Raw genomic sequence first — 60,948 nt, forward strand, 5'->3', positions numbered from 1 at the left:
CTCCAGAGAGAATTTCATCTTGACAGATTTATAAATCTCAACCATAAGCGCATCATATGAAAAAATGTTTTATCATAGAAACTTTCCACCAGTAAATGATGGTTTGCCATTGCTGTACAACTTGTTTTCATCCTTCAGGGGCACATGTCATTGGTTTATCTGACTTACACAACAGTGCACTTATTATGTATAGTACATTTTCCATGATACTGATTGAGGAACTCTTTTTGCATTGACCACTACACCTGTTGGAAGTTAAAGAAATCTATGTGTTGCTTTTGTAAGTGTTCTGTATGATTCAATCACTACCAGAGCTCATCTACTGATCCTCAGGAAATCTGCAGATATTTGATCTGAAGAGGATCTCTTTGAAACTTCAAAAGAAATTGTGTCTGTGTTCCATGCAGAGCCAACAATTAAATGAAAGCTGGAAAAAAGCCATGTCACTAACAGCTATTAGACACTTGTGTGTACTTTTGTAGGGCAACAAGTTTGCACAAGTTTATATCCTTGTGGACTTCTTTGATAATGGGTCGATTTTTTATACTTTTCATGGCAAAAACATCAGGAAAAGTTGGTTAAATGATTCCAAACCTTTTTACCTAATGATTTACCTAATCTAAGCTTTGAAAGGTCAAGAAAATATGGAACTTAACTAAAAGAATAGCTCAGTATTTTGGGAAATACAGTCACTTTCTATACTTTCCCTTTCTTGCTTCATCCTGATGCTTATGTCTGTACAGTAAATATGAAGCTCCAGCCAGAAGCTAGTTAGCTTAGCTTAGCACTAAGTCTGGAAACAGGGAAACAGCTAGCCTGGCTCCTTGAAAAGGTAAGATAAAAAAATCCACCTACGTACAGGCACCTCTGAAACTTACTAATTTACATGATATATTAACTTCAAGAAGTTACAGGTCCATACCAAGAACATAACCAACTGTGAAATAGCAAACTGTTTCTTTAATTTTTGTATGGATTAAACAAACAAGATATCACATGTTAATCAGTGACCTTTGGAGGTGTTACCTTACTCCTGTTTCCAGTCTTTATGCTTAAGCTACATATTTACTGTACAAACATGAGAGTGGTATCAATCTTCTCATCTCTTGACAACACAGCATTTCCGAAAATGTCCAAACTATTCCTTTGAAGACTGAAAGAAAACAATAGAGCATTCATGATTAACCCTGCTTTGCACTTATTACATATGCTTGGTCCACGAGACTTTAACCAGCACAGAATAATCATCCACTGCAATTTGACAGTATGATCACTACCTGGACCTCATATATATCCCAGTCCAAAAAGCTCCCTCCCTGCAGCAGAAATGTGGCTCTGATTATTGGAGATATATGTTGAATGATTCACAGGGTAAACCTAGAGAGGCACAGTAATGTGAAACAGATATACTATATCTTTAACACAATAGGCCACACTTACAAGGAGGACATACCTTTGTCATCATCCAGAAAATCATGTTAAACTCTTGTGCTCTGGGCTGTGAACACCGCTGTTCAAATCTAGATAGCAGACAACCGTCTCTGAGGACACAGACGGTATTACCTGCCTGCTGAATGAGACTCCTTTCCCTGATGTAATATCTGCTTAGCCCAAGGCAACAGAGCATTCACTGACAGGAGGCATAGAGTTTGCATGCCACTAGTAATAGGATAGTCCAGTGTCATTAAACTCAAACACAGTCAAAATACTTGCTACTCTATTACAAGAAAGTGAAGGCTCTACAGTCTCTTTGGTGGGCTTTACTGTTTTTAACTGCAAAAATTAAGGTAGTTTCATTTCCCAATGGCACCAGATCCTGTATGAAAAGTTCCTTTACTATTGTAGCAGGTCTCATGTAGAATAGGAAAACAGCTTTCAGTGTAACTGTGGTAAATAACATTTTCTTCATTTTGTATCATGTTGAAATTGTTTTCTATAATTGGAAAACTGATCTGGGGAGACTGTGTCTTTTTGTCATTTTATTATATTTGTTTGTACTCAAGACAAACATAACCATGACCTGTTTTATCTTTTTATTTTATGAAGCCTTTTGAAGCAGGCATTGTCACATTGGTCTATAAATAAAAAATTCTTTAACTGACCTTACTTCACCAGAGATTTGTCCTCCTAGTATTAATGAATATAAGCCCAGATGTAAAACATCTGCTTTATCCACATTCAGTCCCATTATAATGTCTGACAGGTTGCATTCGATGTCTTAAAGGAAAATTCCACTATTGTGGCTCTACAGCTTGTGCTAATTTTGCACTCGCCACTTCCATTGTAGATGCTCGCGGGAAACAGCTTTCTACAGCTGGTGATGGTGAAAGCAGTTCCCCTTCAAGGGAACTCGAACTGCGTCAGTGACAACACTATGAGCTGAATTATGAATGAAACTACTCCAATTGGCGATGCTCGAACGATAGCGTGGGACGGCATAACTAGAGGCGTATAAAGCACGCCGGCACACAGGTCAAACCATCTTTTTTCTATTCAGCAGGCGCTCTGATATGTTTGACAGTCGAAAGCTCCACGAACAACCACAAAAGTTTGTCCTACCTGGAAGTTTTGCAGAGATCATGGCTGGTGAGCAGTTCCGGAAGTGTGTCTTTCCATGCCCGCGCTACATCACGCCTGGGGACACTCATGAACTGTGTGTGTCTTGTCTGGGGATGCCGCATGCCCAGGCAGCTCTCAAGGGGGCTGTTTGCGGCCATTGCGAGGCCCTGCACCTGAGGGTGCTGAGGTCTTGTGCGGCCCTTTTCTCTGAAGATGGTCGGATGCACTCTCCCCGTGGCTCGGGTCCTGCGGTCGCTGAGGCGGAGCGGGGTCTTCTGTCATGGCATCGGGACTGCCGAGGCTTTTTCCCGATCCTCATCTGCTGGCTCCGACTCCCCTCTTCCCTGTCCGGAAGCCCGCTTCTCGGTTTCTCCCGCTCGAGGTATGAGCTCGGAAAGGCTGCAGCTGTCCGATTCTGAGGAACTGGATGTGCTCAGCATCGTGGAGGAGGAGGACTTCCGGGAGCCGGGCCGACATCATCAGTCGGCGCCCAGCTACGACGAACTCTTGGAGGTGGTGACGCGGGCGGTGGCCAAACTCAATATCGATTGGCCGCAGGCTGTGCACAGCCAATCGATAGCATCACGCGCCGGTCTCTGCCGTTCTTCCCGGATTTGCACAATGAGTTGTGCAAATCCTGGAGCGGGCCCTTTTCAGCACGCCTGACTACTCCCCTGCTCTTGGATTACAGCAACGTTACGGGGGTTAAGGGATTCGGCTATGGGATGATGCCCCTGGTTGAGGATGCTTTGGCCAGCTATCTCTCACCCGGCCTTGCGTTGTCCCTTAAGGAGCCGGCGCTGCCCACCAAGCCATGTCAGATTACGTCTGCTCTGGTGGGCAAGGCTTATATGGCGGCCGTGCCGGGCTGGTGCGAGCCTGCACACAATGACTGTTCTGCAGGTGTACCAGGCCGATCTGTTGAAGGACATGGACCATGGGGGGGGGCCCTCTGAGGAGGATGTCACCGAGCTCCGCAGAGCTATGGATCTGTCGCTCCGGGTCACCAAGGAGACGGCCTGCGGCATGGGCTCCATGTCAGCGCTGGTGGCCACGGAGCGGCACCTGTAGCTCAACCTTTCGGGCATCCAGGAGAAGGAGAACTTCTCCCTATTTGATGCACCTGTCGTGACCTCTGGCCTGTTTGGTGAGGCAGTGAATACCGTCGTCAACAGGTTCCAGCATGTCAGAACGCAAGGTGAGGTGTTCCAGCAATATCTCCCTCGTCGGTCTGGGTCCAGGACGGCGATTGCTGCAGAGAGGCGGTCTCAGCCTTCGACCAGCTCCTACTGCCAGAGCCAGAGGCCCACTCTACAAGAGGCATGGCGGCCTCTAGGGCCCTCCTCTCAGAGGCTTCTCTACGGGATGTGTGTGAGGCAGCTGGCTGGGCCACTACGCACACATTCATCAGATTTTACAGTCTGGACCTTCCTTCTGCGCCAGGCACCCGAGCGCTCTCCTCTTAGTTGTGCCTACAGGTCACTGCACGCTGGGGCAGGCGGAGGCTTTTCGACGTGGCATAGTGGGTATCTCGTTCCCATATTGTCGTCACCGACGCAGTTCGAGTTCCCTCGAAGGGGAACATCTCGGGTTATTTATGTAACTTTCTCGGGGAACAAGGGTTACATACGTAACCCGAGACGTTCTTCTCAATGTATGTAATCATTAGAATTGGTTCATTAAAAAGATCTGCTCAAAAGATTCATTCTTTTGATCCAAACGTTCACGAACAACCCAACACTACCTACAGCTTTACAAATTAACATATTTTTTCCATGAATCTTCTCAAACACTTTTCTCTGTAAATGATCAAAAGTAAACACAGAATGTAGTCGTCTGAAAAAGCTGTTATGGCTAACTGCATAGGAATCTTCATTTTCAGTTGCACATCGGTTTGTTTACATGTGTGAGACTGTGGATAGTTTTCCACTTACGTGTGTTTGACCTAGAGAAGAAGTACCAAACGAGTGCCTTCAAGTTTCTGAATTTCAAGAATAAAATGACAACATACATTCCGTGCTACTGATGGATGATAGAGACTCCACTTGTGGGTAATTGCAAGTTGACCAGAACGCTACTCTGAGATTTTTTTTAAATATTTAATTTTTAGCTGAGGCTGATTATTCAACACACAGTTGTAATTTGACATCATTGTGGGTTCAAGAAAATGTATATGTATAGATGCTGTATGTGTATGTATAGAAAATGTATAGATGCTTGGGTTCTTAGCTGGTGGGTCTCACATTTTGTAGTCTCTCACGTGTTGAAATTACTTTTTCTTACCCTTTGGAGAGCTTAGCTTTTGATCTAGCCGGCCTCTGTCTTTTCTTCCAGTTGATTTTGGGGAGGTTAAACAAAGTCTGCAGGACGACAATGTTGATATGCTCTGCAAATTCATTTGTTGTAGTTACACAGCTGGGATCGCTCCCATCCGTGGACACATCTATTTTCAAAGCCTGACATCATCAGGCCCGACTCTCTGCAAAAGTCTTCCTCCTGTTGCCTTTCTGCCTCCATTTTAAGTGTCTCCTCTTCTTTTTGATTTAGCTCCTTGTCTGTGTACTCCAGTTTGAATAAATACAGTGAAGTCAAAGTGAAATGACTCATGATCATCCTCATAATAACCCACACAATGATCCGCCATTTGAATATATGAGTTTTCTTTGAAGACAGTATAGTTGTGAAAGTCAGCCTCACACATGTAAACACCAGTGTTGTTGTATACGTGATACACAGGTATCCGACATATACCCACTCAAGGTTTTCCTTATACCTACTTACAAAAGCGCGAGAACCAAACTTTCACATTTTTATTCATAAATTCCCCCTGTTTGTGTAGCGAAGCACTGACTTTTGGACCATTGGTGCTTCCTTGGCCTGTGACCTGGCATCCCCTACCAATAAAACAAAAACACAGTTGCTTGGCGAAAATTTTTAATTAACTAATGTGAATCACTAAGGGGGATATGAAACGAAAGCAAACTCAAACTACACTCTCTCAGTGTTTTCATAAGCATGCCCCTGACCTTCGTGTGACGCTGCAGCTGCAGATGACACAAACATTAACGTTACAGAAACTAAAGAAAATGAGCCAGAGAAGGATGATGCTATCCTACGCGGTACAGAAAATGAGCCCAATGCTATCATAACGTTACCTGGTAAGTGAAAGTAGCATAGGTTGTCAACTGTAACAGCAGGGGATTGTTGGTATATTGAATTGTATCTAACTAGCTATCATTAGTATGGTAGATCACTGAATGCGGAAGTAGGGAAGCGATAACTTATATAGTGTGTGTGTGTGTGTGTGTGTGTGTCTGTGTATAGTGTGTATAGTAGTAGAAGTAACAGTTCCTGGACGCTTTCTCATGTATTTAAGCTGATACAGTACATTCCATTATTGTTAACAAGAGTTACAACGTGCACTCTTAAATGTGCATTGAAAATTGCAAGCAGATAAAACCTGTGCTCTAGGAATAATATTCATATAGCATCTCTGGCTAAATGTACCTCTTAACTGGCTGAGTTAGATTGTGATTAACACTAAACAATAGAAAATCAGTCCAGTCTCCCCTGTTGTAAATGCCGTTGGCTGTTAAAGTTTTGTGTTGCATGTTCATAACCAGTTTTTCATTTACGTGTATCCTATATGCATTAGTGAGTGTGGTGGTGTTTATGGGGTGTCACTCTGGGACGCATCACTCTGGGAAAGGTGAGTATGAGGCTGGGAGGGAAACATCACTGTATACTCACTACAAACAACTAGACTTCACTACTGGTAAACACGTAGTGTGTATGGTGGTAAGATCACCCAGCAAGACCAGAAAAACTATATCTGGAAAGCTGTGCAACCCTGTAGGTTGTTTTCCTGAATCTCCACAATGAACGTGGCAAGTGCAAAGTTAGCACAACTACACGAGCTACACTATCCACACCTATAGGAAATACACCAGGTTGAAATACAGAATTCATCAGAGAAATCAATGAAAAGCTGTCTGTCCATGTGCTAATTCTGTTGAACAAGACGCAGACAACCTCTAACCGGACCATATACAGTCTAATACTGGTCTCTGAACTTTTCTCCGGGACTTCTGCCAGATTGCAATCACACTGACTGCCCATCAAATGCCAGACCCCAGGGTTCTGCCTTTTGAAAAGAGTGTTTGTTAGCAATGTTTGTATTATCTTCAAATAGATTTCCTTCAGACACACTGACACAGAACAGCTTACTTTATCAGTTTGAAGTTTTACAATAGCCAAAATCCTTGTAATATGTTACACAACGACTTTTGGACGCACTACAACCACAGTTATCTTTCATCCCACACAGGGGTATAATTTTCTTACCTCATTTTTGAGACATATCTGAATCCCAGCAGTGAACCGAAGGATAATGAAAATCACAATAACCTAAATCCCCTCTGACTTATTAAGACATGCACAAAAATGTTCATGTTGTATCCATATTAAATAGGTTTGGGACACGCTGAAAGTTTAGAGGGACCTCAGGGCGCATGTCCAGGGGCTCAGCTTTCAGAACCAGTCTTTTAGCATGAAAATTAAATTATATTTGTCATCCTCTACAGCTGCAATAAAGAAATAAATGGCTATATTTAAGACATGTACCCAGAGCGAGAGCTGTGTGGTGTTCCCAACAGACAGCATGTGTTGGTCTGTGATCTTTACATCCTGCCAGGAGATCCTGGTGGATCCGCTCCAAGCAAAGTACGCCTCTGTGGAATGGGGCCCTGCTGGAAATTAAATTACCTTCTTTTTCATAGGAGCATGGTGGTCACATTTTAAAAAAACATACCGAATAATATTACCTTTTAGATAGCTAAGGATAATGACGAATAGATACGCTCCTTTTGGCTGTTGCAAACACTAGTTTGCATTACATGCTCATTTAAACATACTGAAGGGATATTTTGTCTGTATGGTTTAGATCGGAAAATATCTTTTTCACGGATGTTGCTCTAACTTCATGCCTGTTTGACCCCCTTTAAGTGGAATTCCCAAAACACATGTACATGTATGTATGTGTATGTGTCATGCATCAAGACTGTGTTCTGTATATTAATTTGCATTTTCAAAACTGATTTGGGAATTTTTACGTTAAATTGATAGTTTTTGAGGAACCAAAGTATTGTAGCCATTCTAGCAGTGTCGCTCTGGGATGGCAATGACGGTCAGTCTGTCGGTCCACCACTTTGGTCTAAACTGAAATGTCTCAACAACTATTAGAAAGAATGACACTGATTTTGATGCAGATATTCCAAGTCATTACAGGATGAATCATAATGACTTTGGTGATTGACGTTTCAGAGAAGGTGAACTTGGTAAATATAACCTGCTAATCATCAGCATGTTAGCATTGTCACAGTGAGATTGTTGGCATTTTGTGCAAGTAAAGCCTCACATAACCGCTACCATTGCTGTGGACTCTTAGTGTTGCACTATAAATCAAGCCATTATTTGTGTTAGCTGTCACACATTCATACGCAACATTCTTTTCAACTGACAGTTGCATTTGCTAGCAGCAGTTAAGGTCTTTTTTATGTCCATAAACATGCAGATTTAAGAATTGTTATTTCTGTAATAACTAGCATAGCAGCGTCAATCTCATTCATGCTTGTGGCCATTTTGGTGTCAATTTCCCATTTTTCTGGCCCTGGCACAGAAAACATGACTTTCTCATTTTTATTTCTGCTTACAAAGCTCTGATTGGCGGTTGCCCCTCCAACAAGGGGAACAGCAGTTAATGAGCACAACAACTCATCTGTTTGAATCACTAAAGAAACTGGAGATCTGAGTAGCAATTTAGAGGTCTGGAACCAGGCCAGTCTTAGGATAAACAGTGAAAATTGTTCAATCAAAACAACAGTCCAGGGACTTCAACTTTCTTAAGAGATCCAACCACCTCCTAGGAAAGTGGCTTGCACAACAAAACACTGGAGGTAGAAGATTCTGGTTTAATAAATATTTAATCTAACACGTCTATGTCTTAAACTGACTGATACCATGTCACAACCTAAAAGAATTCCCTAACATCCATTTCTTTTGATTTACTTGTCACACGGCCTTTGTAAGGCCTCTGCTGTCTGTGTGCTTAGTGGTCAGGAAGAATTGCATATTGAATGAGCGATATCCTGATCTCCTGGCCAGGAAGCATTAGTACAGTCATTTGCTTCAATTATTGTGGAGTCATTCAGGGATGTTGAAACCACATCAAGGCAACACAAGTAGTTACCCCAAAGCTACAAAGAGATTTCAATTTTTACATCCAGACATTCAAGCTAGTTACATTGTGAGCACAACCGGATAATGTTTAAGTTGCCCTGTTAGAAGCTAATTTAGCATTTTTCTATGATTGTTGCTCACATTTTCCTGCCTTTCCATTATCCTTACTTAATTGATAGACTGGGAGATGCCGGGAACCACGCCAATGCTGTGTCTTAAAAAGAAGCCGCCAACTGAAAAGGATGCCACATAAGTCATGTCTTGAGGAGAATGAGAAAAATGTTCTTTCATGTTGCTTCTTGACTGTGTCAGAAGCAGTGCCGTGGAGTGTTTCAGCTGTTTGTTTGTGTTGCTTATGGGGTCCCGAGTCCACTTTGGCGGAAAACTCTTGACAATGACATATACGAAGAGGATTCTTCAAAGTCACCGCTCTTTTCTGACTTTGTGTTCTCCATGCCTTTCATTCTTTTCCTCTCAAATATCCGTGTACAAATGACAGAGGATGGATGACCCTTAACCATCGGAGCTACTGAGGTATCCAGTTGTCTTCCTGCTCCATCTGTTAATCAACACATCACAATCCAGACACAACATGATGGAATGTAAGCAACACAGTGGCATCCCAACAACCTCAATGAGCAACATTAATGAAGCTATTCGTTTCCGAACAAACAGGCATTCAGTTAATTTAGTTTTTTTTTTTTTATGCAACAAGAATTATCTCTAATTAACAGTTTTATTAAATTGGATAAAGTCAACAGCATAGTTAATAAATAAAATGAAGAAAGCAGCAGGAACATCTCAAATTAGAGTATTTGTCTGATGCCTTCTGGAAGAAATAAATCATTTATTTTCAGTCTGAGCAGCAAAGGTCATGAATTCTCCAGCGCAGCACATTATACAAAAAGTTTTCTTAACCCATATTGTACATTTATTATAGTTTTCAACAATGTCTGGCTGGCTGCCTCTTGGCGATTCTGCCCACTCTGTATTTATTTCCTGTCAGATGCTCATCGTAATAGTTCTGTCATTCCCTGTGGTCCCACCACATAGACAGCACAGACCCCCATCTGTCTTACCTTTGGCCCCCTGCTACATCCCTGGAGGCAGTGACAGCATAATTCCCCTCCTTAGTCTCATTCCCCTCGTTAGTCACTGCGCCATATTCTCCTTCTCCCACTGCTCCACTTTTTTTTTTCAGCACTATTTTCCCATCTCATTGCTGCACCTTCTTCATCCACACCCTCTTCTCCCCATTGACTTGCACATCTGGGAAAGGTTAAGAGAGCAGAAATGCTGGCTTTGTGGTCATTTGGGTTGAGATGCTTCATAAAGTGAATGCAAGAACTCTATACTCATCCTTGTTCATAAGCTATAGAAATATTTGCTAACCTGGAAAATGTTTCCTCTCAGAAAATGTCATGTCAAGCTCCAGAGTAGCCCCAACTTCACTGGGGATCATATTTCAGGAATCTGGTCAATTTGAAAAATAATACCCTCCATTAATCTTCTTAAATGAGAATGAAGTGTGACCATATTTTGGAGGAAACAGTAAGAGTAAACTACAGATAAGAAGGCACAGCCAGAGCATTCACATGTCAGGGTTTCCCCAAACATAACCCTGAGTAAAATAACAACCTGATGTTTTTACACTTTGTTTATTGTGCAGATTAATCAAACAAGATATAACATTTTCATTGTTGAGCTTTAGAGGTGCTGGTATGCAGATTTTGTTACCTTTGCACACAGCCAGGCTAGTTGTTTCCCCATTTTAAGTCTTCATGATAAGCAAAGCTGCTCATTTCCTAGCTCTCTTTTCATATTTAATGAACAAATATGAGAATGGTATCAGTCTTCTAATCTAATCCAACATTTTTCCCCAAACGTTGAGCTATACCTTTACGACAAGTTGACTAGGTGAAATATAAATACTTGACTACAAGAGAGTGTTTCGGCAAAGTTATTTATTTTAGTGAAGAAGGCTATTTTGTAAAAAGAATGTGGAATCTAAGGTATTTGAAAACAAGATTATCAGCACATCGGTGTGCTGTTGGGTTGAGTCTTAAGGTTGAGTTTTTAGGGTGGCTGAGCTGTGAAGAAAAGAGTTTGGCGAGGATCAGAGCAGGCGTGAGGCTATGCTACCATGCATGAGGGTAGGAAAATAACGTCTCGGGTTACGTATGTAACCCTTGGACACATTAGCCCTTTTCTATGAAGCAAGGCACTCCAGTCGGGTGAGGTGTGGCGGACCGACGCAGTGTCTCGTTCCCCTTCTCGGGGAACAAGGGTTACATACGTAACCCGAGACATTCCCCTTCGAGGGAACTTGAACTGCGTCGGTGACGACACTATGGGAACGAGAATACCCACTTAGGCCGTGCCGAAACCCCACCTGCCCCCAGCATGCAGTACCTGACGGCACGACTAGGAGGAGAGCGCACGGGTGCCGGGTGCAGAAGGAAGGTCCAGACTGTAGAACCGGATGAAGGTGTGAGGGGTGGCCCAGCCAGCCGCATCACACAAATCCTGGAGCAACGCCCCTGCAAGGAGGGCCCTGGAAGCCGCCATGCCTCAAGTAGAGTGCGCCCTTAAGGCCATAGGTGAAGGTAACCGCGCACCTGTTAGGCCAGGGAACTAGTCTGAATTGATGATGGGTGATTGTGTGTTTGGAAGCGGGGAGCCCAGCCTTGGGGGACTTGAAACACACCAGCAACTAGTCTGCTTTCCTCCACCGGGAAGACCTCAGAGTGTAAATACTCAGTGCTCTGACAGGGCAGAGCAGATGAAGTCTCCCGTCCTCCGCCGTCACATGAGGTGGGGGATGAAACGCCTGCAGCACCGTGAACCCTGCCAACCTGGATGGGACCTTAGGGACATAGCCCGGACAGGGGTGCAGGATGGCTCTGACCCTCCCCGGGGCAAACTCGGATGCTTGGCCTCAGCCGACTACAGGGGTTCGAAGGGGGCCTCAGCCAGCGCTTCGAGAACCACTGCCAGGTCCCAAGTGGGAAGCCTGGACCGAGTCACGGGTCTCATCCTCCGGGCTCCACTGTGGAAGCGCACGACCAGTGGAAGCCTCCCCAATGGCCCATCCCTCAGAGGGGTGTGGAACGCCACCACGGCAGCCACATATACCTTGAGTGTGGATGGGGAAAGGCCAGCAGAGAAACGGTCCTGGAGGAACTCCAGTACCATAGTCACCGGGCAGGTAACTGGGTCCACCGCTCGTTCTCTGCACCAGGTGGCAAACACATTCCACTTTAGTCCGTGGATGGGGCTCTGGAGCTGAGCAGCGTCTCGACTGTTCCTGCCGAGAGGCCCGCCTCCAGGAACTGGGCCCCCTCAGGGGCCAGACCCACAGTCTCCATAGGGCGGGGCAAGGGTGAAAGACCTGGCCCTGCGCCTGAGACAGCAGATCCTTCCTCAGAGGGACCTGCCATGGCGGGCCCTCTAGGAGCAAAATTAAGTCTGAGAACCACACTCCGGCCAAAACGGGGTTATCTAACAGTAGGCTGACACCCACTCCAGAACCTCCGGAAGCAGAGCGACTGGGGGAAAAGCATACAGCCGCAGCCTCGGCCCCATCTGATTTTAACCACCACTGCAGGGCTCTCATGTGCAGCAGGCCAGACGGGATTACGCTGGACGCTGCTGCCATGAGACCCAACACTCTCTGAAAGTTTTTCACAGTGATGGAGCGGCCTAGCTTTATCCTGGTTACTGAGGACACAGTGGACCCGATAGAACCCCGGTAGAACCCTAAGGACTTCTTCCCCTGTCCCCGGCGAGTTCCCGCGGGTTGTGGGTGAGAGCGCCACCTCAAAACCCGAGTATGCTGAGGGGGAGCACGAGAGGCGACACTCTGCCTCTGGGTCTGGCGGTAGGAGCTGGATGACGGCTGGGCCCTCTCACGTCTCTCCACAGCCGTCGCCATCATGGCCCCTGAACGACGAGGGAGATATTGCCGGAGCGCCTCTCCTTGCGTCCTGGCATGCTGAAACCTGTTGACGACGGCGTCAACCGCCTCGCCAAACAGGCCAGAAGTCGCGATCAGTGCGTCGAGGAGAAAGGTCTTCTCTTTCTCCTGGATGCCCGACAGGTTGAGCCATAGGTGCCGTTTCGTGGCTACCAGTGCTGACATGGAGCGACCAATAGCGCGGGCCGTCTCCTCTGTGACTTTGTGACAAGTCTGTAGCTCGGCGGAGCTCAGCAATATCCTCCTCAGAGGTGCCTGCTCCCGAGTTTATGTCCTTCAGCAGATCGGCCTGGTATGCCTGCAAAACCGCCATTGTGTGCAGGCTTGCACCAGCCATGTAAGCTTTACCAAAGAAGATGTCATACGACATGGCTTGGTAGGTAGCGCCGGCTCTTTGAGGGATGATGCATGACCGACTGATGACGCTCCGCTTTTCTCTCCCGGAAGTCTTCCTCCTCCATGATGCTAAGCACGTCCAGCTCCTCAGAGCCGGATAGCTGCAGCCTCTCCTGGCTCATACCTCGAGCGGGAGAATCCGCGAAGCGGGCTCCCGAACGAGACCGAGGGGAGTCGGAGTCAGCAGACGAGACATGGGAAGCCTCTGCAATCCCGATGCCGTCAGAGATGTCGCGCTGGGAGCCCCATGACCAAAGCCGTCGCACCGCCTCAGCGACCGCTGGGCCCAATCCACGGGTAGAGCGCATCCTGCCGTCTTGGGAGAAGAGAGCCGCACGGGACCTCAGCACCCTCAGGGGCAGGGCCTCGCAATGGCCGCAAGCAGCCCCCTCGAGAACTGTCTGGGCATGCGGCATCCCCAAACAGGAAACACACATCCGCACGGGCATGAGGCAGTGTCGCCCGCCGTGATGTAACGTGGGCACGGGAAAACACATCGCCTGAAATCACCAGCCATCTCTCTGTCTGCCATCCTTCCAGGTAAGAGTTGGATACTTGTAGTCTTTCTAAACATGCCAGAGTGCCTGCTGAATAGAAAAGAGCTAATGTGTCCTGTGTGCCGGCGTGCTTATATACGCCTCCAGTTACGCTGTCACACGCTACCGTTCTAGCAATGCCAATAGGATTGGAGTAGTTTCATTCATGTTTCAGCCCTGCCACGCCCAGAGGCGTTCCCATAGTGTCGTCACTGACGCAGTTCGAGTTCCCTCGAAGGGGAACTGTCAGGTGAGGCTGAGGTGTAATATAATATAATATATAGGTGTGGTGAGGACCTCCAGGTGAGCCTTACCTGGTAGAAAATGGAGGACCACCTTGGACGAAAGGAAGACAACGTGATACTTAGCAGTTTATCCCAAGGCTGCTGAGCACATCTGGTCAGAGCGCTGTTAAAAGGAACCTGTTAAATCCATTATCATCACAGAGTAGCTTAAATTACAGCCAGAGAACAAGAAAAAACAGCTGTGAGAGTGATAACCTGTGAGAAAATACCCACTAACGCACACTGACACAGGCCATCAGGTTTACAGGGTGAAAGATTGACTTCCAGTTGTAAAATAAAATCAGGGAGGGTGTGTTGAGATGTCAGTCAGAGTGTAATGCAATCCTAATGTCACAAGACATGGGGGGGAAAGTGGGCATTGTCCATCTAAAGGCACCTTTCACTGAAGGAAAACGTCCTGTGTGAGAATGTGGTAATGACAGCAAGATCAGCAGTCTGTTTGGGTATGTTTTGTTATTCTGGATGTAAGGCTGCTTACAGAAAAAATAGAGAAAAACCCTGAGCTTGTATTGAGTAAGAGTTCCCTCCTTGGGGACATGCTTTCCAGAAGAAATCATGGGGCCTGAGTAGAGGCCAACACTGAGACCATACTCTTAAGGGGGCCCTTTGGTATTTGAAGGATGGAGTGATGACAGTGGGATATTGTTTGTGTATAAAAAGGTAACAAGTGAAACAGCTCTGAACATGTCAGCCCCTCTGCTTGTCACTTTAGAAAGAATTGTGTGTTGACCCCGCAAACCAGCCTGGCAGCCCCCGAACAACACTGTTATAGTGTGCTGCGGTTTGTGCATACATATGGTTAATGAGGTGCCTGTAGTCTAGGTTTTGTTTGCTTAAGGCCCCATCCACACTACTCCGTTTTAGTTTACAAACGGAGTATTAAAAAAAATACGATCTGCGTCCACACCTGCGTTTTAGCTGCGTTTTGGAGTTGATCTCTGTCTACATTAAAATGACTGAAACGCTATTTATTGGCCGTTCAGGCACACTGGGCATGCGTGTGCCGGTGTAAACTTGAAGCAGATGGTCTCTTCCGTAATTACAGATAAGTGTTATTTGCACGGTACATAATTTTTTTATAAAAATACGATGTCAATAGCATCGTGTTTCTGCTTTGCATGACTTATAAGACACAATCAGAGAGCCGAGTGTGAGCATCTGCACGCTACTGCATTTTAATTCGAAAATGCAGTAGTGTGGATGGGGCCTAAGTTTGTTTATTTTCATTTTGCATAGTCAGATTCAACAGAGGCAGGATTTAAATTTAAACTATGAGCCTATATGAGCTTTTTATAAAAGGAATTTGAATCATCATGTTGTTATGCTGTTCTTGTTTTATTATATTGTATCACTTACTTTTCAGCCTTTTTTTATTTTCTGCATTTACACTTGGTTATATCGTAATTGTTGTGATTTTATATTAATTTTTCTGTTTAAAGAATAGTTTGACATTTTGGGAAATCTGCCTATTCCATTTCTTGCCAATAGTTACATGAGAAGATCAATTCCACTGTAATGTCTGTATGTTCAAAATTATTAAGTAGCCAGTTAGCTTATCTTAGCATAAAGTGTAAAAAAACACAACTTGCCATCTTACGCTAAGTATTAGTGGATTAAACTAATGTGATGTAACATGTTAATTAGTCAGCTTTAAAGGTGCTGGTAGGCAGATTTTGTTACACTTGGACACAGCCAGGCTGGCTGTTTTCCATATTTCAAGTCTTTATGCTAAGCTACGCTAACTGTCTCCTGGCTCCAGATTTGTATTTAATGGACAGACTATCACAAGACACAAAACAGTTTTTGTGTATAGAATTTTGTCCAATGTGGACTCCGGAGGTCTGTGGTACAGAGTGGACAAAAACAAATACAGTGATAAAGTATTCAACAGTAAACTATATACACTTGTACAGGAAAATTTAGACTGAGTTGAGTCCAGTGGTCCAGCAGAAGCAGAAGTTGTTGTCTCCTACAGATGTCCCTGGGTACTGCAATGGATGTTCTTACAACTCATGAGAGGCAATGTTGCTATTGCCAAATGCTGGTGTAGCTAATAAACTGCTCTCACATTTACAGATCTCTGTATACAGATCTCTGTGGTACAGAGTGGACAAAATTCCACAAATGTGTAAAAAGGAAGTCACAAATGTAACGTGAACTGCAAATTGACAGGAAATGATCCGCAAATGTGCAAAAACTGTTTCGTGTGTAAAAATAGATCCACAAATGCGTAAATAACACTTTGTATGTGAAATTAAAATACGTGTGTACAAAGTAAATTGTACATATTTGCAAATTGCACAGTATTTTTGTGTATATGATTTTACACAACACAAATGTAAAAATACATGTTTTGGGTAGTGAGATAATAGTGTATATTATTTTTTATAGATCTCCGCAGTCCACATTGGAAAAAATTCAACAAATGTGTAAAAAGGAAGTTACAAATGTAACAAGACCCACAAATTGACAGAAAGCAATCTGCAAATGTGCAAAAACTGTTCTGTGTGTAGAAGTCACTCTAGTATTTTTGTGGATAAGATTTTACACATCACAAATGTAAAAATATATATTTGTAGATAGTGAAATATTTGTACATCATAGTACACATTTGTGGATTGTTTTCTGTGGTTTACAAATATTAAAGTCCAGTAAAATCTTAGATAGGGCTGGGCTCTTTCTGAAGTCCACAACCATCTCCACTGTCTTCAGAGCGTTGAGCTCCAGACTGTTCTGGCCGCACCAAGTCACCAGATGATCAATCTCCCACCTGTAGGCAGACTCATCCCCATCAGAGATGAGGTCAATGAGAGTGGTGTCATCCGCAAATCATTTGAGCAATACAACATGAGAAAATGTGAGTGATTATGATACATATGTTTGAAGTCAGTGTGTAGATTTTTTTCTATGTTAAAATAACAACATGATACATCTGGATCTGTCCCAGTCCAGTAAACACCACCTACCTGGGGATCAGTGCTGATGAAATCAAATGTGCAGTGTCTCTGAATGCTACATTTCCTGCAGTGTGTTCTAGCACGTACTGTACTAAACATCTTCTGTCCCAGCACCTTCATCACATAAATAAATACAACATTTAGTCCTCTTGGCACCAGCGGGAGTCACCCAGTCACCCTGCAGTGTCTGCACCATGGCTCTTCTTTTGACCACACATCCACAGTGTTTATAATGATGATCATCAGCGTGATGGCATGCTTGTCATGGTCCGACAAGGTCAGGACTGTGTGACCAGGCGGGTTTTGGCAGATACACTGTGTCGAGTGGCACAGGGCATGGAAATGTCACAAAGCTCGAATAGCACTTTAATGAAAACTACTTGTGGCATTCATCAGCCATTTCTGGGCTGCATGCTTCAAGGGTACACACCATGCACAAACACACACACACACACACACACACACACTATATAAATACTGTACAGAATCCAACCCCAGTTACAGTGTGTGTTCTGGTGTTGATGGCAAGTCACCTGTGTGGTGAGGGTGCTGGCCAGGTGGAGCAGGCAGCTGCACAACTCTATTTTAGTTGGATATCAAATAGGACAACCTAATATAGGCATAAAGACAGGGTTTGCACCTGCTACTGAATTAGTTTCTGATGTTTATGGAATTAAACAAATGGAGATTACAGATCTGCAGATATTTCCCGCTTCAAATAAAGGGAGTTCAAGTGTTGAATAATTAAATCACACACAGCACAAGAACAAGGAAACACACACACACACACACAACAGAGGGTGGCCACAACGTACTTATTCAACTCTCCAGTGTTTCATCTCATACCTGCTGGGTTATCTGCCTGACAGAAGGGAGTTAAGCTTGAATGAGGGCTTCCCCCAACATACTCAGCAATCACCGCATCAAAAGCATGGTTTGTGTGTGGGGATATCATGATCTTATATGCATCACTTTCCAAAATACTTTACAGGATATTTTTCCAAATGAGATGTCATTTAGCCTCCTTTATGCTTGTAATGTACTCTCCTTTGCTGGCATGGGAACGCGTCCCTCCTCCTCCCTTCAGCGGGGGAGACAGCGAGTTTGGCCGAGTTTGTTTTGCACTAATCCTCTTTATGAGAGAGACAGCTCTTATAGAAGGATCCAGCTTTGATCCCCAACAGAAGAAGACAAAAAAACGCTTAAGCCACGTAGACAGCCTCCTTTTTCTTTCACTTCCTTCTTCGTCTCTTGGCTCATCCCTCGCCTCACTGCCCAGAAGATCTGTAATGTCACAGGATGAGGTCAACGAGGTTGTGCAGGGCAGCATGCTGCAGATGTGAAAGGCAGATTTAACACATTTGCATTCTAAATTAGGGTGCAGACAGTTTGATCTTATTTATTATACACTAAGGTACACATGTACACTCATTTACACATATGCAAAACACACAGACATACACAGACCATTTTGGATCTCCTGAAGTAGTCACCCGCTTGATGTGTTTGTGTCTTTCGTGGAATGAAATGAAAGTTAAAACTAAATAAAAAACAGCTGTGTTGAAACTAGTGTCGACACACACATTTGTGTGTCGGGTTCAGTGAGTGAGGCCAGGCAACTTGTTTCATTCAACCACATATGCTGTTATAAATATCAGAAAACACAGTTTGAATCTAAGTGCGTAACTACTGTGCTTATTGCGGTGTACGAATTTCTGTCTCCAGTGTGGGTTAGGCAGAGTCTACGTAACCATTTAAGAAGTTTGTATGTTGTATCTAATGATAACTAACACAATCTTGTGGCCGGTGCCAGATCCTGTTGACAAGAAAATGATCGCGTGTGTGTGTCTGTTGAGAAGATGTGTGTGTTTGTTTTCCAACTGCAGCAACGTGAAGGACCTTTGCAGCGACCCTTGAACTGAAAAGTATACGGATACAGACATCCTAAACACTCTATTCAAGCTCCAGGTGTCCAACACACACACACACACACACAAAGAGAGAGACAAATTTTGTGGTCAACCAGTCAACGATTTCCACCCACTAAGGTCTGGCAATGGTCAGGCTCATTCTCCATTTCTTATTGACACAACTTAATACACTCCAGGTCACATTTGCAGTCTCTCTTTCTTTCCAAATACCAACACACACATATACACACATACACGTACTGTTTGAAGGTTAGGGAGTACAGCTGGGACCGGACCCCCTTCTCTGTCACTCTCAGTAATCAATCTGTCAGTATGGTAATTAACCTACAGAGCAAAGTAAGCATGACTACTGAACTGCTCCACTCCATCCAACATTCCTCTCCTCCTCCCTCTGTCTCTCGCTCCTACTCCCCCTCAATTGGTGGTCGCTCATTTGCAGATTGGGAAGGCCTGTGATGTCTGTGTGTGAGTGTAAAACAAGGCCTCTTGTATTACACTATTGCACCCAGAAGGGAAGAGACTCTAACACAGTTACACAGAGCCAGTAATCGCCAGTGACTTCCCAGCTAGCTTTCCAGAGAATAATCCCAGCTTATCAAAGCTTTTATTTTATTTTGGCAGCGTCATTTCTATCAATTAATACACTTCAAAGTAACTGAGATCTGGAAACACAGCAACATTTCTAAAGTATAACAACGTCCAACAGGGCAAGAAATGAGAGGTCAGACGACAATACAGGTTTTAAAGGTGCTCTGTGGAGTTTTCTTGTAAGCGAACAAAGTTAGATTCGGTGTTACTCACTAAAACACATTGTATGAATCTTTAAGATCTTAACATGTCAAGCACATTTCCTTCCTTATAAAACATTTGCAAAGACATTTTTTTTCTAAATCCAGCATTGTTTACATGGTTCTAGCTTGCAGTCTTCTTCCCTGCCTTAGTTGGTGTACTGCAGCATATCTTGGCTTGTTACCACCTCCTTCCAATCAAAGGAATAGCGTGAGACCGTTGGCAGAACTATGTACCGCGTTACCCGCCTGCATACATGCACAACATAGACAAAACAGCTTCATAGCGCTACTAGAGGTCAAAAAATCCAAAGTGGATCCTTTGAACAAAGCCAAAGTGTTAGCCAAACTTATTTAAAAGAGGATAAAAAATTACAAATTTTAATCCTATTTTTATATTAACATGGGAACGTCTGTGTGTATAAAAAGGGTCGAACCCATAAATAATTATCACCCAACTCTGCAATTCCCCTAAGCGCAACAGAGCATTTTAGTGTCTTTCAGCTCTTTGTTTTGTTTTTTTGGGCGTCAACTTTACTCTCTCTGCTGTCATCAGTTTTTTTAGTAAAAAAGTTCCAAAAAACAACTGTACTCCAGCTGTCCAGCACAAAAGAGCAGACAGCCAAAGTTAGCAACTAGCTAGTGAACATATTGGAGCATTTAGCAGCTAATATCTGGCTAAGATCTTGATGGAGGCAATAAACTAAGTTAAAACGAAAAGATGCTATATGTATAAATACACAGCTGTTTGCTAACACAATAGCATATTTCAACTTTATAAGGTGATAATGTTGTGTTTACAGCTCGTTGTCTGCCCCCTAGTGACCAAAAGATCTAAGAATGTTTAAGTTTTGTGTTCATTAGCAGGAATACTTTATCTTATCTGTGTCTGACGTGAGAGTTAAACATTGATTGATATTGTGACAGAGAACATATGGTCCAAAGATGTTTTACTTCTTGGCCAGGGAATGATTTAAAGCTAGGGTGAGCAATTTAATTTGAGCAATCAATAAATCAAATGCTCTGACAAAAAAAGGAAAAAATCCTGTATCTGTGGCTGTCTCAGGTCTGTAATAAGCATGGCCAATGGCTTATCTACCTGCCTACCTACCTACCTGTGTGCACCCGTCCACAAACTGCAGGAAAATGTGTTTTGGTAGAGCAGCTATGGAGGAAAGTCTGAAGGGTTGGGGTGGGACTTTTACAGTTGGATATTTTTTTAAATCTAGCTGTCTCTTCTAGTTTCTCCAACAATGCCTACCCCAGCTTTAAATGATGTTTATTCTGAATGACAGGATACAAAAACGAGGGCTCAAACCTTGAAGGTTGCAGGCTTCTTACAGAATTTATTTCAAATCCCCAGACAAGGTTGGCAATGCTGGTCCGGGAGCATTTAATAATAAACACTTTCTCAGAAGCTACTGGGGAGTTGTCCTTGAACAAGGAGTTACACTAATTTCTACAGAACAGCTGTTCACTCAAAGTGAGTTACGCTCGCTTTAGACTGGGGGAAAAGAGCATGTATCAGTTAACTTCCCTGGATGAATGAAGGTAAGAAAAAGCACACACCGTTGGGCAGTTCGCCTGTGGAAAATACAGTCCAAAATGGAAAAATGGACTGTCTCTACAGACTAATATGATTGTTTTTGGACCTGAGGTGAGTAAAACGTAGACCACATACTCCAGACACCAACACCAGGAAATTTTAGCAACTGTCTGTGCTAAGTGAAAGTGATGTTTCAGCTGAATATTACAAATTATCTGTAAGTAGAACCCAATACATTGTAACAACCCATCTATCGTTCTTTATTTTTGGCATAGATGCTAATTCTGGTTAATCTACCACTTAGGAACAAATATCTACTCAATGGATTAGCACAACTTTTGGTACATGGATTCATGACCCTAAGAGAAATATCCCAATGTCTTTGGTGATCAATGACTTTTGATCTAGAGGTGGTTCAGAGTGAAATATCTGGATAACTATTGGATGGATTGAGTTGAATTTGGTACAGACATTTATGTACCAAAACTTAGTGCCATCAAAAATGTGTCCAGTACTTTCATTTATGACTAAATACCTGCGAAGCTAATGACATTTTTACACAAACGTAGCCTCAGTTTAACATTGTGTTTAGTCGAACCCATTTGCTAATTAGCAAATGTTAGCATGCAAACATGCTATGCTAAAATAATGGGAATGGTAAACATTGTACCTGCTAAATTTGCATGCTAGCATTGTCATTGTGAGCATGTTAGCATTCTGATGTTGCATGTAGCTTAAAGCACCGCTGTTGCTATAGCACGGAACTGCAAGCCCTTTCCCCCCTTATCAAAATATTTCTTTTTTTCGTAAAAGCAGAGAGCTGAAAGGAAAACAAGGAAAAAGACTCACATTGGGTGTGTTGCGATTATTGGATCAGATTTGATCCTTGCATGACTTCAAATATGGTTTAAATGTCAAAATTGGTTTTATTCCTTTAAGTATTCAGCGTGACACTGTAACACCTTTGTCCATATCTGTATCCTCAAATAACAAGAGAAGCAAAAAACTCCTTTCCGTCTTTCTGTGGTTGACTTCTATCCAAGAAGCAGCGGTGGCTTATAGCCGGTGCCACATGGGTACTCGAGAAGAGTGATGACAAGACTTAATGTAATTGGAAAATGGCTTTTACTGGTGTTTCCTGAGGACATGCCAGTAACTGCAGCCAGTAGAGTATTTTACTCAACAGGGACAGTGTTTGTGAGTTTACCATGGAAACTGATCAAATATCTCTAATCTGATACCTTCCCTTGTTTGATTTTTGGCTTTTGGTAAAGCTGCTTCTAGATTGTAGTGATGTGAAGAGGAGCAGGGAGTTCACATGCAGAGAGGAAGAGTGAAGAGGCAGATTCTTTGATAAACATTCATTCATTTCTGTGAGTGTATGTGTGCAAGTCTTGAACTTGTACTGTGTTTGGGTTCATTGGGTGCTCAGAATAATCCCCCACCACTACTGTTTATAAACCATAATCTGCATTGCCTCCTGCAGAGGGGGTGTCTTTGAACTGTCTTTAGTGATCCCTGCTGACCTGAGTTCCACAAGTTCCACTCTTCAGATCCTCAGCCAGGCTAAAACAGGGAAGCAGATTATCCAAAAACTCCCACTACACAGTTGTGGAAAAAAATTCCAAATGCCATAAAAGTAAATAATTCTTATCCGATTTTAAATGGAAATATTGTAAGTATCAAGGCCATACTTGGAGGAAAAATGTTGTTAGACGAAAGGTGGATTATTCAGCCATGTTTAGACCAACATTAGCATCCAGAAAGCAGACTCCTTGTTCATTTTAGACTTCTGACTTCGTGTTGAGAAGCAACAGCCCTCAAGAAGGGCTCTACAAAAACCAAAACACTTGAACCTGTCTCAACTTCCTGACAGATTTTTGTAACGTGAGCAGAGTAACTCTACTGCAATTATCGAGACAGGGAACAAAATGACTGTTGCCTTAATAACTTGTAAACTTCTGCCTAGTTTTATAAGCCACTGTCAGTTTTTAAATCTAGTATTTCCTCCCCATTACATGTAGCAACATGCTATTGTGCAAGATGAGAGATGTAGATAATTAAGTGGTTTCACACAAAGCTAAAGTTACTTTACTGTTTTACGAGAAACTTTCTTGAACAGACAAAATTATCTTTTAAATTGACAAACATCAAATGTGTAATTCAGGGTACTATTTAAATGGGACGAAAAAAAGTCTCTCGCCGTTGACTGCTGTACATGTTTTTTCTGAAATAAGGTCCCATGGTGCGGAGGCAGAAGGGATGGACTTAGGCTCTCTATTCCTAATCACAAATTACTTTCCATGAACATTAATACATTCCAGCTATGCGGGAAAATTCAGCTATATGCAGCCACCCAGTGTAGTATAAACAAAACCTTTTGAAAGCCAACATTTCTTTCTATTGAAGCACACAGAGTTTGCGTCACAATTCAAGGAGGATTCCCTTTTAACTCCAGTGAAAGTAAGCAATTTCTTTAGTTGTTGGATACTGTGGATTTACACATTTAGCCCCCACTTCCTCTGGGTGGGAGTACAGCTACTTGACTCACTTTCACCAGGGGACTAAGTCAGAAGAGCGTGCAAGTAAAACATACAAAGATAGCCCCCATCTTAGGTACAGTATCTACTTTACTCCTTCCTGCCTCTTAGTCAGGCATCCTTACTTTTGGAGGCATCGTGTTCTCATGCATGTTTGTTGATACTGTAGAATACACACAGATACATCTGCGCATTCCTCTCCCACACACACTAGACTGCACCTGTGATGCTACAGTATAGTAAGCCAGGGATGAGTTCACACACAAACTGACGTCTGATGTGACTTGGAGTCTAGAATTGTGACTTATTGTTTATCCGTTTAATAATAGATATGAAATGTTTTCATCTGACTGTCAGTTTTGATACACAGTAACACCTTGCCATCAGTTCCAGTGCCAATGTAGCAGCATTTAGTTACAAAGACTTTTATAAAGCTGAACAATTGTTGAGATGTGTTATTATTTCTGCACCAGGCATTTAGGCCTTATTGTTTTATTTGACTTGAGCACAGTGTAATCGTCTGGCTGTAAATGATTTACCACTCATGACGTGGTTTAACCATCTAAGCCTGCCCAAAACACCCTTAAGAACCAAGGTAGTTTATCCTGTACACTGTGTATCCAAATGTTATTGTGTTTAGAGTCTTTTTGTCCGTGACGGAGGACACTCTCTGGAGCGATTCAGACACAGATACAGGTTCTGTAGACATAAAAGAAAAATCACTTACTTTAGAGGGATTTAAATTTAAAGCTAAAACACATAAATATATCTAAAGTTCTTTGGAAGTCATTTTTATTCTGTCAAAAAACCTCTCAAGATGAAAATATACTGCTTTAAATGTGTTTAGACTAAAACAGAAAGCACAAAGGTAAACATTTACTGTATGTTAATGTCTTCCTGGATCATTTTGGTGACCTATACTCCTCAGGAATTACTCCACAGCTACAATGCGCATGTGATGAACAGCAAAATCTGCATCCTTTTTTAAGCTAAAGGGAAACGTCTCTGATGCTTCTTGCACTACATCCATGATACTGTTTTATTTGTTTTCATCTGTTTCTTTCGGTAACAATAACTAGTTGCTCCTTTTGAAAGTTCTATCTGGTCTCCTCTTTTTCAACAAGACTACAGTGCCCAGGCCTAGTCAGCCCTCCAATATCCATTTATCTTTCTTGCGAAAAGCTTTAAACACATCCTCCAAGGGAGAGGGGAAAAAATATTGTATTGGTTTTTCAGATTTTGTGCACAAAAAAAAATGAAGCTACCCCTTAGAGGAGACTCAAAAAGTTGGTGTTTCAGGACAGGAAGCACAGAATTGCAGATGTGAGTGAAACACTGTTTAAGGAGGGGAAAAAACTCTTACTACACTGTGGTGGCTGACGGCAACATTTCCATATGACATCACTACTGCTCCACCCTCACTGTACACTGACTTTAATTTGTGTCTAACATAAAAGGTGACAGGGGGACAAGTTGCCAAATCTCAAAGATGAATATTTATAGGTTGTGACACTCGCCTCGTGTCTCTGAGTGTTTAACAGCTGCAACAGGTGCCAATCGTCCGTACTTGCTGTATTGTTTGACAGAGGTGTCAGAGATACGTGGGCAATGCGCATGGACTGTAAGTCACATATGCATAACTACAACATTTACTACTGGATAAGATTTCAGAAAACAGGAGCCAAATAATTCAGCTGTCTCCTAGAATAAAACGCACAGATTTTATTCGCTGTTCAATGATGTTAATTTGTTTTTTTTAAAGGGTAATGGAAGGAAAAGATGATGGCATCTATCCAAGGCTGACTTCCCGCACTGGCCTTGTTGTAACTACGAAGAACTAGAGTTACACGTCTCTTCAAATTGATTCTGACTCTATATACTCTTACAGTAATGGAGTTATTTTTGGAAGAGTTTCATGCTTGCCAGTTGGTCTCCTTTCTCTCTCCAACTTCCACTTTCCACTCACCTAGAGTGAACAGAAGACAAGGGCGTCCAAGACAACCTCACCGTTTCACTACTGTTTCTAAAAACACAGCAAATTGAGCGAGGAGACATATGGGAGTTTGTTTGCTGTCACTTGCCTCCAAAAGACAAGTTTTACGAACAATATTAAGAAGCGCGAGAGAGAGAAAATGCAAAGTGAGAGAGAAAAAGCATGTCAGGTGTAAACACATGGGAACAAGAGAAACAGAGACAGAAAAAGGAGAGCAAGAGAGCTTCATCCACTTTACCCAGCTTTGATCTCCTTAATGGGGTGCTGGCCTAGCTCCAGGTGGGATGTGTTGCCAGGGGCAACGGGACAAGAGAGGAGGCTGATAAGGCAGGCCCAGCTCTGAGCTTTGGGGGCTGCTCAGACAAAACCCACTCCACATTGGCCTCCTTACTGTATAATGCTCAGTGTACTTTAGAAATGACTAAATGAAACAGCGAGTAAAGTTTAGGGAAGAGAACAAAATAACTCCAGGTGTTTACAAGTGCTGCTGGATCCTCCTTTTTTTGGCAGTATGCCTCATCTGGACGATGGTGGAGTCTGACAATACAATGACCTTTATGACTTTGAAAAGGCCTGCGTAAATCTGAAAAGGCTTACAGAGCTTTAGCTGATTTGAGAGCTCCAGCGAGCAATGGCTAGCCAGTGGTTGGCCACTGGGCAAGTAGCAGCTTAAAAAGGGGTTTATTCTCTTAATTTTACAGTTGAACTCTCTTAACTCCCTCCCAGACACTCCTTCTCTCTTTTTCTTTTCCTCCATCTCCTCTTTGAACTCCCCTGCCTATTTCCTGACCTCTCTCCCTCATCTGTCTGTCTCTCTTCAGTGGCCACTCCCTTCATCTCTGCCAGAAGCCTGGACTTTCTTTGATATTGTGCGGGATTAGCTCAGAGCTGTCCGTCTGCGTGTTTGGGTGTGTCTGATATAGGGGCTTTTGCATTGAATCTAATCGCTGCTTATTCACACTTTGACACACACACACACACACACACACACACACACACACACACACACAGTGATGGATAGAATAATGAAGAGAAGATATTATTACATCCTGCTAAAGGGCAGAGTCAGATCTTCCCATCAGTTATGAGACTGTTTACCCATTTCAAGAATTTTAATTATTAAGTTGTGTCTCAGTGGAATGTAGTTCTGAGATATTAAGTAGAACTGTTATTTACTCTATCTTATTAAACAGTTAATCCCAAATGGCCCTCCATTCAAATGTGACACCACAAAAGAAAATCAAAGTATAAATATGTGGATGAATATGGTGAGAAAAGGAGAACCTTTATGTGTAGACATGCCATAAGAAACAATGTATTGCATTGTAGGACTCTTAAGTCCGTAGAAGATTATAGTGAATATATTTCATTAAATATATAGTGCACAAATTTCAATCATTCTCACTACTCGGACATGTAAACAAAATGGCAAAGGGTGAAGATATTGCACTATATTGTAAATAAAAAGGAATTTCAGACACAGGTCTTGAATTTGATGATCACACATTCCCAATATCTGACAACCGTTTAAAATGTAACAAAACAAAGAGTCTGTAGCCACGTTAGCTACTCAGTGAGGCTGTTGTGCACGTAGTAAAGAAACCCAAATTGTAAAATGGATAAATGTTGAGGTCCCATGTTTTTTACCAGTCAAGGTAGAGTAAATGTAAGTGCTGGTGGTTGTCATGTTAACATGCTCAAATTGGCCATTTTAAAATGTTGTTTGGCAAGCAGTGTTTAGCGTCTTAGCACTGAACACAAAGTAAAGCTGAGGTTGATGGGAATGTGATTAGTTTTTTAGTTATTTGGTCATAAACCACAGTATTGGACACACTTTCACGCTCGACACTAGAAGAAAAGGGATAGCCCAGCTTATTGCAGTTCATTCTGTGGGGAACATACCTGTAAAAAAGATTCATGGCCGTTCATCCAGTCAACTGTACTTTACCATAGTTTTTTTTTTTTTGTACAGCAATCTTTTCTTTATAGCTGTCATAGAGAGTTCATATTTCAAACATGTTGGCATTGGATGGGGAAAAAAACAGAGTTGTCCAATATTGACATATTATATAATATATAATAATATTGACATTGTTGATCCACTGGTTGTAGAGACATTGTGTCATCATCCTGAATCTGGCCATCATCACCCTCCCAACAGCCACCAGTGCCGGTCCTATCGTTTTATCTTCATGACTCCTTCCCTAAAATATTATTCTGTGTCCTGCAAAATATTATTTTGTTTTCCATAAGATTCCACAGAACACGGAATAATAACAGCACAGGACTTTACAGAGAAGGGTTAATGGGCCACATGTTAAAGCTCATGGGAAATGCATTGCCGGCACACCAGGAGGCTTTCCTCACACTGATGGAGAGGAGGGTGAGAAGAGGAGGCATGGGGGGTGGGGGTAGAGCAAGGTTCACTGGTTCCCAAACTCCTGCAGAGCTTCAGTAGCCTTCACTGCCACCCTGAAGCTCCTCTCACCCCTCCTGTCTCCCCTCTTTTTTCCCCTTCACTGCCCTCCAGCACCGCTCTCAAGCTTTCGCCATTCTTTTGTCTGTGCCCCCCCACCGGCTAAATGCTCTCACCTACTAGCCTTTAACACCTCCTCCAGGGCTCCCTATGTTCTGGTATCTCTCCTAAACCTCTCGTTCTTCTCATCACCCATGAAAAGTTCCCTTCCTCATCCCACCCCTCACAGCTTTTGTCACAACATACCCAAAAATCTAAATAATCTTCCACACATGCTCATGTAGAAGTCTGTTTGTGCTTGGGGGCTCTCTCCCTTATATCTCTGGGTTTTACTGTATGCAGTAAATTACATCTGAGACTCTGCTTTATGACTGAAGGTCAATATTGACTTTCTAAAAAACCAGCAAGGTGGGGGAGAGAGACAGAAAGAGACAGAGAGGGAGAAAGAGAGAGAGAGTGTCGTCAGTGTGTTCTCTGAGGCTATCTGCTTGACTTTTTGTTTGGGTGCCCCTCGGCTTAACATTATTGAAAATGGCATGTACTCAAAGTCAACACAGTTAGAGATTTTCCTTCAGAAGAAGAAGCTTTTGCCGACATTTGTTTATGTACAGAACATAAAGAAAACTTCAAAAGATTTGAAAAATCCTGCAGCAGATCATGCATTACAGAAAACACAAATTCAAGGACCTCCAGAGAATAACTGAGGGCAGTTAAATAATGCTTCTCATCAGTCATCATTATCTTATATTTTTATATATGTTTTTATTTAAGAAATTAGGAAAAATTAGTGTTAAAATACCTGAGTGTAAGCTGACAAATGGGAAACACTATAAGTAAACTATAAGTAACAAATGGACTATACTAATAAATGTATTCTCCTTTAAGCTGCTTGAGGAGGGGAGCTAAGGCTTGAGAAAGAAAACTAATCAAACGGAGAAATCTGTCTCTTGGGGCCCACTGTGCCTTGTGCATGGAGGAATCACACACACGAAAACACACATACAGACACGTGTGCAGATACACACTTAGGCCATATGCTTTCGATGTTGTCAGGCCTGTCGTCTGTCATCATGTACGGGTTTTGGCATGCAGCCTTCCTCCGGGTTACAAAAAGCGCAGTCTTTTGTGTTTCGACAACTATTCCTCACATCCCTACCTGGCCCAGCAGGCCTGTTTAGAGGTGCAGGCAAGCAAAACCACACACACACCCCTCTAAGTTTTAGCCTAACTTCTTGCAGTTCCTCTTCTCAATTTAATTCAAGTCAATTCAATGGGGCTTCATTGGCATGCAAAACAGACGCTCACAAGTGTGAAATAGAAATATACATAAACTGAAGAATTGTGATTTTCTCCTTGCTCACACTTAATTTTATTCTTCCCTTTGTTCACAGAGAAACTAGCTGCTGAAATCTCCTTTTAGTGTGAACGTCCTATGAGAGACTAAAGCAACCTAATAGTAATTTGTAAAAGTAAAAGAGGTATAGCCAACACATGCTTTGTTAAACTTATTTCCCAATTAGTACAAGTTTATTTTTGCAGTTTCTTGTAATCTCTAAATACAACCATCACATGTCAATTACCCTCTTTACTGCTTAGATCATTTTAAAATTTCTTTTAAGTGTGATTTTGAAAACAAATATTTCTGGTGACCATAGAGGGTTTTTTTTCTCCCTGAGTTATACCTCTCAGACTGCAGCCCTACTACACTACAACACGTTCTTATACCCTGACAACAAAATAGGTCTACTGTCAATTGTCCCAACATATAAGACCATTTTCTAAAACGAACTATATGTCCGTTTGAAAGTGCAACGACATATATGACAGTTCCCCAAAATGACATGTCAGAGCATTGGCAAGTATCAGACTAGAGTAGAATAGTGAGTAGAATCCAACAGTTTCACACACCAAAACGTGCACTTAAAAAGCAACAATCATAGGCAATAGCAACTATAACTCTACTGTTCCTGACCTTTCCTTTTCCATAACATAATGAGGTTTAATCAATGTAAGCCTACAAAAACTAAAAATACCATCTTTGTTTGCATGGGCAATGACTGCCAGAGCAGCAATTATCTTGTTTTAAAACTGACTGGATTCTAGGAACAGTAGTTGCTATATTGGTAGTGGCTAATGGGGATCCAAATAAAGAAATCAATCTGTGTTAAGTCTACAGTGTATAGTGAGTTTATTTGGCCGCTATGTAAGCAGAGAAAACATTTAGGTAGATTTAGGGGAAGCTATATAAGTGCACTGCCTTTGTTTTCCTGTGGTTAACTTGCTTAACAGTGGCGATCTCGCTGTGGTCGGCTGTTTATCGTTTTGGAGTAGGGGGTCCCTGTGGTGGTTAAGGTTTACTTAGAATTTTACAGGAAACTGTGGCCAAAAACCCAGCCTGGCATTTCACACACACACTTGCGTGGTTACACTTAAAGAGGTCAAGAGGAGAGGAACGTTTGTGGCTTACCTCAGACGTTTACCATGATGGTACAAAATCATGTGTTTTCTGAGTGTGCGTGTGTCTGCTGTAGGTGGTAAAGTTAACATACTCATGTGCTTAACTACCTCGGGTGAGTAAAAACAGGCATCCATCAAACTGACCGGGCTGCCTGTTGGTTTGGTTGTGTTTGAGCACTTCCTAAACCACTGGTGGTTTGCTGGAATATTGAGGTCTGAGGCTACGGTGGCCACTGTTTCCGCCTGCATTGTTTACCTGCCCAAAAGATGTTTTGTTTTCCAAACAGGAAGATCCAATCAGGGTAATAAGTGGATAATTTTTTAACTAAAGTTGGTGGAAATAGCTGAGCCAGAGGATATTTTGGCAAACCAGATGCTTATTGGATAAACAAGAGGCAGGGATATCAGTTAGAATCACCGAATCAAGGTCAGACAATGTTGTTTGACCCTAGCTCTTAATTAGAAAACATGTCAAAACTAATATGTGTTCTACCTTTGTTTGACACTGCCTTTTGCAAGGGCCACCTTTTTAATTGGTGAAAGCTGACATGTTAATGGTCAGTGTTTTGGTTGACCGTGTTCACTGAAGGGATCCCTTCCTTACTTCAGCATAGGTCACCCGCAGGTCAGCGTAGTGCAAGGTCAGAAAGTAGTCCATTCTCCCGCTGTGTCCTTAGCAATGTGTAGTATGTGGGTCATCTTCAAAAAGGCTGAAGTATTAGCCTTTGACATGAAGCATCAGCAGCTTCCACGGTAGGGTGAACTCCAACTTCAATTGGAAAAGTAGCGTGGATAAGGATATGGTCATTGATTTTAGATGGAAATCATCTCATCCACCATCTAAGACCTTCATCAAAGGAACTGGCATTGAATTTGCAGAACATTATAAATATCTTGGAACAGTCATTGATAGTGACCCGACATTTGCTGCAAATGCGACTGATGCTATCTGTAAGAAGAAGATTTTGACAAGCAGGTTCTCCGCAAGGCCAGCTCTATATTACACTGAACAAACCAAAAACTTCACTTTGAGTTTTAAACTCTCCCCTCTGGCTGGAGATTTAGGATACCCCTTTCATTCCCTGTCCAATAACCATGCTTAATCTGCACATGTAATTGAAGATTTCTTTATGGTTTTATTATGTTCTATATGTTGTGTGCACAGGTAATATTCTTGTACTGTTGTTTTTGTTTTTGTATTGTTTTTTTATCTTGTGCCCCTGACTACAACTCTAGTTTCCCATTTAGGATAATAAAATGACCTAAATGAACTGGGAAGCTGAGACTAAAACAGGTCAGTTGTTTATAACTAGAACTTCTACACTACTCACTTAAAAGAGGTCAGAAAGAAGCAGGGCTGTGTTTGTGTGAAGTGGACATTAGTGGAAATGTGTTTTTGTATACCTAACACTCATCTTGTGTTTTGATGAATTTTGTGCATGACTTCATTTCAGTTTATAATTTTGTGTCTATTTGCAGCCTGGGATTCAACCAAAACAAACTCTCCTGTAGGTAATTTACATTTTCCCTTCACCAATGAATGAATTTAATAAGGGAGTAATACGATTTTCATTGACACATAGCACACAAAGGCCATATGTGTGTGAAATTGCAAGTGTTTAGATTAATTTGCCAGTCTAAACATAAATATACAAGGGCAATAGAACATAAATAAATATTCCTACCTTAACAGTGGAGGATGGCGTTGCAAACATGGCAATATGTTTTGGTTACAAAAACTTTATTGCTCATGGCAATTTCATCCAAAGGTTTTATTGAACTTCTGCTATAATAAGCTGTTGTGAATAATGTATCTCTTTGTGACTTGGACTTTGTGACTTTGTGTCAATGGCACACTACCATTGCAACCACCAACACCAATGGAGGGGTCCGGGCATTGTTGCAGTTTCCTCCTGTTTGCCAGCACATGTCATGGATTCACTGATTCTTAATTTGAATGATCCCTAATTTGAATGTGTAATCATTTCAATGTCAGGCAAGTTACTTGAAAATGCAATCAATTAGGCTACTCATTATTTATTGTTAATGAAAAAGTACTTTACTCATACTAATTACTCATTTCATGCTTTCCGCGACTCAGCCTAGCTCTATCAAAGGTGTTTTTAAATGACCCCAAACTTCCAAATCCACATGCCCACATCATCTTCTGTGTTTTAACATGAGTAGAAGTACAAAATCTTACATTTTTAACAAGCGGCTAGTCTCAGTTTAGGTGTACTGACCAACACCCTCCAACTTTGAACAAAACCAAGGGAATCCTAAATGTACGAGTAGCTAACGTTAACAAGCCAGCTAAAAACACACGAGATGTAAATAAGACAATGTTGGTGTTAGCGAGAGCAGTATTCACTTCTCTTTATGCGGAAAGCTAGTCACCATCCCCCCAACTCCAGTCCATGTACCAAGCTTGCATGTCCCATACAGACTCCCGACTGTAGTATACGGAAACACGTCCACTGCCCGTATGCAAGACCGTGGCTGTAAGCGTCACCAATACTAAATCAACCATCCCAACTAACTCCTTGTAAAATAGCAAACTGACCCCCAAAATGTCAAAGTAATGGAGTGTTACTTGGATTATTAGTCTAAATTGTAATCACTAGTACTGATAAATGTAATCACATCACTCCAACACGTTACTAAGTAGTTACTGGCCAACACTGCACATATCGCCAGTCCTGGATGTGAACAAATTCCAGCCACTTCCTCTCAACATACAGTTTTATTTTTTCTTAAAGCTAATGACATCATTCATAATTATTTACATGATTTAAAAAAAAACACTGTTTGTGTCAATGATTTTTCACTCTCTGCATGAATGCATTTGCTGCCCACGCTTCTTTCTCCTTGTCTCCAAGAAGTGTCTCCAGTCTGGATTTTAATAAGCTGTAGTGAGTAAAGTACTTAAGCTAGCAGACCTAAATTAATCAAATCACCTTTCCTCACAGTACATTGCACATTGCAGCTTGTAACACTGGCTCAGGATACATCATACATGTAAAGAAAGTGAGTGGATCAAGGGCAATCGCTTTTCCCTCCAGTTTTGTAAGGAGATGTTAGCACAAGCCAGTTAGCATCTGCTTAAAGCCTCAAAAGTGCAGTCTTATAACATTAAGTCTGCGAGCAGACCACACAGAGCAAGCAAGGGTGTCTGTGTCCTCATTAAAACTCTGCCTGGGTAAACCAGAGACAGCCAATATACACAGCAGATAAGACAGTTAGCAGCTCACCCAGATTTACAGCCGCTAGCCTCGGGGATTGAGAGGACGAGGGGTGACAGAGAACGAGTTCATATAATGTTTAATGTCTGGCAGCCAGATGAACTGAGAACAATCTGTGATTTAAAAGAGATAAAGAACTGGCGTGTGGACAGGGTGTTTGACTGATAGACAGCAGTGATATTGGCTGTACAGACGGTGAAGTGAGTGTTCCAGGAGGATGGTAAATGAGATGGATGGAGTGGAAGAGATGTAAGATGAATAAAATGGGACAGGTAAAAATGTGAAAAAGGGACTTTTAGTTAGGCGGAAGGTTTTATTAAAGGGGATGTTATGTCAAAATCATGTCACATTACGATGTTGCTACTGTTGTAACAATGAAAAACCCATATTGTGAATCATTAATCAGAAAACATCAGTAGAACTGCCAAAAAGTGCATTTGGGAAACCACAGCTTTCTGAAATATTACAACTCTCAGTCATTAGCAAACTCCAGTTTTACGCCAAATGTCAAAGTTTCTTGTCAACACCAGAAATCAGCCTATTACGTCAGCCTTCTCATAACCTCAACTTGATCTCTCACCTTGTTCACATAAATAACCCTCCCTCAAGAACAGGGGTCAACCACTCTCACTTTCTCTCCATGTCTCTTTTCTCTGCCTTTGATTTACGTCTACCGCATTAAAACCTGGGGCATCCTGCTCTGGAAAAACATTGCGTCTTAATATCTTTGAGTAAATTTTAAGTGCCGTGGGCTCATTTGGAGTGTTCAGTGTCAGGTTTTGCAGACTCCCCAGCGTGCGGGCCCACCTAGTGTGACACTGCACCTCGTAAAGAAATCAAGCCCGACTTTTGGGAAAGGCTTTTCTCCCAGAGTGAGTGTTGGGTTTCACTACCAGTCTGTGGGTTCAGTCAAAGCGAAACAAGCAGTGCTAACAAAGACAAGGCAATTTAGCCACCTGAAAGAGGATACACACACACACACACATACTGCAAAGTTCCTCTGCTTTCAATCACACATTCTCGGAGCAAACTGTCTTTAGATTAACATCTGCCTCATCTTACATGTTTAAGGATATAGTTGTTGTTTTTTTTACTGAACTTTTCCTGAACTGGATTTCAAACATAATTTTTGTGGAACTTCACCAATCAAACAAAGCAAACGTAATAATGCACACATTGTACACATTTATATCAGCACAAACTGTAGCACATAGTTTACATAGACCCACACTTCCCACAGGACTTTTCTGTACCATGTTACTGGCCCTTGTGAGAAAACCACCAAAACAAATGTCACAAACACGAACACAGACCACATCGGATGTTTGGAATGTTATTTGGTTGGAAATTTGTTAACCAGTGAGTAGAAACACCAAAGACATGGGTTTTCTATACTGTCGGGTTGAATGAAAGCACTAGAAATGCAAAAGGATCTTGTCCGTCTTGTAGTGTGCTGATGCCAAAGGGAAAAACATCAGGAGGAAAATAAAATCTTCACTTTGACCTCTTCCAATGAACAAGACAATATTTCACCCTATGTGTCATTTCCTAGGGCATCAGAAGAGGTGTGAGTTTCTTTAGTTTCTTCTCTCAGCAGGCATTTGCTCCATTTAAGTGGCCTTGAGCAATCCCTTCCAGCTCCTGCAGCAATTTTCTGTAGGTGTTTCTGACCTCTGAAACAAAGAAGGCCCAAACATGTCATTTTTGAAGACAGGATCCTTTTTGCCCAGCACCTCACAAGAAGGTGAATATATATCCAAAACAATGTATATTATAACATGATGCTATTAATTTAACAGTTTCAAACAAAATTTCCATGAGCCAAGTCTTAACCTGCAATATGAGGCTGAGTAGACCAACATAGGACAGATAAAAATATGTACCAGGGGAACAGAATGAGGGTATTGCAATGTTCATGCACTGATTAGAATTAATTCAATAAAATTTTATTAATATTGGGTTCTTTTATGTTGCTTGAATCAATGTGTACTAATGATAGAACAATACTGGACTCTCTAGGTTGGAGAGCGGGGTAAGTTGTCTCGTGTGTAAGTTGTCACACTGCTGATAACTCCAACACAAGAGGCTCTATGTCAAAATCAAATAGCCACTTTGTGTGACTTCTATGTTCAACTTCCTGTTCACATGTGGTCAAGGTCACTCTAATCTGAGGTGAGCATAATTTTATTATTTTGTTGCTTCAAAAGTAAAACATTGCACTTTACATTTTATGTATTCCATGAAAATGATAACTTTGCACAAAGTAGAGGAGACAATAACGTGTCTTTTGATATTTCAGCTGAAGTGCTATGTTAAGCTAACGTTGAGATTTAGCCAACATTAGCACATATGTCAGTTTGGGGCAAGTTATCTCAGTGACTTTGGGGCAAGTCGTCACATGTGATTACTTGCCCCAGTACAAGTAAACACATAGAACATGCTCAAAAAGCTATGTGAAACTGTGTAATTACCTCTGACACTAGTATTAAATGATAGTGTAAATAGAATATTAAACACTGTAGTTTACAGCAGCAGCCATATGCCTGGACAAGACTGAATTCATGACAGGGTATATACAGTCTTATGCCATGCCATAGGCATGTAGTGTGTTAGTAGATACAAACACACACACACACACACACACACACACACACTACATCATACAGTTATTAATTAAGTTCGGCAACAAGGGTAGTAGACAAATAAGCTTGTAATTGATTTGTAATTGCAAGGAGCAATGTGTTTTTGATGGAAGGAAGAAAATTATCAACAGAAGACAGAGAATGGCAATACCCCACCTGACATAATGTGTAAGGCAGTCAGGCAGGTGAAGTTGAAGAACAAATCAATTAGAAGTACAGCTAAGGATTTTGACATAAGCTGCTGACATCTCTTTTGGCCTCATCTATGTGGAGCCATTTTCATACAGTATTCCAAAGGAGACGTGGTTTAAGTGTGTGAAATGCAACAAATGGGCCTGCGATACTTGCACCTCAAGCCACACATGTCTGATGAGTCAGATACATATGTATGTCATACAAAAATTCACATTGTTGCATCAGTGTGTTTAAACACCACATACATTTAGTTAAGAAGTTATACATTTAAGCAAGTCATCTGCAGCATTACATTCAATTACCACAGATCTATTTGCACTCCAGAGAATGTTTGATTTTAAAGTTCAAAGAAAGAGGTTGTGCCATTTAATGTCTGCTCTGCCAACATTTTTGTTTTGAATTAAATTATTTATTTTCCAAATTCTCTAGGCTTGATTGTTGATTGATTTTATTTTTAGTTCTGGTTACAATTTGAAATTGAAATCAATATTCACAATTAAGTTTTCTAACTGTTTGATATTCCAGTGTTACAACTTACCCTATTCAGTGTGACAACTTACCTGCCGATGGGGCAAATTGTCTCAAATGCACACTCTCTATTCAACAGTCTACAACTCCATAATGAGGTAAGATATGAAGATGTAATGAATACAAAACTTCTGCCCAAGACTTTATTCTTTCATTTGGTATGACATTTGTACCATTGTGATGTACGCTGCTTAGTAAATATTAGACAGTGTGAAAAGTGTGACAACATACCCGGCTCTCCCCTACCCATGAGCCTTAGCTCTCATTCCAGATGAGAACACTGTGAAAAAACGCAAATTCAAAGTGCTCCATTGTTAAATTTGAGAACAAAATACGAGGCCACAGTGGCTAAATTATTCAAAACTGACCCAGAATCCAAAAGTGAATTGATTTAAGCTGCAGCTTTTATTATCTGTTTTCTCAGGATCATTAGCTGTGCATGTATCAGATTCTTAAGTTTGGTGACTGGATGTTTCTTACAAAGTCTATTTACACTATACACAATGTTGTAAGTTCAACTTTCTAATCAGACACCCAGATATTTTCTACCACAGTTCAACCGAGTGAGTTTCATGTCCAATGAGTCATAGAAGAACTCGAACTGTGAGTCCCATAACATTGTGACAACATGACTTTTACTTTTACTTCTATTTACAAGTGCAATTATTAAATGCAGTAACTGCACTTTCTCTATTATACAAAAAAAATAGCACTGACTAGGATGACTACACTGTCTTTTACATCCAGGATGTGGGTCTTGTGGCTTACGCACTTTCCAGAAATTAGCCAGTAAATTATTTTTATTACTCACTCTTGCTTTGGGGAAATCAGTAGATTTTAGTGAATTAAATCAGTATTTAATTTGATTACAGGACACAGTATTGCTTATGTGTCTTTTGGGAAATTACTTTTTTGTATTGTTGAGTATAATGATAACATGGTGGAAGGGAAGGATTTCTAGGAATCAACCCAGTGATGATTTTAAACAATAGAGGAGCTTGTAAATAACCAAAGATGTTCAAACGCTTCCAGTTTCCCAGCTTCATTATTTTCTCATCACTGACCCGCCCTTTGGGCGGGTCCATTATTCCCGCCAGGGTCAGACATGTCTTCCATGGAGAGAGCGTGGGCTTCTGGAGCAGAAGTGTAAAGTGTGATAGGAAAGGGAGATAAGTGTAGAAAAAGATTACCTCCACAACCCAGCTAGTGTAACTGTGAACGTTGACTCTTGAAGTAATCTAATATGTGTAAGGAGAAAAACATATCAAAGATGGCACATTTCCAGTTTAGCAGGAAGAAGCTTTATTGTTGTGAAGAAAAAATGCAATTTCTTTTTATCCCCCGCCCTGGCTGATTGATTAGAGCATGTAGCAACAAGGAATTCTTTGGCAGCCTTTTGGTTTTTGGAAGGTTTCCACTAATTCCACCACATATTTAGACAGTCACTAACGCAATTGATTCAGATGTAAACAGTAAATTATTTTCTTTTGCAACTAACTTTGATGTCTTTATCGTTTTACTATAAATGCCTGTAGGCATGTGGGAAGGATGAACTCCTTTTAAAATAAACATCTTGGTGTTCACATTTAAGTGAAAGGACTGGAAATCCTGCTTCGTATAATTCCTTTATTGTGTGTGTGTGTAGATGTGTGAGTGTGAGTGTGTGTTTGTGCGCATGCAAGTTTGGACGTGTGAATCCTTCCATGACCAGAAAACCCCCATCAATTAGGTTAAAAGTTACTTCCCACATAATGACTCATTACTTGCAGCCTTACAAACACACAAAAGAGGTCATATATTCTCCTGATCTCACTTTCTAGACAAACACAGAATGGACACATGGCAGCGAGCATGTGACTTGCAGACAAATTGTGTGATGACATGTTCACTGGTAATTGCAGGGTTTTGCTTGGCAAAAAACATGCGCTGTCCTATCATCAGCAGGACGTCTTCTGGTTAAGGGCTGAACTTCTTGCTGGGAGAGTTGTCATTATAGTCTTGTTCAACATTGTGTGTAGAGATAATATGTATAAAGGTGGATTTGAAGATGTACAAGTGTGTTACCTTGTAGATCATATTGTCCTCAGCCTTTCCCTTTGGACTGTGGTTTTGGATTGGTGCCCATGTGTGTACATGCAAATGTGTGTGTCCCTACATAATGTTCTCAGGAATGCAGCGAATAGCTTTCTCCGGGGATGGGAGCTTGGTGGGGTGGTACTCTACCTGCCTCTTTTACCTTGCCAGTTAACTTCCATGCTTTTGACCACCTGGAATTCCAACACATGGTGAAGCAAAAACTGTACGCACACCTATTGAAATCACAGCAGAATGCAGTGTAAACATGTTTCAACAACATACACAGCCATACACCTCACATTAACGCAACATTAATCCCACAATTGATTAACAATCAACAAAGCGTTTCCAAGTTATTAAGGTGGGGCACCATAACACTGTGAAGTTTACAGAACCAGTATACGTATCAAGAGGTTTATGATGCAATTGTGGACCATGTTGCATTTTATGGGTACGGCCTTTTTTGATGTCAGGGGAGTAAATACTTGTGGAGTGAGTTCATTGAGGGCATGCCTTACAGTATTCTCCATGTGGTTTTTGCAGGCACATGTCATAGTTACACATTCAAGCCGAGGGTATCATTACAAGCTGAGACGAATCTGCAATTTTAATAAAAATGAATAAAGACAGTGCACGTTCTCAGACAGAGATCATAGCAAACCGTGCGGCTGAACAGCATGCTTGGAAAAAGCCAAACTTATTCACGAGTCAAATCAACTTGTACATTTATTGTTACATGTGAGGCAAATTTAAAAGGCAAAAATGGTGCAAAGTTTGCTACAGACAAAGCTCTATACAAACATAGTTAAAGAGCCAGTTCAACCGAAATACCAATAAGTAAATCCACTAATACTTCTAGTGCTATTGGTATGTGTTTTGGGACATACCTCTCTAAGATTTGTGCCTCCAACCCAATAAGAAAAACACATTTAAACAAGACTAAGAGTCTACAGTGGTGCTTTGAGCTAAAATGCTTCCATGGCCAAAATTACTGTACTAACACACTGATGTTTATCAGGTATTATGTTTACAATGTTCACCATCTAAGTTTAGTGTGTTAGCATGCTAACATTTGCTAAGTAGCGCTAAAAACAAAGTAGCCTACAGCTACATGAGAATGTCGGGGGTGGGGGTTGCAGGTAGTTGGTCTTAAACAAGGGTAATGGAGAAATTAATCATTTTACCACTACGTCTCTGGGATTCACTAATATCTATACCAAATTTCACGCCAATCCATCCACTAGTTGTTGAGACAATTTACTCAAAACCGAAAGTTAACTTGCTGTTGGCGGTATATGGCAAAAAAAAATCCAAAGCAACATCTCTTTCCAGAAACAGTATCCCCTTTACTCTGGATTATCCATAGCTCAAACTGTCAACAGTTTTCAAAGGGGCTATTTCAGTATCCAGTGACAGTGCAGTGTGTGTGATCTGCTAATCTTAGAGGTGAAAAGTGGTCCAGGTATATGTATGTTGTTAAATCAGCTGGCATTCATCTCAGCTTCACAATGCATTAACCTGAGGTCAACACCTGAGGTCACAGGTCAGCGTTTGTGAGCAGTACTGCATTCGGATAAGTAAGGGGTTGTATGTTTGTGTTTGTATTTGTGAGGATTCCTGTGTGGCCGTCAACAGGCCAGGACGGGAGAGTTGTGACAGGGCTACAATGAATGGCACACACAGATAACACAGTGTGTGCATAAGGAAAGGGACTTGAACTGAGCGTTGCCACTCGGGAGATGTTCTCACTAGGAATAAAAGCTGAAATTTCTACAGCAAATACCATTCATTACATAGCTTGACAATTAGAATCGGATAAGATTTTACTTTGTATTCTCAGTGAGGACTTTTATTCATCTGGGTATTATTTAGACAGAGTGAGATTAAACAATGAGATTAGCTTTGCTTAGCTCAACAAATGGAGACCAGGGTTTGTGGTCTGTCTCTTAACGGTCAACGTTGATTCTCTTTATTCATGAGCAATCTCTCCTGAACCTTAAAGCTACAGTAATCAATGTATTTCTGTTTACAATGGAATAACTGACTACATGTAGTCATTTATTCACTTGTAGTTTTCTAAGGAGTTTTAGCGCTGTAGTGATTATATTCTGACTTACAATTAATGCTCTGTGTCTGCTGCATGTGTAAATAGGCAACCTTTTGCCAACATAATTCCCACAGCAACTTTTAGAAGGTTATAAAATGTCCGACTTCTGTGTTTACAGCTTGTTGCATTGCCGCAAAATGGCCAATGGATCATTGCAGGTTTATTCAAATATTTGAGTCTATTTACAGTTGCCGAGAAGTACTACTGCAGATGTGAAAAGGGTGGATAATGCTTTTGTGACACGAGAGGGAGCTGCATGAAGTATGACAAATTGCCTTTTTCATTTGTAGCCCGCTCCTCATCTCTTCTTGAGGCGAGCAGCTCAAGGCTACATTACCGGCTACTAACTAGCCAAATCTCTAAGCCATCCATCTTGGAAGAAATTGTGTATTTGAATTGCGTAAAGTATATCCGTACCTCTCAAAAGAGCTGCCACTGCAAATTCACCCAGTGACATCTGAAGTAAGCTGCTGACAGATGCATCTGACCTGCACCCATACAGTGCTGGTTTTCTTTACTTTAGTTCCACTGACATAATGAAATTGATAACTTGCCATTAAGGAGGCTCCCAGACTTGCCTATTTCTGCTATGTGACTTCCTGGCCGTGTGTCCTTCAGCGCTGGTCTCGAAATATTGGAATATGATCACTGTTGACAGGTCTAACCTTTGGTCGGGTTAAAGTACAGTATATTCTCCTCTGTCTCGCTTTTTCCTTTAATTTTTCTTCTTCGCTGACCAAATAGGCTTATGAACTCTTTGAACTGCTTGACTGAGGGTACACAAAAACCAACTCACTTACTGGAACTGAGCAAAGGAGATAAACTGAAGAGAAGAGAAGAGAGAGGGAGGGAAAAAGTAATGAGGGGGTGAAATATACAGCTCTCCTCAAGGAAAAGAATATGCTTAAGTGCTTGAACTTTCGCTCTTACTTCATCTCAAAGCTTCTACTTATCTGCTCATCCTAATAAGAAAGCAGGATGGAGGAGGGTAACGAAGGTCGGCTGGACGTGTGCTGCCTCTGTGCGGCACGCTTCTCACAGCTGGGCAGGGTCAACAGTCGCAATGTTGATTGGCTGATGATTTATACAACTGCTATCAAGAGTGAGTGAAGTCACCTGTCCCGCATCAAGTCCAAATGGCCGTCAGACGTTTTCTGTGAGAAATGGAATGACATATGGTAACAGAAAGAGGTGCTTTGTCCCTACGTTACACAATGATTCGTTTGGGAGTTGCATCCTTATTCCTGAAAGTTTTTTTTGTTTTAAACCCTAATCTGAGTGAGACACACATAATGGGCCCTCTGCTACAGGTCAAAACAACCAGCCTGACACAGCTCCCACACATACACCTCATTAAGACATGCTCGCATGTGTAAATGTGCACACGTGTATGCAGCTCGGTCACATGGTGTTCAACAGTGAATGTTATCAGGACACATTATCGGGGCACGCAGTGAAGGTCAATTCCTGGATAATTTATACAAGATCGTTACTGGGATAACTCCATGTGCAACTCACTCCTTTCCACAGACATCCCAGCAGCTTTAACTCTCACGTACACACACCAAGAGGCAAAGATTCTTACAAAAGGGAGTGTACGAGGCGGAAAGGAGGAGAGGGAACCAAGAGGAAGAATGTGTGATTTGGCGCCAGGTGATGTGGCAGTCAGCCACTGGGCTTTTGGTAATGGAATGCCTCTGTTACATTATACATTTGAACAATGTGACTTTCACATGCTCACACACGCACGTACACACACACACACACACACACACACACACACACACACACACACACACACACACACACACACAGACTATTGTTTCTGCAGTGGAAAATCTTTCATTGATAGATTAAGCACAATAAAGCATCCAAATCCAACTTCGGGACATGCGTTTGAGTGAAAAGAAATTAAAAATGTGATCCCAAAGACTTTCAGGATTGTTTTGTATCATAGAAAAATGTAGGGGGAAATTCATTTGGGCTATTTGCACATAGTCAACAATTTGCTTTTGCTAACCAAACATTTCTTACTGCCGCTAGTTGACACTAAAAGAATTTTAAAAATGGTGGTGGGTGGCTTTGAATTGTGTCTCAGAGGTTTGCGCTGAAAGGGCCTCATCAAAACATCTTCTGATGCATTTCTAACCAAGTTGCTGCTCACTGAGCCCTCTGCAAAGGCAGGAATCACCCTGATATCCTTGCACTATGGTGACGTTGACGAATGTGCGTCAATGTGCAGATGATGCAGGGGAGGCTGTTTGTTGTACCTTTAGGAAAGAGCCACTTCATCAAAGTGTGAGTGTGTGTGTTTACTCATGTGTATGTACATAGTCAGCACAAACTGGGATACTTTCACGTACACATACATGCACTGAACCCACAGCACCTTGCCCACTTGAGCGCACACATACGCACAGGCACACGCTCTGAGTCAGCAGAAACAGGAGCTTGGTGACACCGTTAATGAACCCAAATGTTATTCTTCAATTAAACTACAGACGGGTACCAAGTCAAGGAACTCCTCTCAGCACTGCTCCAGTTACGTGGCAGCTCAATCCTTCTCTTCCTAAAAGCTCTCTTTCTCCTTATCTATCACTAGCTCTGCTTCTCTTCTTTCTTGCTTCATCATGCCTCAATACTCTTCGCTGTGAAGTCTCATTGTCTCTCTCAGTGTTTTTTTCTCTCTCTCTCTTCTCCCTCATTTCATTTATAAGTATGAGTTGTAGCAAGTAAGCCTAATTTGTCTGGCACATAGCTGCCAAGTTATGTCATTACATACTTATCAGCTCTTTCCACTTCCTTGGTATCTATCAATCTGTCAGTGAGCTAGACACAACATGGGCCACCTGCAGCGGCCCATTGGTCCAGTAGAGGGCGCCACAACTGTGAAGCTGTCACAAGCATTTATTATTTTATGTAGAAATAATAACAGACATAGATATTAAACAGCTTTTAAATCAGTTGTTAAAGAATAACATTTAACATTGGCTTGTTTAGAGATATTAAACATGGCACATTTGCCCTTTAGTTTTTGGTTTAAATTTAAGCTGCCCATAACATAAATCAGATGAAGAAAGTAAAACTTCAAACTCATTCCACTGAATGTAATTTTTCCACTTTTGTAAGCTTATGCCTGTGGGAGAGAGCTGAATTAAGGCTTCTAACCAACAACAAGCAGAGGAAAAACAATAAAACACTAATGTGACCTCATTAACCCAAATAAATTAAACTTGTTCCGGTGGTGGAAAGTAACTCAGGAATGTATCCAAGTAGGGCCTTCTCCACTTTCCAGGTATTTGTGCTTTTACATTTCTAATTTATGCTATTCAATATTTTACTCTATTCTACTCTACTATAGATGTTGGTAATAGTTACCTGTCAGATTATACATAGAAAAATATTAAGATTATAAAATACAATGCAATGCTCAGTATATATAAAGTATATGAGTTCCATGTTCCATGGCTACACTGCATCAATAATAATAATAATAATACAAAAATATAACAGGAAGCATTCTGCATAGTGACTAATTTTACCTTTGACATTGTATATTGTTTGCCAATACTTCACTACTTTGACTTTAGTCAACTTTTTAATTGAGGACTTTTACTTGTTCTTGAGTATGTTCATTGTCTACTGCTGCTTTTACTTGTTAATGATGTGAACACCTGTCCATCACTGTACACATACTCAGCCACAATACAATCTATTGTCCTCAATAATATTATCTTCATCAGCAACGACGTCATGATAAAGGAGCTCTGTGATGCTCTGCGACGTCCTTGATCAATGAGCATGTGCATATGTCTCCCTTCTCTTTCCGGCTCCCTTTTCCTATGCATTCCCTCCTCTCCCTCGCCGTGGTGATTAACAGCTGTTGCTCGAAGACTAAAAAAGAAGAGCCTGACCATGGCCAGCCTCGACCGGTCAGGTAGCCAACCGCGACATTACACAGAAAAAACCATTCTCCGTCAGTGAGGTGACATGGGGGAGTCACGACGCGTATTACTTCTACTTTCCGTCTGGGATGACGCGCACTGACGCGCACTGGCGACAACTCATGCGGGATCATGAACGGCAACGTTGCCCGGCGCACGCACACACACTGGCGGATAGGCTACGTGTCCGGGTACACACGCTCTCCTGCAACCCCGAGTAGCCAGAAGACTGAAAATAATTTACCCTAATATTTCAAGGGCAGGCTTACCTTAGCCAGAGTTTGACCTGTTTTAAATATAACATTTTATAGCGGCCATCGCGAAGAGATACAAATCACACAAGGGGTGCGTCCAAGGTCTTATTGTCTATAGTAAGCTATTTGTGCGCAAACATTTGTTCACCAGCGATTTCCTCACAAATACTGAGTTGTATAGCCTATAATCAATTTTCTAGAGCAACATGGTCTGTATATAACTGTATACCTAATAATACAGCGCAACGATTACAACCCATAGTGCAGTTGTATATTATTAGATTGTGCATCTTTGTTAGAGCTGCGCAAAAGATGCAGCCTGAACATGACGTGAGGAGGCAACGACAAATTAAAGGCTTGTAAACAGTGGGTGATATTTCAGAAGGTGTCACAATTATAAAATATTCTACTATCAGGCTGTCATTCAGGCCTCATTCCTTTTTTTCTGAATAAATTAAAAATAAAAATAGACACTTCTGAACTCGGCTCTGCGTTTTTAATAGCTTGCAGCTGATGTGGTCACATGAGTGGATGTTCAATAGCTGAAACTTTTGAGAAAGACTTCAGAGTGCGCAGTGCCGTGAATCAGCCCATAGAGGACACACCTACCCTCTTTTCAATGATCCACCAATCACCCGCGTCCCCGGAGCAGCTGCTACAAGTCGCCACCACACAGACACAGTATGGAAAGACCGAGACAGAAGCAGGCGCGTTCTGTCTTAACGGAGTGAGCCGTCCTGCTTAGTGCGCAGTGACAGGAGATTTAAAAAAAGAAAAACAGAGTACAGATACAACGTTTTGTGAGACGAGTATCTCCAAGCGCGGTTTTCTTTTTCACCGAACGTCATCCTTGCCCATGGGTTCAAGTTGCACATAGGAGTAGGCTACAAGTTTCCAATGGACAGGCACTTGGAGGCGGCTGGCGCAACAAGCATGGGATTACTTCTGTAATGTGGATCGCTATTCAGAACAATGTGAGACGTTATGCGTCTTGGATTCTCGTGTTTCTGGATATCTTGAAAATCATTGGCAACAGTTGAAAAGGAAGAAGTTATGCGCAAAGGATTGTATGCTCCGACGCCGGGACCAACATGGATCTGCCATTACAACCCCCTGCCCCTTATTTAGAGAAGTTTTAGCCAGTCCACTTGTGTTGTTGTACTTGTTGTTGTTTGAGAACACATCGCCACATTGGCCTCTTGGATTTTAAAACGTCGCCTGCATTTGGATTGGATTTCAAACATCATGAACTTTATTGACAGTTTGACACTATTATTTTTGACGCTGTCAGCTGTCAAGGTGAGTCCTGTGTTCCCAGAGAGCAAACTGGACAAAAAAAAAGAAAGAACACCAATCGACCTTTATCTGCGAAATGTAGCCACTGGTAATTAATGTGTAGCTCGTCCTTGCCTATCCTCTGGCTAGGTCATCACTCGTGTTTAAACAAGCTGAAATGTTTAGTGGCTTGGGAAGATTTAAACAGCCATTACGCAAAGGCGACTCTATATAAACCTAACCCACACAGTCGTGGGTGGTGCGCTTTTTTGTTGTAAATGCGGTATATGTGATGATTTGTTAATAATGTTATGAAGTTTGACGCTGGTTGATTTCAGGCCTGCTCTAAAACCACCTTGGAGATATTATTACGCTTTAAAGGCGCAGTGGCTCTATTCTCAATATAGGACATGTGAGCAGGTTCACTCCCGGCACTGAGACGACTCCTAGCCATCTTCAATAAGAAGAAATAGGCTTCTACTGTTAACGCTGAAACTTAGCTCCAAGTTTCAGAATAAAACAAGCATTACTTCATAGATGAATCAGGCGGTCTTGGGAATTTAATGGCCGTTTCTGAGCGCACTGTAAATCGTTTTCTATATAATCATTAATCAAGTGTAGTGTGCCCAGGGAGGCTTTGAGCAAAGGTTTCAAGGTGAAAAAAAAGAACGCGACACACTACTAGGAGGATGCATTTTTTTCCAGCCACATGATTGGATTTTGAAGGGTAGTTTCTAACATGAGTTTGCCACCTCAAAGGAAGCAAGGATGTTTGAGGTTGCAACCTAGTTCCCCCTCGACCATCTCACCCCAAGTTAATTAAATATTCCCCCTCTGGAGTCCCATAACGTGTTTATTTAACTAAGTGGTTCATTTCATGACAGCTTGACCTCCCAATCAACGCTGAACATGATCAGAACGCTGTCTCAGCTGCTCATTATCAGTCGGCCTATCATCACTCGGTTTAGGTGCCGGTGTTCGCAGCTTGACACCCATCCATTAAAAAAACAGTATATAGTGTTTTGGAGGGCTGGGGTCTCTCAGCCCACAAGGTTGGACCCTCTCACGCCACCAGAAAGGGGGCGGAGACTGCTGCACCCACACAACCAGACCCCCGTTTTTTTTTACTTTTCTTTAAGGAATGGAAATACACTGAACACAAGCTATAAGCTACATTACTGGATCTCACGCAATATAGGCGAAATATTGCGCGAGTTGCGCGCGCCCGTATGCGAGTAAAGAGCGAGAAGAGGGTGCGCGGTTGTGCGCGTGTGCGAAGGCGAGAGAAAGTTGTGCGTAATGCGCGCACCGATGGAAAGTTTCCAATAATCCTTTGTGGTCTGACTGGTGTGGCAGCAACCCCCATTGAGAGGAAACTGCGAGCTTCTAGTTCTCGCCGGTTTTAATGGCAACAATTATTAATCCGGCGATGGCAGCGTAGGCACACATTAAAGAGCTGTTGACTGAATCAAAACCAACACGGTGAAGTTTTGTCACGTAGCTGACGTGGTAGATTTAAAGTTAGCTTGTTTGGCACATTGTAGCTCTAAAATATTTGGCAATAAAAAGGCTTTACACACCACGTGGAACAGGCTATACGATCATAAATACAACTTCATTAAGGAAGTGACTTCATTAAATGTTGATACATATTTTAATAACTGAACTGGAATTACTTTAAAATGTGACATTTCATGAACATATTCTCAGATGTGATATAGGATAAGAATCATGCTTTTAAAACCAGTATTAATGTTACTTTTTTCAATGCATATATAAGACATAGGATGAACATTTGACTCAGTTGTTTTGTATATTGTTTACAGGCTAGACCGAGATAAGCTACATATTGTGGTTTTCATATTGTGTCAGTAGAAATGTCAAAATGTAAATATATTTTTTGTGCAACTGCGGATAAGTAAAGGGCATAGGCAATGTTTTTTCCCGTGCTCTTGCACAATTTACTGTAACTAACAGCTCACTTTTTCTTTCTCCTTGCAGAGTGCCCACATACCGAAGGCAACAGAAAGAGGTCCACATAACGGTAGGTGTCCCACAGGGTACCGTGGGAATACAGTATGCACTGGGCTCCCTGGCTGGAACACAGCCAAATAAAAGGGCTCGTTTTGACATTAAAGGGAAATGGTCGCCTCCTGGTGGACAGCTGCATAGTTTGAGCCTGTCCAGATGTATCCCCCTCCAAAACTCCCTTAAAGTAAATGAGAGCAGTTTCACCCCTAAATCGCAACACTTGGACCTTCTCATCCTGTACAGCATTCCTTTTTGTTTGAGGTTAAGCTGGGGAAATGTTATGGTGACCAGAGTCTTTTATAGAATGGAATTTCACCCTCTTGGCCCACAATTTCATTTTGCACAATCCCAGCGTTGCCCAATGTAATTTGGACAATCAGAAGCTGAACTTTCATGATACTGTTCAGGCCCAGTGTATTTGGTTTTGCTTCCCAGAGGGCTTTCAGGCTGGGGTTGTTTTAGGTTCTGAGTGATATTTTGGAAGTGTTGCCTGCCTCTGTGCTCACATCTTTCTCAAGAGCAGAACTCCTGCAAAGACTGACAGAGAGAGGGGGAAATAGACTGAAGGTGAAAAAGCAGACTATTGGCTATTATTGTACAGCTGTTGGTGAACTGAATCACAATGGGGCAGGGAAATGGGCTGACTCAAGTCCTGCAGTTATTTGATGCAGCTGATGGGGTTAAATTAGATTTGATTAGATTAAATGACTTGTTAACTGCAATGAAAAAATGCATAAGTGTGTAAAAGCCGTTAAATCATTACTTGTATAAAACAAGTGCTTCTCAATTGAATAACAGAAGGTAAAATGTGTGCGTGCATGTATATGTGTTTTTATCTCTTTCACTGTGACTCCCTTGTAAGCCTGCCAGCGTTTACTAATTCCCGTCTCCTTTTAGGTGTGTGTTATTGTTACAGCCCTGTAGTATCCAAGAGTCAATGGTTTAGATTAGAGCCCACTGCCATTTTATAACCCCTGTTACTTTGTCTCCCAGTGATCCCTTTAATGGAGGTGTACAACAAGAGTTTGTGTCAGCCTCGGGAGCTGCTGGTGGAGATACTACAAGAGTATCCGGAGGAGGTGGAGCACATCTTCATCCCGTCCTGCGTGGTGTTGATGCGCTGCGCCGGTTGCTGCAACGATGAGATGCTGCAGTGCATGCCCACATCCAGCTATAACATTACAATGGAGGTTAGTTGCAATGAGTAATACTTTGGGTGTTTTGTGCAATGGGATTGACAAGGGTGGGAGTGACGGCTGCTTTTTTTGCTTTTTCGTCTAAAATGACATATGAACTATTTTTAAACCTCATCATTCAGGATATGTCTGTGCCAAAAGTGGACAGTTTAGTGTGTATTTTTGCCCAAATGTCACACCAGTAAGTAAGTTGGCCCCGAGCCCTCCAAGTGCCCTTCCTGTCAATCCAGTGCCCTTGCTGTTTGCTCAGAGGCTGCTCAGGTGTGACCTTTGGGCAAAAATCAACCTTACCACTTTTTAAATTTTCACCCCTGCTCCTTTGAGAGTCTGACAACACTACTGGTTCTCTGTGTGTGTGAGGAGTCAGTCTGTCTTCTTGATGAGAGTTTGAAGGGGCAGAAATCTTTTTTTTTATTTTGTTTTACTTTGCATGGTTCATGGTTTCTCTCCCTTTTTATAGTCAGTAGTCAGGTTTCCTTACAGATGTAATGACTTCAAGTTTCCATCCACTACTGTTATGCAAATTGTAGGAAATGGGCATATTGAGATAATCAGTTTTAGGTGCTAATTCTCCAGTCAGGTGCCATTAAACCATTGCAGAAGAAGAGCATGCAACAAGATGATATCATTAAAAGAGTTGTTTCATGAATTAATTTGAGAAACCTTATTTTTTTATGCGAAACCTAATCACTTCCACTTCATACGTGTAGATCCTCTTTCTATTGGGTTGAATTTTTTACTTCTGAATTTACATTCCTCTGTCCGCAGTGACCTTTCTGTGTGAGCTTGTGTTGATCCTTGTCCATTTGCCTTTGACTGTCTATTTTTGAATGCTGTGACACTGAGAAACAAGATTATTAGGAATCAGTGGACATTTCCTTCAAATCTGTGACAATTTCTCTTTCCTCTATTTTTTTCTCTCTCCACAGATTAAAAGAATAAAACTCCTAAAGCAACAAAGTGATATTTTCATGAGTTTTACAGAACACAGCGCATGTGAGTGTAGGTAAGAAACCCTGAACACACACTGCAACACACACAATGTAAATGAACTACTAACCACTGTGCATTCGTGTAGCAGACCAAACACCTCATGCAAAGTTATCGTTTTCTGACACATTTAACAGATGCATATCAGGTAGATTCAAACCTTATCTTTGTGTCTTTGACTTCACTGATCTTAAGATCTTAAGACCTGGGCAGGTTTAAGTACATCCCAGCAGACATCTTCCCTATTGCTTTAGTTTATCTTCTTTCCATCACAAGTTAAGTTGAGTACAGCGCTATAATCCTTTGTTTTGCTTCTGTAGTATGTAGCCTATAGGTCCTGGAACCACATTGCTTTAGTTATTGATCTCTTAGATAAGTACTGTGTGTCCTTTTGTGGCCTCTAGTCACAGTAGGGTGACTTCCTCTGGTTAGACATGAGGTACAGTGAGTTATTATCACTGATTTATACATTTCATGGGTCAGTTTGTTACTCTGTCTTCTGTTTTGATAGGCGACTAATGTAATCCTGATGTCAGAGATAAGTGTTAACTAGTGCAACTACACATGGATTGAATTAATCTTTTCTTCTTGTGCTAGAGTAAAAAACGAGTAAAAATTTAATCTTCATCTTCTACAAATGATCGCGCCACTATCCCAGCCAATCATTAACAAATAAGCCACCTTCCTTTGCTCTTGGGCCTTTGTTGAAAGGTGCAGTGACATGATGCATCACTTCCTGATGTTTTGTCAATATCAGATAATCATGGTGGGTGAAATTTGAGCCGTGTGACGTGAATTAATACACGGCAACACAGAGGGGACATGCATCATTCTCCCATTTTTGAGGGAAATCTAAATCAAACATTGTATGGAGTACTACTGGCAGAGACCAAGCTCTGTTGTCATTTCATACTGAGCTATCAAATCTGAACGCTCTCTGTAATTACACAATACTTCACTTTAAAAACCACCAGATGTTGTTGTGTTAATCTATTTAACACTTTGTTACATTTTTTGACCTCGCTATGCTGTTCAGGTAGTGGTTTACAGGCTGTTCAACAAGTCACTGCCAAAACTATTTCCAAATAGTCAATAAAACAAATAGTAGACTTATAACCAGTAGTGTAACGTATATTAACACAAGTGTTACAAGATTTTGAGGTTATTTCCATTTCATGCTAGTACTGCAATTAGCAGTAACTTAATACAGCTCTGATACAGCTGCAGGAGAGTGAACAGCAAACAGCGAGTCTGATATCAATGAGATAAAATTACAAACAGTAACGCTGGACTACATGCTGCATCGTTTCCTGGGAATGGCGGACTCCGCCACTAACAATGAAAATGACTATATGCTAATAAAAACGGGGTTTGATGTCATGGAAATTGTATCCATCTACATTTAAGTGCTGCTTGCAGTAACAATAATCAAATCCAACGTTCTTTTAAGGGTCATTCTGCTTTTACCTTAAGTATAATTTAATTCAGTACTTTTGCTTGCAATTGAGTAGCCTGACATTGTGATCTTGCTACTTTTACTTAAGTAAAGGGTGATCTTCAGTAATACATTCAACCAATAGGTCTCAGTCATTTTCAGATAAAACATACATAATAATAAATAAATATACACAAATACCTTCATGCTTTCTTCAGTAATTTATGTGGAGTTATTGTACCAGTCTCAAATAGGATCTTTGCCATGTATCTGTGACCTTTTTAAATGAAACCTTTCCTTACCCATTTGGCTAACTCTTTTCCAGCAAATGTATTGCTCCACACTGTGTTATAGGTCCAGCCCCTGTGTGTGCTTGTCTATTGAGTTTGTACACTACACTATTTCACAACAAATCTTGTTCATTTGCTAAGAAAACATTTGAAAGTGAAAGGCAGTTTTATCACAGTTTCTGGTAAAGGAGGCTGACGTAATATGATTTGAAAAGATTGATGGGAGCCCACACATGCTGATAATGAGCCTCTGGCCCTGATATGTATCTGTTTACCAGGAAACAAAAGCGTGCTGTGATCTAATGTCATTTTGTTTTGTTCCTGCCTTCCAGGTTAAAGAAAGAAGTGAAAGAAGTGAATGAAAAGTGAGTACAGAATGCTCTCTGCATGAAGATTGGGGTTTTTCGAGGGAAACAATGGGGACTTGAGATTCGATCTTTTTCCTGTTTTCCTGTGCAAACAAACTCTCTTTCTCAGTCATCGGCAACGCTCTGCCTTCCTGACACTATCCCAAATTCTCTTTCTTACTTAAATGATCTGTCCGTTATTTCCTCACTCTCTGTCTCTCCATTTCCTTTAACTAGACACACTCAAAACACTCCACACTGCAAATACTTCATTAAAACCCCACTATATGAGATTAGCAGGCAGCTCTCAGGTAATAAATACCAGATAAATTCATTCAGGTGAATGAGTGACACTTAGTGAGGTCATTGCCCTTTCTATACTTGTCCTTTACAGCTTTCCTCCCTTTTCTATCTCATCTTTGCATTCCTCTCTTCTCTTCTTTATTGTGTACATCCCACTTCTGTTAATCCTGTTACTGGCTGCTCTGATATAGATAGCAGTGTTTTTGAAGACCTCTTAAATGTTTGTGGCTATGGTCTTTGCTTAAGTGTTCTTCCCTTCCCATGCAACAGAAGTCACTGTGCTAAGGGTCATGAAAGTCCTCTTTAATATATTTCTATTGTAGGGTGGTTGTAATTTTGATTTTATCTCAAGTTGTCTGTCATATAGATAAAGGCTAGTTTTGAGACCTCCTCCTTAACCTTGTCTTAACTGTTTACGAGTCTGGTTTTGGTGGCGTGCGTCTACATAGTGATGGTCTTAGGGTCGTTCAACTCTTGTTTCTGATGCTTTCCATACTGTCATGTTGGTTTTAATGTTAGTTGCTGACCTCTCGTCTTCCAGAGGTCTGTTAGGGTGAGTCATCCTGCTGAGGTTGTGAAACTCAAATCAAATCAATCAAATCAAATGAAGTTCACATACACAATCATACACAGTACAACGTCAAGTGAAGTTCGGTCAGTGGGCAACCACTGTGCAGTGCCAACTCCAGTTCTGTCAGTGCACTGGTCAACGGCACTGACAGGAGAATTCACCTAATATACGTGGTGGGGGAAACCGGATTACCTGGAGGAAACTCACGCAAACGCAGGGAGAACATGCTAATTCCCCACAGAACGTCCACAGTGGACCTGGACCTGATGTGGCCATCAGGTCCATGTCCGAGTCACACGTCATCTTCAACTTCACCTCCATCCTATTCCATGGATATCCTTATTAAATGGCATCATATTTGTCATCCACTCCCAGCTAGGTCTGATCTAGCACCATTTGTGACCTCAGCTATTGGATGGATTGTCATGAAGTTTGGTTGACCTTTCAGCTCCATCTTCAGGACAAAATGTCTTTGGCTTATGACTAAATTTGAAATTAACGACATTCCCATCAGCTTCTGCTTCTGCTAATTTTTGCTTAACGCTAATTAGCAGATGATAGCATGCTAACACGCTAAACTGAGATGGTGAACATCGTAAACATTATACCTGGCACCTCTGTGCCAAGTACAGCCTCACAGAGTCGTTGTTGTATTTTTCCGAGCAGAAAACAGACATCTGTGAGATCAAAATATACCTATAAAGACATAACCTGCTTCTGGATAACAGGTTAAAAAAATTATGTATTGGGTTGCAAAGGGAACATTATGTGACAGAATCATAGGTTAACTTATGGAGTGCTTAGGTCACAAACAAGGCTAGGTCGGACCCTCTGATGTGCTGTGCACATATAATAATTACAAAACATGATATTGAAAAGTTGAATAAGCCTACAGAGTTGACCCAGAAGTTGCAGTTTTGTTGAAGTCCAAGTTCATTGTCCTCAATCCATCTGGGAAATTTCTGAATTCCAGCGACTATTAATCGCTCACACATTCTGCAAAGTCATTGTACTGTTGTACAAAGTTTATCCAAGTTGGACTATAATGTCTTTAAACCTGTACAAATCAGGACACGTTGCGTTGGTTGCTACTGTATTTAAAAAGTAAAATTTTTAGTTCATTTCAACAGTTCATCAAAATGTAAAGGTGCTTAATTTTATCATGCTGCAATCTTTTGAAGGCCATGTCATCCCTCACTGTAAAAAAACAAGGGAAATTTTACATTTTAGTCATATCGCATACATTCACGTGAACACTGCCTGATGCCATTCTCACAATATGATGATTAAAGTTATCATCCCAAACAAGTCAATCACTAACAATAATCAGAGTAAACATTAATCTGTTCTGAATGACTGCTTGGCTCTTTGATTTATGGAAATGAAAAAAGATTGCTATTAATCAGTGTTGGTTTTAGCAATCATCAGTTTAGGGCTTTCTAAACACTTCAGTCTCTCAGACATCTCTCTGCGTTGTTGTCCTGTTTCTCTTGCAGAAAATCCCGGAAAGGCAAGGCTAAAGGCCAAAAGAGAAAACGAAAGAAAAACCGTGACAAAACAATTCACGATGCGTATGTCAGCGCCGCCTTCTCCACCTACCTGAACCTGAGTGTTGCGCTTCTCATAATTAAGCTCATCTGGGAAGAGCTCCTTTGTCCCTTTTAATTTTCACAACTTAATTTGCCCGCTAGCCACATTAATTAGCATGTTGCTTCCGTGTATTGTCCTAACTTTGTGTCGTCAGTCATGCTCTACATACGCTAATATGTAGCACGTGTATTGCTAATGTAGCTTTAGCACAACTTTACATAACAGCGATAACCAGGGAGGTACAGTTCAAGCCATATCCCACCTCACAACAAATGAACCACCACGTCAAAATACCCATCTCATCTCCCCCCCCCCAAACTTACTGTACCTGTTAGCAAGAATATCACTCTATGGTTCCGACTGGGAGGATGTTTGGGATAAGATACAGCAGCGCATCATGAAAAAAAAAAAGAAACTCGAGGTACAAGTTGCTCCTAACATCTTTTTAGATAACTAGTTTATGATTGATAATGGACATGTTTAAAGAAGCTGGACTAAACAGATCTGCCGTTAGCTGTAACTTGAACCTTCTACTGAAACAGATCACAGCTCTACCAGCATGGCTTTGCAGACCGGCTCATACTGTTCTGGTATCTGTGCTGGGATCACCAGGATTGTAATCACGGTCCTGTGTTCAGTGTTGAGTCTGTGCTGCTTTGCTGTGTCTCGTACCCGTCTCCTTTCTACTCTTTGTTCTTTTCATCTTTACAAGCAGGTTTTGCTGTCCCATGCATAATGCTGGTACTTTGTATGCAATGTCAAGATGCGAGTGATGGCTATCTATTGCCTTTGCTTTTTGCTTTGTTTTTTTGGCTATGGGGTATTTGTAAACCAGTAAATTGTTAAGCAAGTGCTGTTTTGTGTCTTTGTGTGCCTGCTTTTGTCTCTGAAACTATACAAAAGCACCCGTATTTTAGTCAAAAATAACACAAAGATGATCTCATGTTTCTTCAGTGCTCATACTGTGAACGAATACATGCCTGTGTGTTCATTTGTAATTTGTATATTGAGATGTCAATGGAATATTTGAGCCTTCATCTGTCCATTTACCCCTCCTTGCTAAGAAATGTCATTCAAACTGTGTCTCTCTGCGGGAAACAGTCTTCAGTTTTCACTCAATAAAATGAAACCTTTCTTAACGGAGCACCAAACAGACCCTCGAGTCTTCTTTATCAAGAGTTGACCATTTGTAAGAGTGAGAGCGAGAGGTGTGCTATCATGTGTCATTTTGTGTTGCATGAAGCAGTCCAGTGCTTTGCTCACAGCATGTCTATCAGATATAAGGCGTTTGTGAGTGGTCCAATCAACGAGGGAGGGTCTGGGGGTGTGGGGGAAGGCAATTTGCTGCTTGAATATTTGCTTCTCTGTGAGAACCTGTGTGCAATACTACCTAACTGTCACAAGCAGTAAAAGTTGTCGTGCAGTGTGGCTTGGAAGGGCAAACTGGAGCATACGAAAGGGTTGACCTAAGGGCGGCCTTTCTTATGGCCGGTAATTGTACACTGTGATAATCTGCTTCTCTCCCTCTTCCTCCCCACCTCTGTCTGTCTGTCTGTCTGTCTGTCTGTCTCTGTCCAGTGTTTGTGAGCCATGTTGTGATCACTGTTCAGAGAGGAGAAAGCGTTTGTTCGTGCAGGATCCTGCAACCTGCCGGTGCTCCTGCAAACACACAGACGAAAACTGTAAAGAACGCCAGCTAGAGCTCAATGAGAGGACCTGCAAGTAAGTGCTGTCAGTTTTACTGTGCATTCAGACCAAATGCGAATTTAATCATTGCGGGGGTTTTATCGCTGGACAACTGCCAAGTGTTCACACACAACGCGATAACGCAAATAAACACAACCCGTGATTACTACAGCGTACAAGTAAACATTTTGCTGTGATTTAATTGCAATTAACGGATCAAACTGATGCCAAAATAAAAACAATATGATGCAGATTTGTTAAACATATGAATTCATATTTTGTCAGGTCTGTCAGCAGGTCAGCAGGACAACAACTTCTAAAATGTTTGTTTTCTGAATGGAGTTTGGATCAATAAGGGCTGTGCTAACTTGTTCACAGTAAAGTTCAACAATGGAATAAAGTAACAGACATATTTTCTGAACTCACCAGGTAGTTCAACTTCCTCGCTTTCTTTTCTCCAAGCAATGTCCAATTTTGTCTGTTTTTATATAAATATGTAGTAGTAGTTCAACAGAGGTCTGGGTGCCCACCGACGCTGTTAGCATGGAACTGGAAATGCATGGAAGCTCGCTGCTGAGAAGCTCCAGTGAAGATAAATCAATGTTGTAATCCCAAAAACTCATGTAAAAGGTTAATTTAATAAAAGCAGTTTACTCCGAGCTCCTCCCACGATTTAACGGCGTGGTTGTCATAGCATAATCTAGTCCGACTACAGGTGTTTATTTGTCCAAAAGCTGCCGCGCTGCTCCCAGCTCTGTCCTCGACAGCTTCCCATAGATTAGCAGCTCTCCATCGGCCAGCGGCGTTTTACTCCTTCGCTCTGCCTGATACTCTCCAAACAATGCTCTGAAGTCGTCGGTGACGTCCGGACAATCTTAACATTGATAGGCTTTCGCGACTCAGTATCATGCGACTTTCTCGCTGAAGTTGACTTTGTCTGTAAATCTCTACAGTCTATTATCTACAGTAATAAAAGCAAAAATGTGGCCACGCAGCATAACTTTGCTCAACAGGACATGTTGTCAGGGATAGTGAATTTATCTGGGTTAACAATGGATCACATGACTTTTTGTATGTGATAGGGTTTGCTCATTGTGACAACCACAGAGAATAATCACCAGACTCTACAGTTCCCCTTAGCTCTATGAACATTTATAGCATCATTTAACACATTTTATTTGTCCCAAAACGTTAGAGACTAGCCGATGAACATAGTGGAACATTTAGCAGCTAAAGAATTAGATAAGAGTTGGTGGAGACCAAAAACAGAGCTAAAGTGAGAGTGAATAATGGACAAAGACAGCTCCAAATAAATACTAATGAACTGAAAACACTCCTGCCTACAGCTTGTTTTTCCTTTTTGCTGCAAAGTTTCTTCTTCTTTTAACTGTTTATTACTTCTTGTTTAGATGTGACAAGCCAAGAAGATGAGAGAGGTGGGAGCACCAGATGTACAAGATGAAGGAATATTCTAGAGATATTTCACAGCACAGCACTTTGACCTTTGAACCGTAAGCTCTTCTTTTTGATGGAAAGCATTCCCCTTGGACTGACTGAGAGAGAACAAAAAGGAAGACTGAACCGAAGTTTCCTCCCACTGTATATCTGTGTGTATATAGACCATGATAAAAGAAAAAAAGAGTACCCAATTGTTATGCTGCTACAGAAACAAATAACTAAACTCAGCATTTGACAAAAAGCAAATAGCCGCCATGTGGTTTCGCGTTTCTAACAGGCTTGTGATGCAGGTGTAGTCTTGTTGTGAATTCATTGTATGCAATTACTTCACTGGATATGAGTCTACTGTGGCTGTGTGTCAATCATAAATTGCAAAACCTCTCAATCTAAGATATATTAAACTGCTAAAAGAGCTGGTGAGGCTGAAGTGGACAGGAGCGCTCTCCTTACAAAAATGATGGATGGACTTTAATCTGTCAATGGAGGTACCAGCAGGACAACCAGGACACCTGACTGAAATCTTGAATCTGTCTCGCTTCCTTTCCCACGAGGAAATTGCAGGACTGATGTGGACAGGATAAAATGTTCACTACTGTGATCAGCTTGCAGGAGAAAAGACTCTGGAGTGCCATATATTTTTAAAGGGATACTGGTTATCAATATAGCATCTAATAATGTCCTATATGAAAACCACTGAAAACATCCTAAACTGTAGTTTGATTCCATTTGAAAAACTGTGCCTCGCAAAATGTACTGAGAAATCTTTGGAGTGCTTTTTAAATTATTTTTTCTTTCCTTTTTCAGGAGAGGGGATTGTTAAAGTAGTTTTGTTAGTTTTTAACTCAGAATCTACAGAATCCATGATCACATATCTTCTTCTCTGAACTTGTACATACTTAATATCCCTTTATCCCATAGTCCATTCTAGATAATTTATAATGTTATAGAGTATTTTTCAGTATTCAGTCTTCTACCCATATTTAATTTGGTCTATTTATATATGCAGTGTTATGTATCTGTAGCTGTCCTATACCCCCTATGTGTAAGGTCACTGATGGCTACTCTCCACAAGGAGACTCTCTGTGCTTTTCAACAATACAAAAAAAGAAAAAACAACAACAAAAAAAATCTAAAATGATTTGTTAACATTCCCTAAATGGATTATTTGTAGTGGTGTACTGATCTCCTCTGGATTATTCAACCCCTCTTGTCTAAGGGTTTGGGTGTTGTGTAAAACGTGGGTATCCGTGTGTTTGTGTACATGTGCGTGTATGAGTGTGTGGTCACGTGCATTTGTGCACACCTGTGTGTAGGTGTTAGTAAGTTGTATTTAAGTATTTAAATAAGTATCAGGCCTGTGTTTTGTCCGTCTTGCAAGATGCAAATACAAATAAACTACTGCTAGCAGCTCAGCATACACTACCATGACACCATCACCGTTTTAAATATGGATAACAATCTGCATCCTTTCTGCCAGCAGTCTTAGAGCCCTCATTAATAGTTCTCTTTGTCTCTTCTTCACCATTAACATGTTTTCTGTGTCTATGTAAAACAGTAAAGCATATTTATTTTCAAATTATATTGTTTTTATATAAAATAAGGAAAAGGTTGCTGTGTTGTGAATGCTGTGTTTTCAAGAGATTTCATTAGGAAACATGAGCTTTCCATGTTCTTGTGCGGCAAGTTGATGCTCACACGTCTGCTAAGAATCTGGACGGAATGTAATCTGAGAGAAAGTAGAACAGAGAAATAAGAAATTCCTGCACGCATTTCATGACAGACGGACAGATATTCAGCCTTATGAATAAAATGGCACTTTGAAGCAGTGTGCAGTAATTTCATCTGTTAAATCTAACTGTAGGTAACCATTTAGAAGCAATGGAGGATACAACAACAGTTTCTAAGAAGTGTTGGCTGAAGGTAAAATGTTTCGATGTCAAAGGATTATGCAACAATAGCAAAATAATCTGTTAAGGTAAAGGGCTAACTAGCAGCTGTAGGTATTTATGGTAAGGTTTTGGTAATGGTTAACTAAGATGCATGAAAGAAACTTTAATAAGTTTTATATTTCTTCATTTCATTCAGTTATGG

General features: G+C 41.4%; 1 protein-coding gene across 2 annotated transcripts; it reads left to right on the plus strand.

Annotated features, from left to right (window-relative positions):
- The first annotated feature begins 46,274 nt into the window (after positions 1-46,274).
- Positions 46,275-60,682, plus strand: vegfab (vascular endothelial growth factor Ab). Of its 2 annotated transcripts, XM_038726336.1 has the most exons (8): positions 46,275-46,984; positions 48,962-49,004; positions 49,985-50,181; positions 51,117-51,193; positions 53,235-53,267; positions 55,620-55,694; positions 57,292-57,435; positions 58,809-60,682. In XM_038726336.1, exons 1-8 carry the CDS (start codon positions 46,931-46,933, stop codon positions 58,828-58,830), a joined length of 645 nt encoding a protein of 214 aa, XP_038582264.1. In that variant the 5' UTR covers positions 46,275-46,930; the 3' UTR covers positions 58,831-60,682. The 2 variants fall into 2 exon arrangements, with proteins under 2 accessions (XP_038582264.1, XP_038582265.1); XM_038726337.1 differs by lacking the exon at positions 55,620-55,694 and having other exon boundaries at positions 46,283-46,984; positions 58,809-60,679.
- Positions 60,683-60,948: the final 266 nt, after the last annotated feature.

The sequence above is a fragment of the Micropterus salmoides genome, unplaced genomic scaffold (assembly GCF_014851395.1).
Source record: "Micropterus salmoides isolate LMB-PRFRI ecotype aquatic unplaced genomic scaffold, ASM1485139v1 Ms_hic_scaffold_18, whole genome shotgun sequence".
In the NCBI taxonomy this organism is placed as follows: domain Eukaryota; kingdom Metazoa; phylum Chordata; class Actinopteri; order Centrarchiformes; family Centrarchidae; genus Micropterus; species Micropterus salmoides.

Coding starts and splice junctions, on each gene's coding strand:
- vegfab (XM_038726336.1), top strand. CDS start 46,931: ATGAACTTTATTGACAGTTTGACACTATTATTTTTGACGCTGTCAGCT. Junction 46,985..48,961: donor TGACGCTGTCAGCTGTCAAG/GTGAGTCCTGTG, acceptor TTCTCCTTGCAG/AGTGCCCACATACCGAAGGC. Junction 49,005..49,984: donor AGAAAGAGGTCCACATAACG/GTAGGTGTCCCA, acceptor TTTGTCTCCCAG/TGATCCCTTTAATGGAGGTG.